Here is a 51,377-nt window from a genome sequence, read left to right as displayed (position 1 = left end):
TTGAGAAAATAGGAAGTGCAACAATGTTGTGCTAATTCATGGGCAGTTCATAGATGAATAAATAAAAGGCATGCCAATGATCAAAAGTATTAAAAAAAAAAATTAAACATCATGATTATATTGCAACACATGAATGAAAGGTCAACGAGGAAAGAAAGAAAACTAGTCTATATTGTATACATTACTACATTTATTCCATTCCATTGTATTATTTTATATCACTTAGCGGCTCATATGTGACCCATTTATATTTCCTCATCTCCAAGACTAGTTGAGAGGGGACATGCTATCAGTTCTAAGACATACAGCATGTCTCGCACCACTTCAAACGCAGTCTGAAATCCCAATTATAATAGCAGACTGTGATCTCATTCAATATGACAAAAAAAAAATATATAAAAATATACTTACCTGAATCCACGCTGCTGCTGTCCGCGACGCCGCTCCCGCCCGCCAGTCCGCCCGGGCTGGCGCGCTCAGCATTATGGGACAGACGTCGTGACGTCAGTCCCATTACCCACTGCAGGAGCCGGACGGAAGTGCTGCAGCAGTCAATGAGAGTCTATCTGACTCTCATTGGCTGCTGTTTAACACACGCATCGCCGCCAGCGCTGGCGGCGATGCGTGTGTTATGCACAGTCTGAGCCCGCCTCCTGGCGCTATTGGGCAAGCGCTCAGAGGGAGGGAACGGGCTCAGGTGTGCAGCACAGGACCGGCGCTGGAAGTCTAGCGCCGGTCCTGTGTAAATGTGTAGCGCTGACCACACTCATTGAGGTCGGCGCTACACTGGCTAACTAGGGCGGGCCGGTACCGTGGCCGGCGGCGCCCCCCGCGCCGCCGGTCCAACGGCGCCCAGGGCACGCACCCCGCTCGCCCTGCCCTAGTTACGCCACTGCATATAATTGTGAAAATGTAGAGTAAACTGGGTTGCAGACTGCTTTTTTCTCATGTGATTGTCCCATTAGATTCATGGGTCAAGTGTAGAAGTAGACGCCATTTCCTCAGATAGAAAAAGATCAGCATCAGCTACTGAAGTGAAGTCCTTAATGGAGTCTCCATCGAATAACTGCAGCCTTGCTGGGTATGGCAGAGCAAATTTGCGGTTGGCGTTGTATAAACGGGAGCAAAGCGGTGAGAAATCTTTTCTTGCTCGCGTCACCTCTGCTGAATAATCCTGAAATATACGGAACTTCAAACCCTCCCACTGAAGATCACCCTGTCTTCGTGAAGCACTCCAAATGGCGTCTTTATGGAGAAAGTTCAAGCATCTAAGAATGACCACATGTGGTCTAGCATCCCTAGAGTCACGCACTAGGCCAATTCTATGTGCCCTTTCCACTACCATATCAGCATACCTCTGCTATATTTAGTAACTTGGGCAAGGATGTCTTCAAAAATCGGGTCAGCTCTGTGCCTTTAAGGGATTCGGGTAATCCAGTGATGCGAAGGTTGTTCCTTCTTGATCTGTTTTCAAGATCATCAAGTTTATTTAAAACTTGGTCATGGGATTTTTGTAAGGAAGTGGTATTAATTTTCAGTTCCTCTACATTGTGGAACATGGCTCCCAGCCTGTTTTCATTAGCCAGAACTCTCTGTGAGATTTGTGTAACGTGAGATTTTATGTCTGAAACTGCTTGTGTCAGTTTAGCTGAATGAGTGTCCATAATAGGGCCCATGGCTTCTTGGATCGCCTTAACCACGTCACCATATGTGACAGGGCTATCCTGAAGATCTAGAGCGGGAGATGTTGGCTGAGAAGTAGCAGAATCTGAAGAGGCGTCTGTATTAATGTCCTGTGTCTCAGAGGCCGCGGCCTAATTGGTTTCAGTTCTACTCTTCTCAGAGCGAGATCTCTGCTGTTTGGGCAGTTTGGGTTGCCTGAGAAGGACCAGATTGCTCCATCTGGTGTCAGACCTTTCTCTTCTCCTGACACTGTGAGCTACACGGTATTAGGCACCTCTGTTATGTCTTTACAAAGATGGATGCCGGGGCAGCAACAGAGCTTTTCTATCAAGTTGCCATCACCCTGAGAATTCTAGGGGTATATTTTAATCAAAGTAAAACAGTCAGGATTTCAGGTGGTGTGTTTTAGTGGAGTGATACCTTATAAATGAGGTGAGCGACGGGAGCTGTGCTCAGAGGTCAGTGGTGAGAATTAAGCAGCTTCAAGATGGAGCCTGGAGTGCACAGGAGCTTCTCTCCAGGGAGCCTCCTTGTCTCCTCAGTGTGGGCTTTGTACCTGTGAGAGTAATGCGGAGGCGGAGACCCGACCAGCAGTGTCCCCGCTTGCTTCGGCAGATGTACGGCGTCCTTTCTCAGCAAGTCGGAAGGTATGTGCTGCTGCAATGGCTCTCCCCAGTCAGGCAGCGGATTTCCCGGGTCACTGTTTCCGGAGGGTCAAAAGCCCGTTTGGCGGTCCAAGACTCTGCCCGGGGGGTTTAGATGAGAGGATGGGCTATGGGACTGTCCCAAGGATAGGGGCAGCACGGTGGAAGGTGATACTTTGGAGCTACAGATAGCGGAGCTCCAGCGTCATGCTGCCTTCCTCTTCAGTGTCCAAGCCACGTCCCATGGAAGACAGTTCTTAATTACATTGGCTGTATGTTTGGGGTTGCTGTCCTGCTGCAGAATGAGTTTGGAGCCAATCAGATGCCTCCCTGATGGTATTGCATGATGGATAAGTACCTGCCTGTATTTCTCACAGCGCCCTGATCTCAACATAATCGATTCTGTCTGGGATTACTAAGAGACAGAAGGATTTGAGCTAGCCTACATCCACAGAAAATCTGTGATCAGTTCTTCAAGATGTTTGTAACAACCTCCCTGCCGAGTTCCTTCAAAAACTGTGCAAGTGTAGAATTGATGCTGATTTGAAGGCAAAGGGTGGTCACATCAAATATTGATTTGATTTATCTCCTGTTTATTCACTTTGCATTTTGTTAATTGATAAAAATAAACTATTAACACTTCTTTCCTCTTTAGGGTCAATAGGGGCTCCACAGGGATCACCACAGGGTGTAGTTGGTTGGAGTGAAACGTGCACCAAACAGTTAAAGCTTTAGCTCCCAGGATGCGTCGGCCCTCCTCCACATATACCCCAGCCACAGGCAGTCAGTTTTTTCGTTTGATGCTGGCAGAAGGAAGTTAGTGAATCGTTTATCAGCCCACACGCTTCCTCCCACTGTGGGGTACCCACAGCAGTTACAGCCTGCTATGTTTGTCCCCCCCCCTATACATCCCCCCTGGATGGATGCTTACGCCAACCCAGTTCAGATTATGGCTCATATGTCTGCCATCTTTCAGCTAGGTATGTTACAGGCGAACAGACCGTTAGTGCAGGCCACCTATGTGCTTTGATGGCTATTTCAGTCTGCCCAGCTTTCAAATTCTGACATCTGAGGAGCCAGGGTTCCTATCGTGTGAGGAAGACCGTCATGTGACAGGAGTAGTTCCTTCTCTAGTGAGGGCGGTTAAATAATTCCTGAATATAGAGGATGAGGAACCTGCTCCTAAGCCTAAAGCCCCGGTGTTTAAAAGGCAAAAGGTGGTTAAAGCTGGGGGCCTGATTCAGAGCCGCTCGTAAGCGGCCGCTCGTTCGCTCCGAGCGATGTTTGCACAATTGCGCATGCGTACGGATCGTAATACGCATGCGCGAACCAGTCAGTGCGGCCGAAAATCGTTTGTTCGCTAAATAGCGAATGCCTGCTATTTTAAGTGACAGGAGGAGGCGTATGTGGGTGGTAACAGGGGAAGGTGCTTGAAAACGGGGAGTGGAGATCCGAAACGCAGGCGTGCTTAAAGGTCAAACGGGCGTTTTAAGGGTGTGCATAATTAATACAGCAGCGTCATTGACCACGTCACTGGGTTATTTTATAGTCAGAACTGCTCGCAAGATTGCGGTAGGAAAAACCAACCACAAGAATAGCGAGCAGTTCATACGCTGGTCGATGTACTCGATTAATCTAATAAATAGCGGACATGACGTAGGATGCGAGCGACCAGGGGGCGTAGTTTTCCAAAAAACGACCGCATGTTTTGTTCGCTCGTTCAGACCTAGAGGCGTGAACAGACCGCAAAGAGCGAACGGTTCATTTGAATAGCCACCCCTTTTTTCTGAACGAGCGAGCGCAAATAGCGTCCGGCTCTGAATGAGGTCCTGAGTTCCCTCAATCAGAACAGCTCACTGAGCTTATGGGGGAAGCATGGAATACACCTAACAAACAGTTCCAGATTCCAAAAATACTAGTGTCTCTTACCCTCTCTCACCTGGTGAGTGTACTAAATGGGTAGTCCCTCATACAGTGGATTCTCATGTGGCACGTTTAGTTAAGATCTCTACAATGCCTATACCATCCGCATCCTCCCTTAAGGATGCTACAGATTGAAGACTAGTTTTCTGTCTGTTTGCTCATTTTCTGGCGCTATTACTAGACCAGTTATGTCCGCAGCCTGAGTAGCTAAGGCTATTGAAGGATGGACAGATGCACTGGAAGATAGCATGTCATCAGATGCCACCAGGGAGCAACTGGCCTTTATTGGAAGAAGCTGATTTGGATACTGGTCTTCTTGCTTCTAAGGCATCTGCAATGGCGGTAGTTGCCTGCAGAGTCCAGGGTGGTAGGCCGACATCTGCGGTTTGCCGACTCATGGCATCAGACAACCAGACGCCTGGGTCAGAGAAGTGGTCTCTCATGGATACGCTCTCACCTTCCTGAGACGTCCTCCCCAGCTATTTTTTTGTACAGGTCTTCCATCAGACCCCAACGCGGAAGCCATTCACTCCCTGCTAAGCTCAGGTGTGGTAATACCTGTTCCTTCAGATCTTCAAGGAACTGGTGTCTATTCCACTCTCTTTTTGATTCAGAAGCCGAATGGGTCTCATCGGCCTATTCTGAAACTCAAACCCCTCAACAGGTTTATCCGAGTCGGAACTCTACAGAGGGTGTAATGGTTAGCATTACTGCCTCATAGCACTGAGGTCGTTGGTTCAATACCCACTACGGCCCTAACTGTGTGGAGTTTGTATATTCTCCCTATGCTTGCGTGGGTTCTCTCCGGGTACTCCGGTTTCCTCCCACACTCCAAAAATATACTGGTAGGTTAATTGGCTCCTAACAAAATGACCCATAGTGTGTGTATGTGCGTGTGCATGTGGTAGGGAATATAGATTGTAAGCTCCACTGGGGCAGGGACTGTGAATGGCCAAATATTCTCTGTAAAAGCGCTGCGGAATATGTGCGCGCTATATAAATAACTGGTAATAAATATTAAATAAATATTCTTCTGGCAATGGAACTTGGGATTTTTATAGTATCCCTTGACATTCTGAATGCGCATCTGCATGTGCCTATTATGCTATCACACCAATGGTTCCTACGGTTTGCTGTTCTGCAGCGATATTACCAGTTTCAGGTGCTGCCTTTTGGTCTGTCAACGGCCCCTCGGGTCTTTACCAAAATAATGGCAGTTATGACAGCCCACTTCAGGCGTCAGGGAGTCAGAATCTTGCCATACCTAGACGACCTCTTCATTTTGGCACAATCACAGGCTGTTTCACAACGCCATCTCCTGCAAGCACACGTCTGGATTATCATTTGGAAAAAGTCCTCCCTCTCTCCAACACAGAGGATGGTACATCTGGGTGCACTCCTGGATTCTCAAGTACAAAGGATCTTTCTGCCAGCAGACAAGATCTCTATACTGCAATTACATGTGCTCAAATTGTGCCACAATCAAAGAGTATCCATTCACTCAGCAATGCAGGTCCTGGTGTCCCTGGTATCCACCTTCGATATGGTGGAATACATCCACTTCCACTCCAGGCCTCTTCAACAATTGATTCTATCTCGGTGGAGTGGCCAGTATCATCTGATCCGGTCCCAGACGATCCTCCTCCCTTCGGAGGTGCGGCTTTCCGTCTCATGGTGGCTGCAGACTTCTCATCAGGACAAGGTTTGCCTCTTCTGGATCCCAGAATGGGAGCTTCTCACTACGGATGCCAGCCTTCACGGATGGGGCGTGGTGACAGGTCATCATACCTTTCAGGGCAGATGTACAGCCCATGAAAGTCACTTGCCTACAAACATCCTAGAATTTTGAGCTGTGTACAGAGCGCTCACTTCAGCGCGACACCTTCTCCAGGGCAGGCCGGTCCAAATTAAGTCCGACAATGCAACCACAGTTGCCTACCTAAACCATCAGGGAGGTACGCAAAGTCGGACAGCCATGCGGGAAGTAGCACACATCCTAATGTGGGCCGAACATCCTCTCCCAGCAATCTCTTCAGTATTCATCCCCGGAGTCCTCAACTGGGAAGCGGACTTCCTAAGCTGTCAGGATATACATGCTGTAGAGTTGGCTCTCCTCCCAGATGTCATTCAACTCCTGGTGGACAAATGGGGCCTACCAGACATAGACCTCATGGCCTCACGTCACAACGACAAGGTCCTCAGGTCTAGAGACCCCTCAGCAGCTTTCGTGGATGCTCTGGCAGTGCAAGGGGATTGCAACCTAGCATACCTTTTTCCTCCGATTTCCCTCCTCCCAAGGGTTCTACGTAAATTCAAGCAGGAAGGTGGCACAGTGATTCTCATGGCTCAAGCCTGGCCCAGGCACCACTGGTTCACCGATCTACAGAGTCTTTCCATAGACACTCCGTTTCCACTTCCTCTACGGCCGGACCTGTTAGCACAGGGTCCTTGTCTGCACTTGGACCTCCATCGTCTGTCTTTGATGATGTGACTCTTGAGTTATGCCTCTTAAGAGCCAAAGGTTTCTCTAGCTCTGTGGTCAGGACGATGCTTGGGGCGAGGAAGTCTTCCTCAGCCTGCGTCTACCACAGAGCTTAGCACTCTTATTTTTAAGGGTGCTCACCCAGCTGTTATGACACTATGGTTTTAGCAGTTTCTAGGTGCTTGCTTTTTTTTTTTTTTTATATCTAGGACAGAGTTGTCCTCAGTACCCGGATGGTTACTTTCCAAAAGTGGTATCCAGGGATTTTCATTCGAATGACGATTGTGTGGTCCGGTTTGTTTCATGTACATTTTGCCAGGGCACTTCTGCTAGACAATTGTGCAGAGTGGCCACGTGGGCTTCCGTCCACACCTTCCTTAGGTTTGTTTTTGCCTTTGATTCTTTTTGCCTCTCAGGATGCTTCCTTTGGGCGCAGGATTCTCCTTTCTGCTCAGGAGAGTCCCTACCCTTAGGGAAACTGCTTTAGGCCGTCCCCATGGTGATCCATGTAGACCCCCTATGGACCCTGAAGAAGAAATTAAGTTATGGTATAACTTACCCTTGTTAACTCAGTTTCTTCTAAGCCCATAGGGTCTACAGGGCGCCCACCCTGATGCACCTGGCTTCATTGGCTATTTTTTCTCTCGGTCACTGATTCCCTCATCCTCTGTGAGAGTGTTTCTAGAGAGGATTGATCTCCCTTCTCCTCTCTCCTACTCCTGCCTTGGGCTTGCCTAAAAAAAAAAGACTGCCTTTGGATGGGGGTGGGATATATGTGGAGGAGGGCCGGTGCATCCTAGGAGCTAAAGCTTTAACTGTTTGGTGCACGACTCACTCCAACCAACTATACCCCAAGATGATACCTATGCACTTTGAAGAAATATGGTATAAGTTACCTCTGTTAACGCTAACATAATATTTTTTTAAAGCATTCTTACTTTACAGCATTTTTTTCCACACCTGCCTAAAACTGTATATATATATATATATATATATGTATATACACACACCCACATAAATGTACACACATATGTAATATAGGCATTTCTGCTGTCAAATATTTATTTTCTTGTTCTGTTAATATAACAGGATCAGTGTTCGGACAACTCAACAAGTTGTTCAAGAGTGTATTGGTCAAGGATATCCAGTAAACTGTGAGACTGGGACAACAGAAGAGGAAGAACACCCCAATAAATAGCATTGTTAGATGATTCTAATGTAGCACATACTAATTTGTGTGATTTGAGAGCTTTGCGCAATTTTAATAAATGTGGTACCATTATGGGCCAGAGTAGATTAAATAGAGTTAAAACGAATTAAACATTAATACAACATGGAGGCAAGTGAATGTTGTAGAACCTATAGATAGTATGACCTTTATGCTAAATGTCCATATATCAATGCTGATGAAAATGATTTATTGGAAGAGGGTACTCAAAGAGGCTTTCACATTAAAAAAAAATAAAAATAAACCTATATACGCACATACATGCACATAACTTAGCTAGCATCCAGAAAACGTCATAGGTGCAAATACAAATCCAAGAGAGGGCCAAGCCTAAACATAACTTCTTTATTATAGTGTAAATGAATGCTGCTAAAGGGTTGGCTTTCTTGGATAAACAGCCCTGTGTTTGCTTAATGGTGAGCAGCTACAAACACTTCAGAAGCCAGATCAACTGGCCTCCCAACGTTCAAAAGGACAGCACATTACCTTTAATTTCAAGTATTAACTAAACCACCTCACTTCTTCTAAAATGCCACCACATGCACCCTAATTGCTCCAAAATAGCCACACCTGCTCTCCGACCAGCTTGCCACATAATGCATTTGTATGCACAAAGACCCCAGGTACTCCAAACCTATGCCACTTGAACTTCTTAGCACATAATGCTTGCCCACTCTTCTCAAATGTCCAGAAGACTGCTGAAATTTTGGAGAGCCACATAGACATGTGGAAGGGTAGGGTACTGCCTCGTCAATTGGGGCTAAATGTATTTGTGCTGTGTTGTTCCCAGATGACATCACCTTGATAAAGGTCCCAGGTGGGACTGCAACGTTGGTTTGGTATGTATTTGGTTTGTGTTTTTGTTGGACATTAGATGCACTGTATTATATGCTTTACAATTAGTCTGAAGTGTGCCATCATTTCCATATAGGATTTATGTGGGTAAACCTTTATAATTGGGGTATATTTAAACATATTTTCCCCCATGGATTTTTATGACTTGAAATATATTGCTTTTAATCTGCCAAAGTTTTGGAACATTTTTTTTTTGCAACATTTAGTGTTGCATGTTAAGAAGGATTATAAACAGAACTTATGCATACACACACACTAACTATATTATGATTATATTTTGCAACACTTTAGCGATCTACCTTTTCTTCTTCAGGGTTCATAGGGCTCCACAGGAAGACCTTGGGGTGTAGGTGATGGTTGAGGACCAGGCACCACACAGTTAAAGCTTTCAGCTCCCAGGATGCACTGGTCCAACCCCCAATACCCCGAGCCAGAGGCACCTCCGTTTCATTAGTGTCCAGCCGGAGTCAGGTCTCCATTATGCAGTGGGCTGTTTAGGCAGCCCAAAAAGCTTTTATTTTATGATTTTATTTTTGTTTTATGTTCCTGCTGAGTGCGCAGCAACAGACTGTCAACAGGACATCTGCGATGCCGCTCCGTCACCCCTCCAGGCGCCGCAACGCCAGCTTCAGCTGGGGATTTTGGTGGGAACCCCGGGGTCCTCGCTAGCCGGCCACGCAGATGGACCCAGACTGCAGCCCGGAGGCAAGGAGACAGGTAAGGCGGGTCATCGCTTGCGGTGACCCGTGGATGGCAGTCATACCTCCAGCCTCAGGATAGACCGGAGGCCCTGAGAGTGAACACAGGCTTTGTCCAAAGTGATCCACTAGACCACCAGAGTACAGATGGAGCGGGAAGACAGCATTCCGGTGGTTAAAAATCAGCATGGGGAGGTCAACTTTCCCATTTAGAGCAGCCCCTCAGCTCAGGGCGCCATTCCTCTGAGGTCTCGCTTCCCTGAACTGCTCTCCTCTGACCACGCCCCCTCAGAGGTCTCCAGCAGCCATTTTCTCCAGGCTTAGCCACAGATCTTTCAGGAAAACGGTCTCCCAACATTTCTCTACCTGGAGTCAGGTTATGTAGCGCTATAGCCTACCAGATGTTGAGTCTCTGACCACAGAAACTGTGTAGTTGATTGTAGTGCCATTCTGCAGTTATATTGTATTTCTGCATTGTATGTGACTTATGCTAGTGCTGCCTGTCTGTTTATTTCTCTATACTGTCAGTATATAGCTTTCCCTTTTTTTCTGACTTTGCCCTAACATACAGGTGTATTCGAGGTTTTTCCCACTCACTCACATGTCTACATTAAATGTATTGGTGAGGGTTGTCACAGTTGGTTACTGCACAGTGTCATATTTGTACTGTGTGCTCCTGCAGCTTGCCCAAGCCTAATACAGGATCAGTATATTGCATTCCTACTTATATCCTACATACCCAGTGGTTGCATCATACCCAGTGGTTGCATTATACCCAGTGCCATATTGTGTGCTATATTACTCTATAGCTATGTCTAGCAAAGGCAAGAGTAGCAAGCAAGCATCTGCACCCATCCTTTTATCATCAAAATTATGTGCTGATGGCTTAAGTGAGGAGGATTTGATACAAGATGGGTTAAGTGTTCTATTCCACCAGACAAATCAGACCCCCCAACTCCTGCACAAGAGGTCCCCTGGGCTTCCCTTTCTCAGGTGCTGGCTACTATTGCAGACCGCCTAGCAGTAACTACTTTAATTTCCCCTATGGAGTTACCACTGCAGGCCGTAATTCCCCCTCTGGGGTCGCCAGAACAGGTTCAGGCAATAGATACCTCCTGTGCCCCCTCCATGGGTAGACGTACTCTCTAGCTCAGTACAGAGTGTGGTGGCTACCTCTACAGCCTTTTAAACTATGTTTAAAAAATAGAACCAGCGCTACGATTAACAATAATGTATGAACATATGATAATGGACGGTTTTCTCTAAAAGTTCAATCAGCATGTATTTTATTAATAAGCTAAAAGACGCACAATTGTGCACGCATAAGGTCTCTGATATTGTTACAGGTAAGTAATATATACCAAATGAATGTGCATCTATAAAATGACACAAAAAATAAAAACAATACAGAATGTAATAGATATAAAAAAGTCCAACATAGGTCAAAGTTGAAATATGATTCTCTCTACAATGTTCCAAAATTAATTGGTAATTAGCAGCACAACGTTACCAACATAAGTAGTATTGGCTTAGCAGGAAGTCCTCTGGCATCCAGCGATTAAGAATAAGGCTGATCATCCAAGGCAATAGATGGTATTAATTCGCTAATTGGGAAATCCTCTGGCATCCAGCAATCAGAATACATGGGTTGAAGCACAGACCGCAAGGAATACTCCAAGGCTGCAGAGATTTTTCAAGGGGAGAGTTGAAGTCCAAATTGTAAATACAACAGATGGTATAAATCTAAATAGGTGATATATAGGGAGTCTCAATGTGTTTCTCTGAGCAATGACCGCTCAGCTTCCTCAGGAGTGTATGATATGGGTCAGAATATCTCCTTTAGAAACCCACCTGATAAATGGAGACCTAAAACACTTGTGATAATTAACATGCAAGAGAAAAAAATGTCAATTAAAATCCTAAAAGTGGAGGCAATCTTACTTAATCCCATTCTTACAAATATGTACGGTCAGGTGCATAAATATTGGGACATTGACAGAAAATTCATATTTTGGCCTCTATTCACCACCACAATGGCTTTGAAATGAAACAAACAAGATGTGCTTTAACTGCAGACTTTCAGATTTAATTTGAGGGATTTTACATCCAAATCAGGTAAACGGTGTAGGAATTACGCCGGTTTCTATATGTGCCTCACACTTTTTAAGGGGCCAAAAGTAATGGGACTATCAACTCAAAAGCTATTTCATGGACAGGTGTGGGCTATTCACTCATTATTTCTTTATCAATTAAGCAGGTAAAAGGTCTGGAGTTGATTCTAGGTGTGACATTTGCATATGGAATCAGTTGCTGTCGACTCTCAATATGAGATCCAAAGAGCTGTCACTATCAGTGAAGCAAGACATCATTAGGCTGAAAAATCAAAACAAACCCATCAGAGAGATAGCAAAAACATTAGGTGTGGCCAAATCAACTGTTTGGAACATTCTTAAAAAGAAAGAACGCACCGGAGAGCTCAAAAACACCAAAAGACCCGGAAGACCATGGAAAACAACTGTGGTGGATGACAGAAGAATTATTTCCCTGGTAAAGAAAAACCCCTTCACAACAGTAGGCCAAATCAAGAACACTCTCCAGGAGGTAGGTGTATATGTGTCAAAGTCAACAATCAAGAGAAGACTTCACAAGAGTGAATATAGAGGGTTCACCCAAGATGTAAACCATTGGTGAGCCACAAAAATAGGAAGACCAGATTAGCGTTTGCCAAACAACATTTTAAAAAAGCCATTACAGTTCTGGAACAACATCCTATGGACAGATGAGACAAAGATCAACTTGTACCAGAGTGATGGAGAAGAGTATGGAGAAGGAAAGGAACTGCTCATGATCCAAAACATACCACCTCATCAGTGAAGCATGGTGGTGGTAGTGTCATGGCGTGGGCATGTATGGCTACCAATGGACCTGGTTCCCTTGTATTTATTGATGATGTGACGGGTGACAAAAGCAGCAGAATTAATTCTGAAGTGTTTCGAGGAATATTATATGCTCATATTCAGTTAAATGCTTCAGAACTCATTGGACGGTGCTTCACAGTGCAGATGGACAATAACCCGAAGCATACTGCAAAAGCAACCAAAGAGTTTTTTAAGGCTAAAAAGTGCAATGTTATGCAATGGCTAAATCTATCCCCTGACCTGAATCCGATTGAGCAAGCATTTCACTTGATGAAGACAAAACTGAAGGGAAAATGCCCCAAGAACAAGCAGGAACTGAAGACATTTGCAGTAGAGGCCTGGCAGAGCATCACCAGGGATGAAACCCAGCATCTGGTGATGTCTATGCGTTCCAGACTTCAGGCTGTAATTGCCTGCAAAGGATTTGCAACAAAGTATTAAAAAGTGAAAGTTAGATTTAGGATTGTTGAGTTTGTCCCATTACTTTTGGCCCCTTAAAAAGTGGGAGGCACATATAGAAACAGTTGTAATTCCTACACCGTTCACCTGATTTGGATGTAATTACCCTCAAATTAAATCTGAAAGTCTGCAGTTAATGCACATCTTGTTTGTTTCATTTCAAAGCCATTGTGGTGGTGAATAGAGGCCAAAATATGAAAATTCTGTCAATGTCCCAATATTTATGCACCTGACTGTATATGGTTATATTATTTTTTTTAATTTTCATTTATCTGCATAAATCTTATTTATTTTTTCATATTTTTATGCATATTTTTTTTTCTGTGCCCAATTTCTCATAATTACTGTATTATCACCAATATAATATAGAAGATAATGTTTTTAGATATGCCCCTCTAATGTATGTTACAATTCCAAAGTTATTCGATAATCTAATTTCATATACCTATTTCACCTTCTGGTTTGTCTTTACTCAAACGCTATTAATTTAATTGTATATCCCTGCATTGATGGTTTATTGCTGAATCCCCCCCCCTACGCACTTGGAGTTCCCCCGTCATGTGAACATTATTGATCACGTTAGAGGAACACGAAGGGGGCAACATACACGTAACACTGACATAGTATTGTTTACTTCACAATGATAGAAGCAGACCTAGATCACGTGATCATTACAGATCACGGGATCGGGATGCCGTGTATACAGCTAATAATCTACAAACTGAAGATTAGAGGTAATGTTTGTATTGTATATAAAATTATATTGTACCCTATCTACAGATCTGCCCAGCTATTTTGTTGCTTATGGCGTGGCGTGAGTCGCGCCATGGCCGCGTGGCGTGCAGGCCTCTGAATCGTGCCATGGACTTGTGGCATACCGTGGTATTCTTCAACGAAGGATATGCTACGGCATGTAATACAGTGCTTAACTGCTGGGTGGCGAGTGCTCCACTGTTGTAATTGCATGTAATACAGTTCTTAACCGCTGGGTGGCGAGTGCTCCACTGTTGTGATTTGTACTGAATGCCTTGTACTGAATGCCATACTGTTAAACTTACAGTAAATTGGATGGATATCACATTCACAGCATTTGCATGTTCGCACACCAATATTTTTAATGTCACATAATGTACATACAGTACAGTATTGTACCGTACAGTAAGATCTTATAACCGGATGCAAATCACTGCGCATACAGTATTGTACATACGGTGCAGTAACTGAACAGTAGAGAAGTTGCCTGAGTTGTTATCACGGTATAACCGATATTGTAGATTAATGAGATGCACGCACAGCTTTCACCTAGATGGGATGAATTACAGTATGACAATTTTTTTTTTTTAATTAAAAACAGCAGCGGGAGGAGTGCACAAGGATGAGGCCGCTCTGCGGTTCACTGTAGCCGTCGTGTGGGCTAGTGGTTAGGTGATCACTTTGGAGGAATTATGGTCCCGGGTTCGATCCCTGGAAAAGAATATACCGTACCGTATACTGTATATTTTTTTTATTGGCACTGTCTGCTCTGGACACTGTAGTGAAACGGACACAGGAAAAGGGAAGGGGACAGGGGGATTATTTGAAACCGCACAGGACAGAAGTCTCAGTTAATTGAGACAGTCAACATAATAATCAACGACCAGCATTTTTGGTAAGAAATAAAGATAAGATACAATTCCTTAATAATTCACATAAGGTTGCTGGTGGTGCACCATTGGAAAAGTATGGATAGTACTAATATAGTTAGTGTTGAGTCATACAGAGAAGTGACTCAAAGAGAGAAGAATTTTCCTTGGTTGATGCACTCTTAATTTCTGATAATTGATACATTAAATACAGCATAAAACTTAACTTTTAATTGTTTAAACAGACAAAACACACACAAACATATACATAAAAAAACTGCTCGCAATTGACACATATAGTGCTACAGATCACTTGCTCCCTTTAGGAGCATAGATTGTAAAGCTGGCTCAAAAAATAAATAGTATAAGTCTATTACTACTCAGTTAGATTGTGTTTAATTAGCTAATTGCTGAATACACCATCTATTATTGCATTAATGTAATAGACCAAATTCATGAACAATAAAAAGTGAAATATATCAGTGAAATAACCAATCTATTATATCACTCCTATATAAGGTTTTAATAGTAGTCTAATTATAGGTGTGATTTAAGTAAAGCAAGACTGTTAGCATCCTCATAATTGACCCCTGTCAGAAGGTATACTTATAATGCAGTTCAGTAACATCCAATATTGAAGTATATAAAAAACCAGGCAGTTAGATAGCATGTTATAATATCCATATATATATATTATGTCTTGTTGGTTCAGAATAATCCCATTTACATCCTCATAATTAACCCCCAAATTATGGGGTAATGTGGGTAATAATATATAGGACCAATCCAGGTAAGAGATAAACAGAAAAGAAAAGACCCCCCACCCTCTTGGGGGAAGACCTCTCACCCCTGCATCCGTTTACCACTGAAGGTATTGAACGGGTCAGAGGGAGATGGAGACCTCCTGGGTGCAGGGTGAAACAATAAAGACTGATAAAGTGTCGGTTCCTACTTTCCCTGCTGACTCCGGTTTCCCCCTGTTGCAAGTGCGCAGTGCATGGTGGTATCACCGGAGATAGCGGAATGAGGGGGCCGACAGAGTTACCTGATTGCCCGGTATGAGTGTCTGTTTGGGGAGGGATGGTCGGGAGCAGATGTATAACATTTAAATATGTTTCTAATGGAATGACTTCCGTAAAGACGAAAAGGGGAGACATCCATGAAATAAAAAGCTTTATGAATTGTAATAGCACTTATGTTATTTACATGCTGAGTTGTGACTGTGATCTTAGATACATTGGAAAGAACCACGAGGATGCTCAAATCCAGATTTCTTGAACATCGTAGAAATATCTTAAAAAGAGTGGAGTCTCACAGTGTATCTAAGCACTTTTCAGATCACCATAATGGAGATCCAAAATGTCTGAAACTAGTGGGTCTGGAACATATCCAGACTACCAGACGGGGTGGGGATCGTTATAAAAAACTATGCAAGCAGGTGGTGGTCTGGATGTTTAGAAAGAATTGTTTATATCCAGAGGGCCTCAATGAGGCAATAGAACTGAATTCTGTTATTTAAATTGATATTTTTTATTTCCTCTGATTAGGATGGTCTATATCCAATTACTAGTGGTGATATGTTTTTCATTTGTTGATTTGCCCTTTTTTCCCCCCTATTTTATAATTTTTTTTTTTTTTTTTTTTTTTTTTTTTTTTAGCCAATGGAGTATGATAATATTTAGGTATACTATCTATGTTATTTGTTAATATGATGGTAATTTACCTACTGCCCACCATTTATATATCCAGGTCTTTAATAGTGTCTCTATTTCTGTCTTCTGGATTTATATATGTGCAGGTTAACTTTTATTAGTTATTTATATACCTAAATACTCTCAGGGTACATGGACATATATAGATCTATTTACCCTTATTTGTTTTTATACTAATGAAAGTAAATGATGTTCTTACTACAAATCCCATAATTCCTAGTATACTGACTCCACCTGAGATAGGTTAAATAGTTGGTCATATGATCGAGAGTAGTAGTTCAATCCAGGTCATGTGATATCACATGATCGGAGTAAACTATATGCCTATCATTAAACAGATAAGCCAGACTGTGAATCACATGACGGCACGTGACTATACGTCACGCGTGGAGCCGCTCTCCGATCACGTGATAGAGACACGTGATCGGGTTACAGACTGCCGCAGATGGAGATATCGAGGGGGATTAAAGTAGTAAATAGGCATCTGAGCTACCAATCGCCCTCTTCGTTACCCCCACTTAGGGGAAATTTATCTAAAAAGCCATGATCGGCTTTTGATTAGAAGATACTCTCTGTAGCCGGGTTTTGTTTACATCACGTGACCTAATGCCGGGAAACCGGAAGTCACGAATGAAATGGTCCAGAATAATAGTACATTGTTTTCTCTTACTTAAACATTTTAAAATAGGTCTGCCTCTTAAATATATTAAATATTTGATGTATAGTAATGTTTATATGTTTTTATTGTTTTGAAATAAGCCAATTGCTTGTATTTGACACTGCCAAATTTAATACAGGTGCTAATTAATGACCCTTGTTTGGAGGGGCATAAAAGCACCATTTTGGATACACAATGGATACCTTTGATAAAGCTGCGCTTGGATGCAGCGAAATGCGCCAGTTTACCAGGATCATCACCCCGCATCATTTACCTCAATTAGTCCTATCTACTTGGATTTCTACCATTTGCCCTAATCTAGCATCTGGGAACGAGCAACTCAAAGAACTGGCAGTCATTGGTTACAGCCAAGCATTTGCTATTTGTGGACACCACATACTGTGAGGACCCAATTACCTATACGGATCCATATAATTGGAAGGGACATCCCTCTAGCGGATACCAGGAATTATTTCCAAGACAGGCACCTATACTAGAGCGAGACTGCTACTGTTCCCCTATAGTGGCTATATGGAAAATTAGACCTATATGGACTTGAGGTTGTGGGTGAGATCCTACATGCATATTTACCCATTGATGTTTTTTAATATGTCATATTTCATGTTTTAGTAACAGAATATTTTCATATTGATTATTTTATTTTTTATCTTCTATATAATAAATGTGGATGGAATCCAATGATTAATTTTAACTAATAACGTATATTTATTATTGTTAGCGCTACCCTCTTCTTTTGTGATACTACTTTTGTGTTAGGGAGTGACTATCCTGAATATTGGTAGCTGCTAGAGTAGCAACCCTTTCCAGCGCTTATTTATACCTTTCAGGTTTTTCTTTCTCTTGTATATATAGTCATCAAATAAGCAGCAGATATGAGTTGTTTTTCGAATTTTGAAGAACGATTAAATAGGAGGCAGGCCTATATTACAAAATGGGACTCATCAGTGGAAGAAAATAGAGGTGATATAAATTATGATTTAAAAGAGGGGTTTTATAAATTGGAGGACTTATTAAAGTCCGAATTAAAACACTGGCTAGATAGTACAAACTTACAGAAATATCTAGACCAAAAGATGATCCCTAGAGGTCTTAGACTTTTTAAACCATCTATTTTTCAGGAAACTTATGAGTTCCAGAGTGAATGGGAGAGGATCTTAGATAAATGTTCTTTTTCCTTAATGGAACTAATTATTTCCTTTAGAACTAAAAAAGTAAAAACATTAGAGACAGAAATTGAGGCATTAAAAATTTAATTAGAACCGGCGAATCACACAAAAGAATTTAAGGAAAGAGATCAAATGATAAATGACAGGGTAAATAAATTAGAACAATCCCTAATAGAAATTAAATGTAAAAAATTTAAAAGTGATCAGGATGATTATAGAACTAATTCAGTCAGAACCTACAAAAACAATTATCAAAACAAAAGTAGGAAGACAAACATTAGATTCCAACAAAGGGGAACAGAGTTTTGTCCCCAACATTGGGATCGACCTCAACCAACCCATCGGAACAGAAGGATGGATAATCACTCAAGGAATATGGGAAGAAAATATAGACCCTTTTCGGATGACTATTCACCCCAATACCCTAAAAATAGTTACACCCATTCAAATGAGGGAGATAGGTCCATTATAAATACAAATAACTTAGGGGCCAAACCAAAAGTTAAAAAATTCCCTCAATCATCTGTTCCCAGTAACTCCCCAGGGTTTTGTTTTAGACCAACGACCCAAGAGACGATACAGGGATTACATACTCAATCGAGAGTGGGAGTCGGGGACCCCAAAAAGGAGGGATTCCAATTTAGAGGAAGAAGAGGAGGAAGAATTGTGAATTTAAAGAGAAAAAGAAAGGTAGAGAGGGAGAGCAATGAGAAAAAGGGTAATAAAAACAAAACCATAAGTATTTTTAATTGATCATCAAAAAAGCTTACTGAAGCAGAGATGTCTCTTCTTAATAAAGGCTTCAAATTTTCCCCTTCCGTCATGCCCAATATGTTTGATCTATTTATAGAACTCAATAGATTTGTAAGAACTCTCTGCCGTAAACATTTTTTTGCTAAACAGAGTTTGAATAGAAGAAAAGAGGATACCTTCCCTATAGTTTTGGACATCAATGATGATCCAGCTATTAACACCCTAACAGAATTATGGGAAGAAAGTAATTGCTGTTTGCCAAGTGAAACCCAACAACTTTTTAATATTAATAAAGGTGGAAGAGGATTTAAACAAAAATCTGAGTTCTATCCCATTAAGTCAAAGGGTTCTAGTACAGACAGTTTCTACAAAACTACTTTGGAGGATTTTAAGATTATGTGCCAGTCTACTCCAAAAAAGGAGAAAAAAATGAATCTAAATGGGAAAGAAAGGCTATAAAGGATTTGATGTCAGATACCTCCATTGTCATCAAAGAGGCAGACAAAGGAGGGGGACTAGTGGTGCAGGATAGAATAGATTACATCAAGGAAGCTAACAGACAGTTGGAGAATGAACTGTGCTATGAGAAATTGTGTATCGATCCTACTAAGAAGTTTCTAATAGAATTACATACTCTATTGGATGGGGCTTTGGAGGATGGAGTCATCTCCAGAGAGGAATTCCGGTTTTTGTTTTGTGCACATCCCACTACACCTATTTATTATCATTTACCGAAAATCCACAAGTCCCTCACTTCACCCCCAGGACGACCTATTATTTCTGGCATTGATTCTCTTTCATCTAATTTATCGTTTTATGTTGACTTTTTTTTTTACAGCCCCGTGTCTCAATGTTAAGATCACACATAAAAGATACCACCCATTTTTTGCAATTAATACAGAATATCGAATGGAGAGTCTTATGCTTTTCTAACTATGGATGTGCAAAGTTTGTACTCCAATATCCCACATAATTTGGGAATAGAAGCTATTTCCAAAAGACTCAATAAAGATGGTGATCTTACAGTGAGACACAGGACTTTTCTTCTTGATTCTATTGCTTTCATTTTACAGCACAATTATTTTCTGTTTTTAGACACTTTTTATTTACAAATTATGGGTATGGCCATGGGGACCAGGTTTGCGCCAAGCTATGCCAACCTCTACATGGGGGAGGTCGAGGACCACCTCGTGTGGGGGGGGCGGCTTTGGCGCACACCTGGTCCTCTATGGCTGATACATTGATGACCTTTTCTTCATTTGGAATGGGGATAACACATCTGCACAACACTTTTTCCTTTTTGAATACCAATTTGTTTAATCTTCAATTTACGTATGTTTTTGACACTAACCGGATTTCCTTTCTGGATTTGACTCTAGAGGTCCAAAACAATAAGATAGTTACATCCAATTTTTCTAAAGAAGTAGGTAGAGATGCATATTTGCATTTTAATAGTGCACACTACCCTCCCTGGAAAAGAAACATCCCTAAATGCCAGCTACTCCATCTTAAAAGAAACTGTTCGACAGTGGAATCTCTTGATAAACAGGCAGAAAATATGATTAAGTCTTTTCATCAACGGGGTTACCCAAAAGTGGTCATTGATAAAGCCCTAAATGAAGTTAGCTCCAAATAAGAAAATTAGAAAAGAAGAGAGGGACTTCAATAAGGAGGTCACTTTTATATCTACATTCAACAATCAGTATTTACAGGTCAAAAATATAGTGCAAAAAAATTATAATATCTTGAAACAAGATCGCCTTTTATGTGACCTTATCCCCCTAAACCGGTATTTATTTTTCGTAAAAACAGATCATTGAAAACTTTATTGGCACCTAGCTACTTAAAATCATCCACGGATCAACCAATAAAGAAATGTCACAACATTACATGGCTCCAACCTAAACCGAAAGGGTTCTATAGGTGTGGAGGGAACAGATGTAAGGGGCTTACAAATGCAGAAAGCCATACAGTCCTTGCTGCAAGCAGGGGTAATTGTGCCAGTCCCGCTATCTCAGTGGGGGGTACCGGTTACTATTCTACTTTCTGGTACAAAAGCTGAATGGGTCTCATCGGCCTATACTCAAGCTCAAATCCCTTAACAAATTCCTCAGGGTACCCAGGTTCAGGATGGAAACCCTACACTTTATCATCCTAGCTATGGAGCCTGGGGACTTTATGGTATCTCTGGATATTCAGGACGGGTACCTACATGTACCTATAGCAACCTCACATCAGTGATATCTCCGGTTTGCTATACTACAGCAACACTTCCAATTTCAGGCTCTGCCCTTTGGACTATCCACAGCTCCATGGGTGTTTACCAAAATTATGGCTATCATGGCGGCCCACCTGCGTAGTCAGGGTGTCCGACTGTTACCATAGCTGGACGACCTCCTGCTCTTAGCAGGATCCCCAGAAGTTCTTCACTGCCATCTATGGCTAACCATTGCTTTCCTTCACAAGCACGGATGGTTAATCAACTGAAAAAAGTCCTCCCTGAATCCTTCACAGAGAATGTTTCATCTGGGAGCCCTGCTGGATTCTCAGGATCAGAGAATCTTTCTGACATCAGACAAGATCGCCACACTTCAACTACAAGTGTGCAGATGTCTCCACAGTAGCCGGGTGTCGATCCACTCAGCAATGCAGGTTCTGGGATCCATGGTGTCCACTTTTGACAGTGGAGCATGCTCAGTTTCATTCCAGGATTTTGCAAAGGCTGATCCTCTCCAGGTGGAACGGGTTACCCCATCGGATCAAAGCTCAGACAATGGTACTCTCCGGAGGTGCGTCTGTTGCTCTCTTGGTGGCTACAGACATCTCATCTAACCAAGGGTTGCCCCTTTTGTATCCCAGACTGTGTACTCCTAACAACGTATGCCAGTCTCCAGGGCTGGGGCGCAGTGACCAGTCCACACTTTCAAGGTCGCTGGACATCGATCAAATCAACCCTGCCAATCAACATATTGGAACTATGAGTAGTCTATAGAACCCTTATACTGGCCAAGAACATACTTAACGGAAAACCTGTACAGGTACAGTCTGACAATGCCACAACAGTGGCTTACATCAACCATCAAGGAGGCACTCAAAGTCGGGCAGCAATGACAGAAGTGTCACGTATTCTGACATGGGCCGAGGGTCACCTCCCGGCCATCTCTGTGATGGTCATTCAGGGAGTTCTCAATTGGGAAGCAGACTTCCTCAGCTGTCACGACGTGCATCCCAGGGAATGGTCTCTTCACCAACAGGTTTTCAACTCCTACTGAGCAGATGGGGCCTCCCAGAGGTGGACCTCATGGCCCCCCAACACAATCACAAACTGCCAGTGTACAGGTCCAGAACAAGAGATGCCAAGGTAACCTTTGTAGATGCATTATCAGTGAAGTGGACCTTCCAGTTTGCATACCTATTCCCTCCAGTCTCCCTTCTTCCTTAAGTTCTTCGGAAGTTCAAAGAAGATGGAGGCACTGTCCTGCTCGTGGCTCCAGCTTGGCCCAGACATCATCTCTCCATCGACACTCCATTCCTGCTGCCTCAATGACCATATCTGTTGTCTCAGGGTCCTTACCTTTACCCGGACCTAGGTCGTCTGTCTTTGACAGTTTGGCTCTTTAGACATCCCTCCTGAGGTCCAAAGAATTCTCTAGTTCTGTAGTCAAAACTATGCTCAGAGCATGTAAGCCAACCTCTGCACGGATCTACCACAGAGTGTGGCATACATATTTCCAATAGTGTCGTACCAGAAGCTACGGCCCCCAAGTGGTTAGGATTTCCAGAGTCCTGGCCTTCCTTCAAGCTGGATTGGACCTTGGACTCTGCCTGGCCTCACTGAAAGTGCATGTCTCTGCTCTATCCATTTGGTTCCAGCATAGACTTGCTCCACTTCCGGATATCCACACTTTCCTCCAGGGTGTCCTCTGTATACAACCTCCCTTTGTTCCTCCAGTGGCTCGGTGGGATTTGACTGTAGTGGTTCATGCCTCCATTCAAACCCCTGGATTCTGTGGAACTCAAGTGGCTCACAGTGAAGACTCTTTCTTCTGGCTATGGTGTCCTCCAGAAGGGTGTTAGATTTAGGGTTGCTCTCCTGTTGCTCTCCATTTATGATATTCCATCAGGACAGGGCTGTGCTTCGGACTCACCCTGGTTTCCCTCCTTAAGTAGTTACTAGAACGATATATAAGGCTGCCCACCTCTCTGCAGTTGAATCGTGACAGGCAGCTCCCTAGGGGTCCTCCAACACCCTTAAATCCAAATAGAAAATTTATTTATATTAAAGGATAGTGCCACAGTGTCTATCCCGTAAAGTAAATAAGTAGAAAAATTATTTATTATACCAGGTACGTGAATAAGTATCACATGATAAAATTTACATCATAAATAATAAACAATAAAAAGTGTAGAAGCAACTTATTATCATATAAGAAGTATGAACATGAAAAAGTTTCTAAACAAAGACACATATATTGAATGAGGATCTCAATGAAAAGCTCCAGCTGTATGCTCTAATCTCATGCAATTGTGCTGTGTCTTATGTATCCATCTATTTAAAAAGTAGATAAAAATGTAGCATATGCATATGAAAAATGTATCCTTTCTGTAAATATACAGTGTTCATTTTAGACCAATTGGTAACCAATCCTTTAGTGGGAATTCAAACAACTTGTGCTTGCTTGTTAATATAAAGTTCCACTGCTGATCCGCATGCAGTCCCAGCGTTTACCAGTCTAGAATAATCAACCAGTATGGCGTATCCCTCTATAGGCTGTGTTTTAGAAGAAATGGGACCGGACTTAATAGCCCTCCCATTGCCCACTTAGAGATGTTCGGGCTGGGAGATATAGGCAGGTACTCTGCTCACCTGGTAATATTTCGCTTTCATAACATGCCGGGTCTCGCTTCTGTGCTGATGTGAAAGCCGAGATCACTGTGAGCTGTGTATCAGCTAGCTTGTCAGAATGGCTGGCGGCACATGTCAGACCTTAGCCGTGATGGTAAATTGAGCTCAACTGAGGCGCTCTGTACAAGCAAATCAACTCCGGAGCACCAGCAGTCATGGCAGGGGATCAAAACCAGGGGCTGTAATAATGCAGGGTCTGGGATAATGCAGTGACACTCTGCACAGGGCTCCACATTTCAGGTCCGGAATGCAGGCTTAACTTCAGGGACACACTAACGCGTTTCTTTCTCATTAGAGAATTTCTTCAGAAGTAAAGTAGTTACTAGTTCCAATTAATGAGGAAATTGAAGTCCTGGGTTTTCAATCACCAGACCTATCAGCAGGTGAGGCCTCCTTGGATGTGGTCCGTGCCAAAAAAAAGAAGGGAGACAGGTCCAAAGACCAAATCCAAGACTCTATGATGGAGCACTCTTATAGCTAATCGGCATGTAATAAAATCTAACTTTTATTATGTTCAGACTAAAAATAGGACTAACATAACAAACAAACACTGAAAATGATAGGGGAATGGTAAGAAGTGTAAGGGAGAAGAATATCCCTGTGAAGGCAGCGAAATATACGAAAGACAATACAACACAAATTCACAAAAAATATACACAATACTATACAGTATTGGTGTATCAAAAACAAGGTATAAAATACACCCAGGTATTAAAGGTATATCATCAAAAGTTCATACAATGGAGAGATATAGAAATATCAGTATAGCAAGCTAAACATATAATAAGAAAATCTCTAGATGAATGAAAACAAAATCCAGTCCTGTCAATGGACCAATCACTATAGAGATATACCATATAGTGCAGACAGAAGAAAATGAGGGATGTCAGAAATCCTGATCTATCACAGAGTTCTACTGCTTGCCATTATGCTTAGGCAGAGAATGGGAAGTGAGAGACCCATGTGTCACAGTAACCCCTCGAAATTAAAGTAAGGTCACGACCCTATAGCAGGCATTCATTTCAATCCCCTCATTGTCATACTAAAATAGGACAAGGAAGGGGGAAATTACTGGGCTGCAGGGGGAGGTGATGAGAATGTAAAGTCAAAGTATACCATTGATCAATATTTGCCTTATAGATCCTCAAAATAGGATAATTATGGCGGCATTTATACCATATAGTATAGAAAAATGAAAGTACAGGGTGTAAGAAGCCTGTTCCATCAACGAGTTCTGCTGCTTCCCATCTTGCAATAAGCAGAGGCTGGGAAGTGAGAGACCCGTGCTTCACAGTAACCCCAGGAAAATGTAGACAATATCAAACCCCTTCAACAGGCATTCGTTTCTACCCCTTTATTGTCTTGCTAATATAGCATTGGACAAGAGAAAAGGGAAATTACTGGGCTGTAAGCGGGGAGAGATAGGAGTATATAGAAACAAATCTACCCTTATTTGTATAGGTATGTGATCACATAACATTATTCTAAACCCAGTTGATATATGGTAACAAAGAACTTTATAGGTACTGGATAATAGGTAACAATCACCTTATAAAAGGAAAAGTAGTGGGGGGAGGGGTTCACAAATAATAGTTGTACAATGGTGTCAAAATAATATACCTAGCTTAATTTGAGGCAATCAAAGAGTAAAAATTCCTTATCTATAGAGAAAGGTAAGATTTGTAGCTTGTCAGCAATATATATAATGCAGCACTCTTTATGCAACACTTATGAAGCAACATAAATCCTGATAAATGTGCTAATTAACTTGCAATTGAAACAATAAACTTGCTGTTATAATGTAACAATATTTAGTAAACAGGGGCTGCGTCTGAGATGTCAGAACCGTAGATGTTACATAAAGGAAATAGCTCCAAAATTAGTAAATCGTTAAATCCAAATATGACCTGGGTGTAGGGGTGTCCTACATCGTACACATGCAGGGCACCCTGGGGACCGACACACATTTCGCCAGCGTGGCTTGATCACGGAAGAGTCAGCTACAAATGAGTTGAAAGCTTCCACTGGTTATCTAGGATTAGTAAGCCAGTGAGGAAGCTGTAAAGAACGATTGGCATTTGTATCAGCCAGTCAGCAATGAGCTCAGTTATGAGCAGACTGCAGGTAGCAGATAGCAGGGGCGGGGTCAAAACAGAGGCTCATGCAGCTGTGTTAGCAGCTTGTCATGAACTGCTAGCCCTGCGTGTAAGCAAAGGATGTGAATGATATCTTGCAGCTGATTGCATATTGTGCTACACGGAGTATGTACACATGCCATTAGTGCACGATATCAGTGTAAAACATATAGATGCTAGATAATTAGGGAAAGGAAAAAGGGGAGGAGGGAGGGAAAATGGAGATGACAGAATGGGAAGAAAGACACATAATGTTAGTTAAGGACCTGAGTGAGTGCCTGTTATAACAGGTATACATTTTGTAAAAAGCAATACGAGTTTTAATAGAGTGTTAAACTCAGGACAAATAACCCTTCTAGGTTAGATGAAATCTGAGATTGAAAAACTAAAAGTATAAAAGAATATGCCATAGCAATTAGATTCACTGGAATGCTATAATGTATTATGCTATGTAATAAGAATTCAATCTAATTCCATATACCCAATCAGAAGTTAATCCTGTGTCTCAAAAGATATCCATTAGATCTGAAATTAGTCATCCATTGGTCTCAGAGGTTGTATTACTGAATATTAATATGGGTATACATTTAAATAAAAAATTACAACAATACTAAAAATTTATTAGATTTGATTCTTTAAAAATGAAAATAGATGGTATTAAAATGTAATAATATTGAGATCAATATATAAAGTTAAAGAAATTGGATAAAACATTAGTGACTAAAATTAATAATATCGATGCATAATATAATAGTGTGAAAACTGTAAGATAAATATAACAATAGTAATAAGGTGCAAGTAAGTGCATGAAGGAATAAAAAGAAAAAGAAAAATATCTATATGGATATTGAAATAAAGTGACTGTGATTCGAATAAATCCTGAATCAGTGGTAACCATAAATTAAGATATATGTGCTATAAGTGCAAATAAGAAGAAAGAAAATATAATTGAATTAATAGATAGGGTGTAGCGTGATATATTGTATGTGAAGTCTATATAAAATATAATTTTGGGTCATATCACTGGCAAAGTAATATATTGTGGTTATAAATAATCCTGTCCATAAAAAAGTAATTGAAACAGGATAAACTAATATGAAATAAATGAAATAATGACGTGAGAACTGTATGGAATGATTGTATCAAATACCTAGTTACTATACTCTGGAAGTTACATAAGATATAATTGGAAGGAGAAAGATATTTTCTTTTAGTTTCATTCTTATATAAGAAAAATTATAATTGAGTATGGTTATGTAGAGAAATAGGATATTAGCCTAAAAATGGGTATAAAAAATTAAAACTGATAGGGAATAGATCATAACCTTTGATCTATATCATGAAACTAATGGGTCAAGAATGGACTATAACTGTTGTATTCGTTGAGGCCATGTGGAACCATGGTCCCCTACTTAAAGATCCATTCAGTTTCTTTCTTCAATAGGGTGTTGGTTAGGTCTCCTCCTCCTCGGATACCCATGTGGATTCTATCAAGACCAAAAGCTTTCAAGCTCCTGGGTTCCCCATTATGTTTGAGATGGAAGTGTCGAGCTACTGATGGGATCTTCTTCATCTTTAATAAATCTGTTTTGACATTCCTGATATTTCCTATGTGCTCCAAGATGCATACTTTAAGACTTCTGGTTGTCCGTGTCCTCAGGATATACGTGGACCGTACCAGTTCCCTTCAAACTCCTTATTTGTGCTCTATGGATTTCACAAGAAGGAATGACCAGCCAACAAATGGACATTGGCTAGACGGCTTTGCATGACTAGCTCATGCAGGCAGGCCTTCCTGTATCTGTTACTGCTCACTGTACTCGCTCTGTGGGTCCTTTGTGGGCAGCTCACCATGGCGCCTCGGCTGAACAGCTTTGTAAGGCGGCCATGAGGTCCTCAGTCCATATATTTCAAAGTTTTTATGCCTTTGATACCTTTCCTCTCGGCACAAGAGCATCCCCTCCCTTAAATGACTGCTTTGGGACATCCTCAAGGTATCGCTGTGGAACCCTATGGACCCTGAAGAAGAAAATGAGTTATGGTAAAACTTTCCTTTGTTAACTTTCTTCGAAGTCCATAGGGTCCTCAGGGCACCCGCCCTGATGCACCTGGCTTCACATGGGCTATGTTTATGGTCACCGGATTCCCATCTTCTTCTATTGAGTGTGTGTACCAGTTATCCTTCTCTCTACTCTTCTGGCATGTCACGAACTGAGGTGCCTCGGAGGTGGGGTTCAGGGGGTTGGACCAGTGCATCCTCTGAGCTGAAAGCTTTAACTGTGGTGCTCGGTCCTCAACCACCACCTACATCCCCAAGGTCTCCCTGTGGACCCTATGGACTTCGAAGAAAGAGAGTTAACAAAGGTAAGTTTTACCATAACTCCCACTTTATGTTACATTATAGCTATACAATTTCCCTTTGTTTTACTATATATATATATATATATATATATATATATATATATATATATATATATTAGGGGTGTGCATGGGCCACTTTTCATGTTTTGGATCTGGATCTTTCTTAGTGCTTTGGATCTGGATTGGTTTTGCCAAAACAGCCCTTCCGTGTTTTGGGTTCTGGGTTTTGTGTTTTGGATCTGTATTTTTTTGGAAAAAAGCATAAAAACATCTAAAATCACAGAATTTGTTTTTTTTTGTTTCTACGTTATTATTAACCTCAATAACATTAATTTCCACTCATTTCCAGTCTATTCTGAACACCTCACAATATTGTTTTTAGGCAAAAAGGTTGCACCGAGGTAGTTGGATGACTATGCTCATCTAGGAGTGGCACTGCAGTGGAAGACAGGATGGCAGTTTGAAAAACTAGGCCCCAAAGAGTACATACTGCAATGAAAAAAAAAGCGATGCAAGATGGAATTGTCCTTGGGCCCTCCAACCCACCCTTATGTTGAATAAACACTTTAACAAACCAATAACTTCAGCACCAGGGTCTGCCACATGACTGTGGCTGAAATGATTGGTTCATTTGGGCCCCCGCAAAACAAGCTGGCAATTAATCTGTCCCTGCCCAAACTGGCTCTACAGAGGCAAGATGTCGTCCTCATCCTCCTCATCCACTGATTCCTCACCCTCTTCAGTTTTGTCCTCATCCTCACAGAGTATTAATTCGTACCCGTTGGAATCCACCACCACAGGTCCCTCTGTACTTTCTGGTGGCTGGTCTTCCTGGAAGAATTGTTAATTCATTTTGATGAACATCATCTTCTCCATATTTTGTGGAAGCAACCTCCTATGCCTTTCACTGACAAGGTTCCCAACTGCACTAAAAACTCTTTCGGAGTACACACTGGAGGGGATCAACTTAGGTAAAATAGAGCCAGATTGCACAGGGGCCTCCAAATTGCCTCTTTTTCCTGTCAGTACAGGTACGGACTGTCTGACATGCCTACTTGGATGCTGTCACCGATGTAATCCTCCACCATTCTGTCAATGGTGACAGTGTCATATGCAGTGACAGTAGACATGTCAGAAATTGTTGGCAGGTCCTTCAGTCTGGACCAGATGTCCAAACTTGGTCCTGTCTGCCCTGCATCACCACCAGCGGGTTGCTTAGGATAACTAAGTTGTTGCCTGGCAGCACCAGTTGCGGAAGAAAATGAAGAAGGAGCTGTTGACGTGTCACGTTCCGCTTCAGCTGACAGTGTTTTCACCAGCAGGTCTTTGCACCTCTGCAGGCTTAAGTCCGCCGGAAAGAGAGACACCATGTAAGCTTTAAACCTAGGATCGAGCATGGTGGCCAAAGTGTAGTGGTCTGATTTCATCAGATTGACCACCCTCGAATCCTGGCAACGCGAATAAATGGCTTCATCCAGTCCCACGTACCGAGCGGAATTGCTCCGTCTTAGCTCCTCCTTCACTTTCTCCAGCAGCTTCTGCAAAAGCCTGATGATGGGAATGACCTGACTCAAGCTGGCAGTGTCTGAACTGAGGGCCTAATTCAGACCCGCTCGTGAGCACTGAGCGCTCGCAAGCGTGTCGATGTTAGGCCAGTGCGCATGCACATGACGGAGGTGGCTCCGCCATGCGCATGTGTGAGACCCGGATAGCGATGGGCAAGCCGTTGCTATGGGTCTCGCTACAAAGGGGGCATGCTGTCGATGAGTGACAGCACGCCCCCTTTGGTGGGCGTGCCGGGGGCATGGCTGGCCAGATGGAAACGTTCCCATGGGAACGCCTACCGTCTGGGGCTGGCCCCACTGACATCACAAGTGATGTCAGTGGGAGTGCTTTTGGCTCTGATAGAGTCGAAAGCACTCCAGGGTTTGCGGCAACGAGACCCTACCACAAGGGTTTCGTCGCAAGCCCGATGGTCGCGATAGTCATGACCATCGCGACCATCTTTTTGGCAGCTCGCTATAGCTGTGGGTGGTCACCCACAGCTATGCGAGCGGCCAGGAGGCTGCTCTAAAAAAAGAGAGGGAGGGCACTGATTCAGAGTGACTGGGCTGGAGAACCTTACACAACACAGAAATCATTCTCCACTCGTTTGAGTCAGGTGCATACCTTCCTTTGCCTATGTCATAGGTGGATGTATAGGCTTGAATGGCCTTTTGCGGCTCCTCCATCCTCTGAACCATATAGAGGGTTGAGTTCCACTGCTTCACAACCTCTTGCTTCAGGTGATGGTGGGGCAGGTTCAAGAGTATTTGCTGGTGCTCCAGTCTTTGGCACGCAGTCACTGAATGGCGAAAGTGGCCAGAAATTTTTCGGGCCACCCAAAGCGTCTCCTTTCGCTTTTCAGAAAATTCTGCACCACCAAATTTATTGTGTGAGCAAAACATGGGACATGCTGGAATTTGCCCAGATGTAATGCCTGCACAATATTGGTGGCATTGTCAGATATCACAAGTCTAAGTGGTGTAAGCCATTGGGCGATGATTTCCCTCAGTTTCTCTAAGAGGTTGTCGGCGGTGTGCCTCTTACTGGAACTGGTGATACACAGCATAGCCTGCCTTGGAACGAGCTGGCGTTTCTGAGATGCTGCTACTGGTGATGCTGCTGTTGTTGCTGCGTAATGCGATACATCTACCCAGTGGGCTGTCACAGTCATATAGTCCTTAGTCTGTCCTGTTCCACTTGTCCACATGTCCGTGGTTAAGTGGACATTGGGTACAACCGCATTTTTCAGGACACTGAGGACACTTTTTCTGATGTCTCTGTACATTCTCGGTATTGCCTGCCTAGAGAAGTGGAATCTAGATGGGATTTGGTACCGGGGACACACTACCTCCATCAATTGCCTAAATCCCACTGCACTAATGGCGTATACAGGATGCACGTCTAACACCAACATAGCTGTCAAGGCCTCAGTTATCCACTTTGCTTCAGGATGACTGCTTCAGGATGACTTCATCATACTCGCTAAGGACTGTTGGAGGGTCAATTGCTTAGTAAAAGAAGTAGTGGTGTTCCTACTTCCTCTCTGGGATGATCGACTCCCAGCAGCAACAGCAGCAGCAGTAGGTGAGGCAATGCAGGATCCTCTGGAGGAATCCCGGATAGGAGAGTCTGTCATGCCAGTGACATGGCCTACAGGACTACGTCTGATCCTGACTGAGGAGGAAATTGACGAGGAGGGAGTTGACGGTGTGGTTTGCAGGCGCTTGGATACAACAGGACAAAGGGATTTAGGTGTCCCTGGATTGCTTACGGTCTTAGCCACAGTTTCTGAACTTGACAGTAACTTTTTATGAATGCGCTTCAGGTGACATATAAGGGAGGATGTTCCTAGGTGGTTAACGTCCCTACCCCTACTTATTTCACCTTTACATATGGTACATATGGCAAGACAGTTGTTGTCCGGATTTGGATAGAAATATTGCCAGACCAAAGAGGTGGAATGTTTGGTCTTCTGCCCAGGCATGACTGTGATGGGCTTTTTCATCCCACGGACAACAACTGTCTCCCCCTAACCACATCACCATCAGAATTTTCCTCGTCCACTTCCTCCTCAGCGCTAGCTATACTAATATCCTCATCCTGTTGTACTTCAACAGTGAAATCTTCAATTTGAATATCAGCAACTGGACTGTGGGTGCTCTTTCCAGCACTTGCAGAGGGCGTGCATATGGTGGAAGGAGCCAACTCTTCACGTCCAGTGTTGGGAAGGTCAGGCATCGCAACTGCCGCCACACTTGGACTCTCCTTGGGGATTTGTGATATCTTCTTAGAAGACTGCACAGTTCTTTGCTGTGCTTTTGCCAGCTTAACTCTTCATTTTTCTGGGACGAGGAGGGCTTTCATAGTCATGTGAAACTGAACCACTAGTCATGAACATAGGGAAGGACCTTAGCCGGTCCTTACCGTTCCGTGTCGTCAATGGCATATTGGCAAGTTTACGTTTCTCCTCAGACGATTTAAATTTAGTTTTTAAGGTAATTTTACAGAACTTTGGCTTTTTGGATTTTACATGCCCTCTACTATGACATTGGGCATCTGCCTTGGCAAACGACGTTGATGGCATGTCATGACTAGTGGCAGCAGCTTTAGCACTAGGAGTAAGTGGTTCTTGATCTTTCCCTATTTTATCCTCCAATTTTTTGTCCTCCATTATTTTAATGGAGTTAATCACCCCTGTAAAAATAATTTTTTTCGGGGCAGCAGCCCTCCATGACAGACAGCAGCTACAGCTACACCAATGACAATGACAGTGACAGGTGTTTTTTTTTTTGTGACAGCTACATCGGTGTCAGCGACAGGTGTTTTTTTGTGACAGTTACACCGATGGCAGTGAGAGGTGTTTTTTTTATGGCAGCGACAGCTACGCTGATGATAGTGACAGTTACACCGATGACAGTGACAGGCTTTTTTTATGACAGTGACAGCTATGCCGATGACAAGGACAGTGACCGCTACACCGATGACAGTGACAGGCTTTTTTTTTAGGTACAGCTACGCCGATGACAGTGACAGCGACAGCTATGCCGATGGCCGTGACCGCTACACCGATGAGTGACAGGCGTTTTTTTTTGACAGCGACAGCAACAGCTATGCCGATGATAGTGACAGGTGTGTTTTTTGGGGGGGCAGCAGTAGCCAGCCAGCCCCTATGGTCAGCATCAGCAGCAACCAACAAATCCCAGCTCCCTCCCTGTGCACACTCCACAGCAGGCCTTGACAAACAGCAGCACAGCACTGGACAACAGTAGCCAGCCAGCCCCTATGGCCAGCGTCAGCAGCAACCAAGACACAAATCCCAGCTCCCTCCCTGTGCACACTCCACAGCCGGGATGAAAAATGGCGGCGATCGCAGGACCTTTTATAGAATCCAAAACCTGCGACAATCCGACAGCGGGATGATGACGTTTTGCCTCGTTTTCAGATCCGAACCCGCTCATCCTTAATTATATATATATATATATATATATATATATATATACACAATTAGTCAAAGAGATACCTGTGATTTTTTAAACGTGTGTGATTTATTTTATTGTGATAAACTTATGTTCACATATTGGCGAATGTGATTTAAATGATTAGCGCTCTGTTGGATTGTTTCAGATGGTTATGCATTTAGCACATGGAATTATTTAGACAAATAAGCTGTCCATCTTCAAGTCTTACATTTGCTTTAGGAGCTGCTATATATTTAATTAGTCTTGTGTAATGCACTTTTAGTGTGTTTTCTAATAGTATTTACTAGGTGTGAGTTGCGCCTGATATATATATTTTTGCCTATAGTATTTATTTAGTACAGATTTTTTAAAACATTGCTCATTGGCATTTTTATTCTTCATGATTTGGTGTGATTGCAAGAATACCTCTTTCATTGATGGTGGTGATCATCCCTCCATTGTCTGAGCTTTTTTTCTATGAAAAAGTGCGAGTACTCCCCTAAAGCGACAAGTTGTTTCAAGATATATAGTAGCTTCCATAATCAGGACAAGTCTTCAGATGCTTATCAAATTAATTTCTGAAATGATTTAATGTTTTTTTTTACTCTTCCTGAAACTAGTTAAAAGAATTAAATTATACAAAAAAAAGGGACATATGAAGTACCAACAGTTGAGTACCTTCAGAAAAAATAGGATTTTAGTACTTACCAATAAATAAGGGGGCAGCCAGGTCGGCAAATCAATGGGGCGTAGTTGGTATTTGTGGATGGAGAGGGGGCGTGGCCACACAATTGCTTCATTTTGGTCCTGCCCCTGCTACACAATGCCAAGATTACCAAAATTGTGAAGCAGGTAGCAGGCCAAAAAGACTCATTTTGGTGAGAGGGGTGTCAGCAGTTGCCGGGAGGCTTGCCTGCTTTTCCGGGGGGCCGGGAGTCGGAATGGCTCACCAGGGTATTGCCAGTCATATAATTTGATAGAGTTTATTGAAGCCGGGATAGGAGAAATACACTCCCACCCCAGGTTCTCACAATGGTTTTTACAGTACAGAGGTGTATCTGGTGATCAAATGAGGGTACCCCTGAGTCTCTGGGCGGCAGGAAGGGGTAGATAGAGTAAATTGAATACACTCCCCAATTTTCCTTTTTTTAAAGAATGATGTTTGTTTTTCTTGGAAGGAGTGGGCCTCAATGACCTCATCAAGTCCTGCCTAGTCTGAGTGACTGCAACTATAACCAACCCTATTGAACGGATTGGGTATAAAATCCCGCGCTGTCGGGATGCTGCTGGTCAAAATACCGACAGAGGCATCCTGACAGTCCCTCCCTCTCCGCTGCATAACCCTAACCTTCCCCACCCTAAACCTAACACCCCCTCCCCGGTGCCTAAACCTATCCTTCCCTCCCTCCCTATTGCCTTAACCTAACCTCCCCCTCCCCGCACCCTGATCTTAACACTCCCTACCCGGTGCCAAACCCTAACCCTCCCCCTAACACCCCGATACTTACCTTTGGGATGTCGGCTGTTGGCATAATGGTGCCGGGATCCCGACCTGTCGGGATTTTGGCACCAGTATTCAGGACGTCGGCATGCCGGGATGCCGTCTACATCCCCTTTTGAACTCCTGCATTAGGACCCACTCATTCTTAGCAGCAAAGGGGTTAAATGTAGGAATTTAATGGAATGAAGCATCTTCAAGCTAAATAACCTGGGCCTGATGCAGAGTTGTGTGCATCTTCTGGCGTGCCGCCCCCTATGTGGACACTTGTCTTTCTATTAGTCATCATCAGTGCATGCTTGTACTTACCTTATAGCAGATGCACAAGATACACCTGGCACCAGGCATATTTATGTGTATGTTCAATTCAGCAGACATGACAAGCCCTCACTGAACTCTGCCTACATGACAAAGCCCTGTTACAGCCATTACATCTTTTCAGTCAGAAATGTACATGCAACTGAATGCATAAGTCGCTGCATCACTGATACTTCCATGCACAATGTGAAAAACACACAAGACACATTCTGCAAACACACGGGACGATTGATAACGATATCGTTGTATGATGTCCCAGGTGTGCTGGATGATTGATATCGATCATCCAGCACACCACCAACTACTAGAACGACCCGCAATCAATGATCGCAGGTCCCTATAGTAACCTGGTTGATATCGACCAGGTTGGCCTGCATGCACGGTCGATGGATGATATCGATATCATTCATACGTGCCCGCACATCGCAGGTCGTTGGGCACCGTAAAATGCACGATATGATCGATATCGTTCATATCGTCCATTTTAATCATACCTTGTGTATGCACCTATGGATTCAACTCTGTGCCCAGTTACAAAATTAATACAGCTACTAAAGATAGTCTATTCAACAACACCTGCAGGAAGCAGTTGTTATATGTACTATCTCAGTATAACACCAGAAATGATCACCAGCACTGCTGTGGATTGATGCGGTCCCTCTGGGGAAATGTGACTGCTGTCTTGTAGTTTGGTCAGGTGTGAAGCATTAATCTGTGTATGTTGGACAGTTAAGTGTGATAGTAAGAGAAATCTTACACAGCCGTAGGGAAGAATTGGAAGGGGAAACACAACCAAGTAGTAGTTAGGAAGTTGGGTTAATTAGATTTGACTGTATGGTCATGGGTCATAGAAATGGTTTCACTTCCTGGCAACTGTGGAATGTAAACATGTTTGACTGCCATGCAACATCTGTTCATCTTCACTTCTAATGGCATATATAGTTACTGCCTCAGTTTATTTTAAAGTATCAAGCTTGCTTAGTAAAACATACTAACCATGTAGCTTATGGGGGATGGAGCAGGCTCAGTGATTAACAGATTTTTAAATAATGGCATTAAGACAGAGGCAACATTTAGGATTTAACCTCTGCAGAACAGATGTAAGTCTTCCTGGATGACTGTGCTAGGAATGCCATTGAAGGAAATAGCTCTATCAGAAATTTTTATCTCAATTACAATTATTTCATTTATAAAAAGGTATTAAGTACGTATTTGTCTTGTTGGGGTACTTCTCTAAGTCAGCCCATACAAGAGCAGGTCAAATTAGAAGGTTATTAAATATGTCAATCATTTTGGGCCTCAGCATGCAGTGATTTGTTGCCAGTGTAGGAGTATATGAACTAGCCAGCGGGTTGCCAAGCTGCCGATCATTGACAGTTTTGACCATTAGATATAAATTGGCAATAGAAATAAATGCTAAATTAATCTTGCTTAGCATTTATTTTTATTGCTATTTTAAATCTATTGGCCAAAACCGCTGATGGCGGCTTTACCAACCCGCTTGTTAATAAATATACCCTTTAGTCCACTAGGCATTTCAGTTGCAATCAAGAATGGTTTACATCACTGAGCACATGTGACCCTATAACAGTCAGAGGGATTGAAGTCCTTACAGCCACAAAAGTCTGCACAATCACAGTGCACCTGAGAAATAAAAGTGAAACCATAGTCGCAGACATTCAGGATGTGTCATTTTTGCCAGATTTAGGGACCAACCGTAAGGTCAAGTTCACAGAGGGCAAGTGTGTTATGCAGAATAAAAGAGGGACTGTGATAACCACAGCAACCCAGTGCTAGCAACTTTATGTCCTAGACATGGAGAAGTTTTATGTGATAGCCAATCTATGGAGTTGTGGCACAGGTGGTTAGGCCACCTGGGGTATGATTATGCCCTGAAACTCCTTGATGGGATGGTGACGGGAATAGCCTTGAAAAAAAGACTGGCATGTCAAAGTTGTATAATAGGTAAGCAAACCTGCTGTCCCTTCTCAAAGGTATGTGGTTCGATGGAGGGAAATTCAGTGAATGAATATCGATATTTCCTGACATTCATCGTTGATTTCACAATAAATGACACACGTTTACTTCAAAGTCAATAGTTGAAGTAGTAAACAAAATATCAGACTACAAGAGTTTGGTGGACACTCAAACAAGTCAGAAGCTGAAAATCTTGAGATCTGACAATGGTGGTGAGTATGAAATAAAAATGTAGCCGTTTTCTTAAAGAAATATGGTATTGAGCACCAGCTAACTATTGCACAATTTTGGAGAAAGCACGGACTATGCTGAGTGACAAAGGCCTAGAAAAGTATTTTTGGGTAGAAGCAGTGTCTACCGCAGTATACCTGAATATCCATGCACTGAGTCTTTGGGTGAAGAGGGTATGCACATATACCCGAGAAGATATGATGTATGCTGGATCCCAAGTCATTGGAGTGTATGATCATGCTTGGATACTGACAAGAATGTAAAGGATACAGACCTATAGGGCATTACAAACAAAAAGCTTATCAAATCTAGAGATGTGTAGTGTTCCATGAAACCGCACCGTCTAATGTGAAGCTGGAACAAGAATCACAGCAGAAGCTTGTAATGCTGAGTATACTGACAGCTGGAAGTATGTCTGAATACCCAATCACAGAGCATGAGTTCTGTGAGAAACAATAAAGGAAAACCCCCTTTGAGGAGACATTTTGAGGAGTTTATAAATATCGCTTTCTGTGAACCCCAAAATAAGAAGCAAAGTCAAGTAACAACTGGAGTAATGGAAATGAGCAATACATAAAGTTATAGCATCATTGCAATGATACATGGGACTGTTAATAGGCCGAGTCACAGCAAGACAGTCAAGAACAAGTGGGTCCTTTTGGAACCATTTCCCATTATAAACCCTGTCTTGAATGGAATACCTTCATTGTCATTAACAAGCACCAAGGAATGTCAATGAAATAAGTAAAGCACACCACTTAATAAAACAAGCAGTATTACATCTCTATAAAATTCAGGTTAAAACATTTTTACAATTTATCATGCGCACAGCTGTAGGAAAGAAACTATTATACAGACGCTTTGTGTGCAAGTGCACAGCTCTAAAGCATTTGTCTGATGGTAATCTCTCAAACATCTCATAATTAGGATGACTCAGGTCTTCCAATATTAGCCTTTGATCTCTTTAGGACTCTTTTATCATAGATTTCCTGAGTGTGTAGCAATGCAACACCAATTATACCCCTTTTACACCAGAGCTAAAACCCGGGTTATTGCAGGGTTAATCCAGGCAGGTCCCTGGTGTAAAAGGGGAGAGGGTTGGATCGCCGGGTCGAGTGAGCCGGCAATCCAACCCTGGTAAATAGCAGGGTTTGACACGGGCATAGCCCGTGAATCCCTGCTGTGAGAACAGCGCACTTCGGGTCACGATGACCTGGAGTGCGCTGCAAGCCTGCCGATTGGTCCGGCTTCAGTGGCGCTTTGAGATGACGTCATCTCCAAGCATCCACTTTCATGCCGGGAAAGCCGGGTCTCTGCAGACCCGACTCCGGTGTGAGCGGCGCCGACTCGGGAATATCTCGAGTTGACGCCAGCTAAATTCCGGGTCTGATCTGGATAGGAACTCTGTTCCAACTCCGAGTCAGACCCGAAATTTTGGTAGAAAAGGGGTATAACTCTACCAGCCTTCCTAACCAACAGATCTAGGGCCTTATATTCAGAACCAGTAGAGATACCAAACCATATGATGATCCCATAGGTCAGGACACTCTCCACAATACTAATATACAAATTTAGCAAGGTCCTTTTGCTCACACAAACTGATCTTAATCTTCTTTAAAAAAAAAAAAAAAGCATTGATGAACTTTTTTTTTACCAAAAAAGCAGAATTCAAGGACCATGACAAAGTGAAATAATAATCTCTAATTATTATTATTATCCTTTATATGGTGCCACAAGTGTTCTGTAGCGCCTTACAAAGTACATAAACAAATGAGTGAACAAGACACCAGTGACTTAAGCTGCGTATCCACTTGCCAATTGGGTAACGACAGTATGATTACAACATTGTAATTGTACAGTTGTTCCTCATCCCCTGTAGTGCCTACACTGAACGATATGTCGTTCAGTGCAGGCACCCTCCCTCATCCCCGAACATGGCCGATGACTCGTTATAAGGCAGATTGACCGTTATGTTCAGGCAAAGATTGATGTCGGAAACGACCAGCGGGAGCACGCATCGTTGGTTGTTTCCGACATTATACTGCTTGATTTATGCACGATTAATGAGCGATTGAACGATTACGATGCAAGGACATGGTTTATATACATTGTTGCATTAGCGATTATAACACTCAAAATAAGTATCAGGGAGTCAGCACTCAAGTGTTAGGTGCCACTGTGGGGAGTAGGGAGTAGAAGAAAGTATAAGTAAGGATAAGCACATGAGGGAAGAGGGCCCTGCTCGTGAAAGCTTAATGTAAAAGATTCTACCTGCTCAATAGTCTTCCCATCTAAGAGGACAGGTAACTTTGGGACACTAATTATTTTTCTAAAGTCAATGACCATCTTTTTAGTTTTAGACATGTTTAAGAGTAGACAATCACCACTCAAACAATCTAATAGCCTTGTTTCTATATGCATTCTCGTCTTCATTGCTTATCTAACCAACAATAGCGGTATTGTCCACAAACTTTACGATCTTAACCAATTGTGATATTGACTCACAATCATGGTTACGGTGAATAGTGAATACAGTAGTGGGCTGAGGACACACCCCTACGGAAACCCTACATTCAACACCACCACCTCTGAAACCATATCAAATAGAGAAAGAAGGTCCTATCGCATAGAAATAATATGTTAATGTTATTAGAAAGATACCCCTAAATCTTCAAGAATTGTCATATATTTGTTCTTCATATGATAGAGGGTGCTGCCATAGGCCAAAAGTTATAATTTGATCAAAGGAGAGAAAAAAGAAGCCTATAATTGGCGCACAAATTAACTAAAATGTAACTTTTATTTATTAATATTAAAATAATCTGTAGTCATTAATAGCGAAATATGAAAATAGTAGTAATAGAGTGCAGAAAAATGGAAATGTGTGTATAAAAATCGGAACATCCCGTTATGTGTTTATTCCTATTTTAAATTCAATTAGCCCATATCATGTATTCCAATAATCCAAAAAAGGAAAAATAAGGTAATAAACTGTGTATTGTCTTTAATATATATTCCGCAGTTATTGCTCAATTTTGTACACAGATACTGTATATTCTTATGCAAAGCCTTTAAATATTTCCATGTGGATACAGGGGTTGCTGATCTCAATCTATATCTGTTAAGGTTATGTACTGCTTCAAGAATTATGCTGTTTTGATTATTATCCTATATAAGCACAATAATTCTGTTTAATCAAATAATATAATTTTTGTTTTAATCAGCTTGATTTTAATAAAGCTTATCAAACACTCTTTATTTTTAGGTGTGTTGTTTTAATAAATTATGTTAGCACTCATCATTGTGTCCAATTGCTTTATGAACAGTATACATATAATTTGCACCAGCAGTTCTCAATAATCAGATACAATGTTACAATTTGTTGTAGGGAATTGTAACCTTTATAGTGTGTTACATTAATATCCCTTCAGAGCTGCCCTGCTCACAGATTGCCACTGCTAGGTTCAGTATTCAGACAGTCTTAATAAATGACAGACTGCCCTGCACTTGCCAGCAGTATATTTTATGGCAAGGTAGTCGGTTGTTAGCGTATTGTGCTTGTTAGGTTTACTGCCGTAAACCTCTAAACATAACGAGCTCTCCATCCGACAATTGGAACCCCTACAAACATGTATCGTGCGGCTGAGCGGGCAAATATTAATACATTTAGGCTTAATGTTTCACCTCTGAAACCAAACTCTGCCTGTCTGATAAAAAATGTAACACCCAATTACAAGTAAACTGTTTCACATGTGTTTAAACAGTTTTAGCAACCAGAGAACTGGTAACAGTGTTAAAAGTGGAACTAAAATCAACACATAAGATTCTTACATAGGTATTCTTTTGTTCCAAGTTCGATTTGTGCATGATGTAAAACAGTCAAGACTGCATCATCCGTCGAACAATATACACAGAGATCTGGGTTTGACTGCGCTGATTTGTTGCTGTACCACTCAGCTTTCTTAAATGGATAGTTAATTGAAGACATTTATATGGAGTATTTCAGGTTTCAGGGAGACTCCCTGAAATAGTAGCAATCTCCCTGGTTGCACCTTACCCCCAATTATGAAGCATATAAAAAAAACAAAAACGCTAAAACCATTCAAATGGCATCATTAGCATAATTTCCCTGCATTGGGCACAATAATCCCAAAGGCTATAAGCATTTTCTGAAAAAAGTATTAGTGTGTTTCCTTCAACAAGTAGATCTTACGAACTGCTTTGGGGCTCATTTAAAATTGGATGAATACTAATTTTATGACACAACCCTCAGATGTAGCAGTACACGTTAACTTTAACGCATCCTTATGGGTGTTTCTTTCACAATCTCCCTGAAATGCTTCTTCAAAAGTAGGTAAGTATATTGTAACGCTGGCCACACATCTAAAGTTATTTGTCCAACCAGCCAACTAGTTGATTGGTTGGATGAAAATCTGGTACGGTATGAAAGCAAATGACAATCAGCAATTTGCTCCCAAACGCCGGAAAATGGACAAAAATTGTTGTTTGAACAAATTGTTTAGATCAAACATTTAACAAACTTATCTGTCGACCATTTACATCTGTTTTCTGGCATTTAGGAGCAAATTGCTGATCATCAGTTACTCTCATACGTTACCAGATTTTCATTCCAACCAATCAACTAGTTGGCTGGTTGGACAGATAATCTTTAGATGTGTGGCCAGCTTTAGGTCTAGAGCAAAGTGATCATTGTTGTTACATTAAGCTAGATGCTGCACTATAACATATATACAATGTACGTTCAGAGTTTGATCACTGTCTATGTCACAAGACAATAGAGAATAAATTGTTCCAAATAGTCGTGTATGTTGATGAACTGTTGCTAGCAGGTCAGTAGAAGCAATAGTCAGTATTAAACATCTATTGGAGGAGAAATTCAAGTTGAAAGACTTAGGGCCTGCACATCACATACTAGGCTTACGGGTCAAAACTTGGAGATGGGAACAGTCGCAATTGTTAAACATGTCATTATTATGGTCAATTAAGCAAAGTGCAGAATAATGGGTTAAAAGATGTGGGACAGGTATATGGGGGTGCTGTGTGGATGGGACAGGTGTTTTAAACATTGCATGTGGGAGTTACAGGTGTAGCCTCAAATTACTCCAAAATCAACTTTTTTTATTCTTGTCAACTTTTTAATTTTTTTTCATTTATACTTAAATGAAAAAAAAGGTTACTTTTATCTTTTTAAAAATTTTTTGGGGACAGTGGTTAATGTCTATACTGTAAAGGTGCCTACACACTTGGCAATTTTTTACACAATATGCCTGATTCCGATGAATCGTGACAACGAATCATGTAAAATATGCCCAAATTGTGTTTCCACTCACGATGCTGATGTGCCGTACCTGCTGGTCGTACATCGCATCTTCAGATCTGCCGTGCTGTAGGGCAGGTTTGCCAATCTGGGACATTATGTGGTGCCGATCGTGCGTACTCTTTACTCACAATGCATGGCACGATCCATCGTACATCGCATAATTTGACTGACAGGACCCTGTACATGCCCAATCGCCATCTTGTGCAGCATCATGGTTTGAAGAAGGAAGGACGCGATTTGAGAGCCTGCACACCCAAGTCTGGACATTGGCCCTCATTCAGAGCCACTCGTAAGCAGCAGCTCGTTCGCTCCGAGCGATGTTTGCCAAACTGCGCATGCGTACGGATCGTTATACGCATGCGCGAACCAGTCAGTGTGGCCGAAATTCATGTGCTCGCAAAATAGCGAATGCCTGCTAATTTGAGTGACAGGATGAGGCGTATGTGAGTGGTAACAGGGGAAGGTGCTTGAAAACGGGGAGTGGAAATCAGAACGCAGGCGTGCTTAAAGGACAAAACGGGCGTTTTATTGGTGTGCATATTTAAAACAGCAGCATCATTGACCACGTCACTGGGTTTTTTTTAGCCAGAACTGCTCGCAAAATTGTGGTAGCAAAAACCAACCACAAGAATAGCGAGCAGTTCATACCCTGTTCGATGTACTCGATTAATCTAATAAATAGCGGACATGACGTCGGATGCGAGCGGCCAGGGGGCGTAGTTTCCCAAAAAACTACCGCAAGTTTTGTTCGCTCGTTCAGACCTAGAGGTGTGAACAGACCGCAAACAGCGAACGGTTCATTTGAATAGCCACTCCTATTTTCTGGACGAGCGAGCGCAAATAGCGACCGGCTCTGAATCAGGGCATTATTTGTTTGGTAAGTATATTGCTGCTGCATTGATGCACCACCACTGCCCACCAATGTGAGCCACCCACTGTCCCTCTATAAATCCATGACCCAGCCACCGCCCGCTTATATGAGGTGGGCGGTGGCTGGGTCATGCAATATACACCCTGTCCACCAATGTGAGCCATCCACCTACCCACTGCCCACCAATGTCACCCATCCTCTGTCCCCCTATAAATGCATGACTCTGCCACCGCCTGCTTATCTGAGGCATGTGGTGGCTGGGTCATGCATTATACACCCTGTCCCCCAATGTGAGACACCCACTGTCCCCCTATAAATGCATGACCCAGCCACCGCCTGCTTATATCAGGCGTGCGGTGTCTCGGTCATGCATTATACACCCTGTCCCCCAATGTGAGCCACCAACCAACTCACCAATGTGAGCCACCCACTGTCCTCCTATAAATGCATGACTCAGCCACTGCCCGCTTATATGAGGCGCGCAGTGGCTGGGTCATGCAGTATGCACCCTGTCCCCCAATGTGAGCCACCAACCAATGTGAGCCACCCACTGTCCTCCTATAACAAATATATTACAACACCATAACAAACATATTAAAATCCTGTTAAAAGTCATTAAAGTACAAAAACAAACATATTAAAATCCTGTTAAAAAATATATTAAAATACCGTAACAAACATTACAATCCTGTAAAAAAAAACATATTAAAACACCATAACATGAACACTTAAAAATGTACCTAAAAATTTTAAAATAATCAACATTAAAAATCACAAAACTATTCGCAATTATTGCTAAAACTGTATATGTCCATATTTTTCTCCTTCCTAGGAATGTCTATGGATAGCGAGCGCAAATGTGTCACTGGATTCCTGGAGATCATGCAGTCCAAAGAATGTCTATGGTGGATAAGCTGTAGACAATATCACAATAAGTCCCAAAAATTGGCAGCGTTGGAGGAGTTGTTGGTATACACCAAAAAAATTGTTTTGGATGCTAACCTCAAAACAGTCCATCAGAAAATCCAAAATTTAAGGACGGTTTACATCAAGGAGTATAAGAAAGTGGACGATTCCAAACAATCCGGAACAGGCATAGACGACCTCTATCAACCAACGCTGTGGTACTACAACCTGATGACCTTCATCAGTGATCAGGAGCCACAATGCCAGTCTGTCTGTAAACTTGATGGCCGAGTGAGAGGGAGAAGAGGAGGCGGCAGAAGTGAGCGGAGCATCTGAGGAGATTTGGGTAAGTAGAGACACAGTTCATATACCAAAACCTTTTTTTTTTAAACAAAACATTTTAGATTAATCCCAAATGTCCACTTTAGTCAGTTATCTCAGACAGTTCTCCTGCCATGGCACCGCACCTGGTCCATTGAAATAGGCCATATACTCCTCCCTCACTTCTTTGGCACGTGCAGTCGATGTTCTTGGAATTGGAGGTGCAGACATTTTGGGACTCTTTTCCTTGATCCTGCACTGGATTTGTGCACCTTGTCATCTGAGGATTCCGAGTGCTGCATACGGTTATTATGAAAATAGGAACATTCCTCTATCGGTAACAGGACTTGGTAACTATACATACTCATTGGAAAGTCCCTTTCTCCTGAATGAGAGTGGTGTTTTCTGCATTGTGACCAATGCACAATGTGCATTTGGACGTATACATAGGAACAGGCTCCATTATTCGCGAGGGAGAGGCGCAAGTTTGCTCATATTGGGGGAGATGTATCATCAGTGACATCGCCGATGTGGTACATCCCTCCCAATTTCACGTACATACTGCATTTAATTACTGCGGTATGTACCAAGAATATCGCAAAGAACAGCTCTCTCTCCGAGAGCTGTCCTTTGCGATGCAGCCGGGCAGAGGGACTTCTGGGTTTAACACCACAGAAGTCCTTCTGCGCATGCACAGGACGTGGGCCGCGGGGGCTCATGGGAGGGATCCGTTCGGATCCTTCCCAGCCCCGAGCGCCGCGCTAAGAAGCCCATAGGCTTCTATTGGGTAATGCCACCTGAAGGTGGCGTTACCTAGCAACGCGAAGCAGCAGAATGCAGTGCATTCTGCTGCTTAATACATACGGGGAATGCGGTAAAACCCCCGAAAACTGCATTTTCGGGGGTTTTACCGCATTTTCGCTGATGATACATCTCCCCCATTGTTTTTATGCAATTGCTTATTGTTGTATGTAATTAATGTTTTTATATTAAATTCATCAATTTTGATTATTATATGCTATCATCCATCAGAGCGCTACACTATTATTTTTTTCTTCACTGATGTAAACTGGGCAATCTCCTCCAGATGTCCTGCATCTTCTGGTCTAGCTGTGACTGGTCCTCATTGTGTAGTTTTCCTTCGCAAAAAGTTATGCAGCACACAGTACGCTATCACGACCCAGTCTATCTTGTCCACATGTAGGTTTATGGTGGTGTGGAAAATGCGAAACCGGTTTCTCAGTATTCCAAACACATTTTCCACAATGTGCCGTGCCCGGGATAGATGATAGTTGTAGGTCAGGCCCCTCTGTGCAAATGGCTTCATCACGTGTTCATGTAAAGCAAAAGCCTCTTCTGCCACGAAAACGTAATTTAGGCCGTGCTTTGTCTCATCCAGTGACGGCAAGTTGAGGGTTTTTTGGTGAGTCTTTGGTAGAATGCCATCTGTTTGAGGGACCCACCATCCGAAGCACGGCCATTCTTGCAAACAAAAATTCATAGTTGGCATTCACCACTGCCATGAGAATGATGCTAAAGAAGCCTTTATAGTTGTAATAATATGATCTGGTGTTGGCAGGTGGGTTGATGCGTATATGATTTCCATCGATGGCTCTTCCGCAGTTAGGGAAATTCCAACATTGTTCAAACTCTTTAGCGATGCTCCTTCACTCATCCACGGTGTTTGGAAACTACAAAAATAGTAAAAAATGGGTTAAAACATGACATATAATATTTTTTCTCCATTTTTTTTCTTAAATAGACTCCCACCCAAGACCCTGATATGTCCTCAACTCTGGACATCAGTCTGATCAGGGACAGCGAGGTGGATACCTTATCCCTATGCCCACCGACTATTCAACCTCCCCCAACATCTTCCGCACCTCCCCAAAGGAAAAAAAAAGGCAGGGGAGAAAGCAGCAGCAATATACAGAACAGGAGGACATATTCCTGCAGCAGGCGGAACAAATCCTCCAAAAACAGCCTGACGACATAGAAGACTTCACGGCACATATAAATAGCACTATGTGCAAATGAATGACCAAACAAAGAAGGACTTCCAGAGGCTGGTGTATGCGCTGCTTATTAGGTCTCTCAATTTGAATCTGCATGGTAACACATATATAGCAGACGCTCTTTTATACTTACCTGCCCCAACCGCCTCTGTGAGGCCCACCCGGCCCGGTTGGATACTACTCCCCCACCCAGTACCCCATCCACAAGCCAGGATGATTTGCCCCATTATTAGAAAATGTAAAGTATTTTTTTGTATTATTGTTACCTGTACTATCACTAAATGTTATCACTCCCAATAGGTACTGTATGTTATACGGTAGAGATAACGCTGATTGGACAAGGTCACTACACACATGGCGCAAGTACATATTGATGAAAGCCGGGGCCACAATCTGTACTTGTGCCATGTGTGTACTGGCCTGTTCAATCTGGGATCTGACCCACTGTATAGCATACAGCAGCCTACCTATTAGGACTGATAAAATTTGGTGATAATGCTGTTTTATACATTTTATATGCATACTTAAAAATGTATATTTAAATACAAAAAAACATTTGAGTTATTACTGTGCAGTGTTGTTGGCACAGTGTTGTTAATGCAGCCTTATTGGCTGACAATACTGTTATATAAAGGGTTAAAAAATATATATATAAACAAATGTGTAGTGTGTTTTTTTTTTCTTACCTTGCTGTACTGGTACTGCAGCACTTTAACGATAGCCTTGCAGGTCTCCGGAATGATGACGCCCAATGACTGAGGTGAGATGAGTGTCCCAAACTTCAGGTCTTCCAGTGACCTTCCTGTAGCCAGGTATCTCAGGGTAGCCACCAGCCTTTCTTCAGCAGAAATTGCCCAACGCAGCCTTGTATCCTGCCTCCGTATGTGGGGGTTACTATACTAAGCAACTCCTGGAAGGTGTTGTCATCATGTGCAGGTAGTTGTGGTAGTCGTCCAGGTTGTTCTCCTTGATCTCCATCAGCAGGGACATGTGGGAGCGAGTATCCCTTTGCAGCAGCCACTCTTTGGTCCAGCATGCTCTCCTCCTTTACTGGGCCCTCTCCTTCATAACCTTGACCCCAGCATAGGCAACCAACACTCTATACCGATAGGGATCCATCAGCACAGAATTCAGGAATAGGATAGAATGTAGGTAGCACACACTTGCCGGTAAAACACACTTTGTAAAAGGCAAGCCAAATACAAAGCAGAGCACAGTAGCAATGTACAGGGTTCTGCAGGTATACACCTAGCCTCACTAGTAGCAGAGCAGAATGTGCACAGAGGTAAAATGGTGCCTGCTTTTTATACCCCCTAGCTAGCCCCGCCCATTATTTAAATTTCCAACCAATCGTGAAGATCCTCATGTATTGTTTGGTAAGCTCACGATTTATTGTGCACGATCTCAAGATTTGGACATTGTACACGATGCACGATAGATCGTGAGATCGTGTATCAAATTGGCGGCTTTTTACACCAAATCGTGTGCATGGCTGCCGGGGAGAGTCCAAGGGAAATCATACACGATGTTGGATTGTGAGCACATCGCCAAGTGTATAGGCACCTTGACCCGGAAGGCACAGTCACATGAATGCCAAGACCCGGAAGACGCTGCTGCAACCACTGGGAGCAGGTACTGTAAGTCACTCAAGGGGCCAACAGGGACATTTTAAAATGTAGACATTTCATCACTGTCGACATGGTCAACATCGCCATGACCATATCGACATTCTCATGTCAACATATCCCTAATATGCAGAGGGCACAATCTTACTTATTCATCAAATATACACAAATATATCCTTTCCAATAGTATGCTGTCCCTCACTAGCTCACTTTCTTGTCTCCTTTTTGTTACCCCTTTCCTCTCTTTTTAAAGCTTAACACATGTAGCATAACCTCGGCTTTAAATCTGTAAGTGAAAAAGCAAGAAGGGTATACTGAATGGATGCATTTACTTAGATATACAGAACACGTCTCCTGTATCTGAGTCACTGTGAAATAGAAAGCAGCCTCTTATTAAAATGCCCCTCTGTGAAAACAACCAGGCATTCAAGATACAAAAGAGCCTCACATGGATAGACCAAGACCTCCCTGCTTTCTACATGTAGAAATACATTTTTATAACCAGAAAATTGTATGTTATGATTTTTATTGGACGATTTAAAACCTCGTTATTGAGCAGCTTCCAAGAGCTGGTTACTTCTATACATCAGCAAAACATGAAATCTTGCTTAGTTTTGCTCAGAAATAATTTTGCAGGGAGAAAGGGTTGTTTGTTTTTTTGCATTTAGGTTTTCAGGATTACAAATACTAATAAAGTTACATCAAAAAGGAGGAGAGCACACTGTCTTCCCACGGGATTCTGTGCCACCCCTAATTTCCAGATATTCTAGGTTTGGTGCTAGCTACTGGAGGTGGAGCTATAGCTATCACAATTATATATATATAACTCAATTTTGGAGAAAGAGTCTTACTACTTAAGGCAGGTGGTCAATGTCCATATGTGTCCATATAAATGCAGGACTATTAGTAAACCTTATTTAGCAGAAATCTTAATAATTAGACCAAGTGGCCAATGTCCGTAATGCGGTGCTCGCACTGAACGGTGTTCACTGAATGTTATTCAGTGCAGGAGCCCTACATCCTATCTCTGAACATGCCGAACCTGACGAGCGTCGTCAGGTTGATGGGCATGTTCAGTAGATAGTCGGGTTCGGCAAGGACCCAGCGTTCACACGCATCGCTGGGTATCCATTACACGACTGTAAACAATGCGACCAAAACCTCCTGGTTTTGGTCAGATTGTTCACAAAGTCGTGTAATGGATAGGCCCCTTATGTTTAGGAGATCCAGGAGACGTGTTCTGTGTGTGTGTGAACAGTAAACTTGATAAACAGCGCCAGACAGTGCTTTGAGTAAGAAGAATTCACCAAGAACCTTATATTTAATGAGGTAGCATGTGCAAAGTACTTAGTGTCTGTGCAAAAAAGAAGTTGTTTAAAGTGTCAGTGTAAAAAAGTGTCTACAATATGAAATTGCTAATTAAGGTAAAGGGATTGATGCCCTCAATATAGAGCCCAATAAGTGTACATAGTGAAAGAATTGTTTAATTATAGGAGTGTGTCCCAAATGAAGTTGCTAGTGGGTAGTGAAGAGGAGCTAACACCTTCACTAAAAAAAAAAAATTGCAAAGTTCAGTGGTCAGGTGTGATCAGTGCATAAACTAGACTATAAATACTTAAAAATACACAATTCATATACTAGGTCAGTGGTTCCCAAACTGTGCTGCGGCACCCTGCGGTGCCTCAGGTTGGTGGTCCAGCACCAAATTAAAATTATTTATGGTAAATGTAAGGTAAATATGTGGGCAAACAGAAGCTAAAACCTGTCCCCACCACATTACTGAGCCTAAGGATTACAGGTCAGCACAAATTACTTCACTTTACTACTTTACTAAAAAAAAATTCTGAATTTCTCATTAACAAACGTTTGGCTTAGGGGTGCCGTGAAAACAATACTGATAATCTAGGGCGCCGTGATTGAAAAAAGTTTGGGAACCACTGTACTAGGTCCAAAAAAATATTTCTATAACGCCATAGATGCATACACACGTAACAATTTTTTTAATGATTTAACTATAACGACGTCGTTCAATCGTTGAAAAAATCGTTCAGTTTCTGAGTTATAACGATTAACGATTATCGTTCATGCGCATTCCCGTTTGTAGTTTGTAGTTCATTCTGACTGACCAACTGAATGATTTTCATTAAGGGAAGTTACAAAAATTGTTTGTAGTTCAAAAAAATCGTTCATTACACTTTAAAAATCTGACAGATAATCGTTCATAAAATCGTTGGTAACAAAATAGTTGTGTGTGCATGTAGCTTAAAACTACTTCAATAGGTACCGACACAATTGTGAGAGTTAAAGAGTTTAAAAATGCATTTATTTAAATCTATTACATATAAAAACAATAACCAGCAATATCATTACACAATTCTAAAGAAAGATAGAGATAACTGAATAAAAAAACATTTCATGCAAAATGTAAAAAAAAAAAATCAAGAAGTGCTAAGTGAGTGCTTATCTTAATCAGAGTATGAGGTAGGTGCATGAAAGGGAAAATCATGGAGCTCCCATATATATACTGTATATATATATATTTGCAACTCCAGATGTGTGTTTACTAAAATGATAAAACCTTCCTCATCTCACATCAAAACACTAAATATACTGATATATAAAAGGGCTTCACATTCCCTAATTAAGTCCAGGATTATCTAAAAGGACGAAACGCATTGGTTTGTTTTTAATTGGACCCTACCATTGTTTATGGACATGTCATACTCTCCAGCTCGGAGAGGAGCTGCTCTCAGCTTCAGGGGGCGGGGATAAACTATAGTCGTCATTAGGCTCCATCCCCTTTACAGGAAAAGCCCACGATTCATGTGTTCACAAGGAGGGGCAGGTCTAAATGACGCGATTTGCACCATTTAGCCTCGTCCCTTCCCTACGGACCCGCACATTTCTCGTAAAATCTCCCCATCCTGCCCACTTCACTGGGAAGTGGGCACAATGTGGGAGATCTGCCTACTCTTTTGGGAGTGCGGAGGGTTACCTGAAAAATCAGGAGCCTCCTGCAACTTCCGGGAGAGTAGGTAAGTATGTTA

At 42.3% G+C, this 51,377-nt stretch overlaps 1 pseudogene; it reads left to right on the top strand.

Annotated features, from left to right (window-relative positions):
- Positions 1-17,775: 17,775 nt before the first annotated feature.
- LOC148435814 (uncharacterized) lies at positions 17,776-44,705 on the top strand (annotated as a pseudogene).
- Positions 44,706-51,377: the final 6,672 nt, after the last annotated feature.

The sequence above is a fragment of the Taudactylus pleione genome, unplaced genomic scaffold (assembly GCF_031769625.1).
Source record: "Taudactylus pleione unplaced genomic scaffold, aTauple2 ptg001990l, whole genome shotgun sequence".
NCBI lineage: Eukaryota > Metazoa > Chordata > Amphibia > Anura > Myobatrachidae > Taudactylus > Taudactylus pleione.
This window is presented reverse-complemented; position numbering and strand designations above follow the sequence as displayed.